A 72,089-nucleotide genomic window follows, 5' to 3' on the forward strand; every position below is an offset into this window, starting at 1 on the left:
TGACTCTTCTCTTCAAATTCTATGAAATAGTGGCTGAATTGAGTCAAGAATTCTGTGAGAATGGGTACGTGCTTGGAAGGAACAGCACATACAGGCACATACAGGCAACAGGTCAGCCAGCAAGGACTGGTGAATAGGGAGATGGGACACAATCCACCCCAACCTGCCAAACACATTATCTTGTTTAATCTTTAAAGCAGCCCTGTAAAATGTATTATGTATATCTTAAATTAAAAAAATTGAAGTTAAATAGCTTGCCTGACCACCACCTGTTTGTCAGTTTGTTGCACTATGGTGTCTTACATGTTGCTAAGATGCTGGAAGCTCTGCCACTGGTATTTCAAATACAAGCAGGGTCACCCAGGGTGGACAAGTTTTGTCAGAACTTCCAGACTAAGATAGAATAGGAAAAAAAGCCCTGGCAATTTACTTCCAAAAATCAGCCTATGAAAACCTTATGGATCACAACAGAATATTGTCCAGTAGTGCTGGAAGATGAGCTCCCTGTGTTGGCAGGCACTACAATAGCCCCAACAATGTTGGTATCCACAATTGTGAAAATGGTACAAACCAGGCAACATTGTATTCTGTTGTCCATGGGGTCATCATGGGTTAGAGCTGACTCAAAGGCAACTAATGACAAAAACTTGATGGAAGTCATCAAGTGGCCCAGTTGGTTTACTGGGAGGGGTGTATTTGATCTCAGATATAATTGCCTAAAAGTGAATTGTTTTTATAAATTGAAGTTATAGATTCTATAAAAGATATTGTCAGGCTGGATTTATATATGCTATGATATTTTTTGTTTTGGAGGTCCCATATTATTGTACATGTTGTACTATTCCAAATGTCCTGACAAAGTCATCTATTTAGGCCACTGAGTTAGGATTGCATAATCAGTCATATTTCTGGGGAAATTTAGGGTTTAAGAAAAAAAAAAAGAAAAGAATCATTGCATGTCAGAAATATATTAGATTTTCCTTTTTTTAAGAGTCAAATTGTATACCTGTAATTCTTTTGTGTGTGTATGTGTGTGTTTTCTTTCTTTTTTTATTGTACTTTAGATGAAGGTTTACAGATCAAACTAGTTTCTCATTAAACAGTACATATATTGTTTTATGACATTGGTTAACAACCCCACGACATGCCAACACTCTCCCTTCTCGACCTTGGGTTCCCTTTTCTCAGCTTTACTGTCTCCTCCTGCCTTCTAGTCCTTGCCCCTGGGCTGGTGTGCCCCTTTAGTCTTGTTTTGTTTTATGGGCCTGTCTAATCTTCAGCTGATGGGTAAACCTCAGCAGTGACTTCATTACTGAGCTAAAAGGGTGTCTGGGGGCCGTACTCTTGGAGTTTCTCCAGTCTCTGTCAGACTAGTAAGTCTGACCCTTTTTTGTGAGTTAGAATTTTGTTCTATGTTTTTCTCCAGCTTTGTCTGGAGCCCTCTACTGTGATCCCTGTCAGAGCAGTTGGTGGTAGTAGCCAGGTACCATCTAGTTGTACTGGACTTAACCTGCTGGAGGTTGTTGTAGGTGCAGTCGATTAGTTCTTTGGACTAATCTTTCCCTTGTATCTTTAGTTTTCTTCATTCTCCCTTGCTTCCAAAGGGGCAAGACCAGTGTTTTATCTTAGATGGCCACTCATAGGCTTTGAAATTGCCAGACACTACTTACCAAAGTAAGATGTAGAACATTTTCTTTATAAACTATGTTATGCCAATTGAGTTAGATGTTTCCTGAGACCATGTATACTCCAATTCTAGCTGATTTATTTTAATTTAAAACATAGCCTTCTTACACCAGTAGGAGGTGCATTTACTGGGTGGTGCAAAAGGTTAAATGCTCAGCTGCTAACCGAAAGATTGGTTCAGGTACACCCACAGGAGACACAAAAGAAAGGTCTGGATATTTACTTCCAAAAAAACCAGTCATTGAAAACCCTATCAAGCACAGTTCTACTCTGACATCCATGGAGTCACACGTGGGGTGGCCATGTGTAAAAATAGACTGAACAGCAACTGGAGTTTTTTGTTTGTTTTTTAATCTTAGATAAACTGGCAAAGGTGCCAAATAAGGGATGGTTTTTATGCTCAACTACTAACCTAATGGATGTCAGTTGGAACTCACCCAATCGTGCCACTGAAGAAAGACCTGGTAATCTGCTTTTGGAAAGATTATAGCCAAGAAAACTCTATACAGCACAGTTCTACTACGTAACACATGGGATCACCATGAATCAGAATTGACTTGAAGGCAACAGATTTGCTTTTGATTTACTCTGTATTATGTAGAGATAACAAACAAACAAACAAACAAAAAACAGTGGGTCATCAAGTGGCAAACAATAGTGACTGTTTTTCACTGAGTGAATGTATTCCCTGTTAGAAAAAGTAGAACGTGATGACAATTTTAGAGAGGCAAAAACCCATCTTGAGATATACTTATTTGTTCTATGTTTATTTTGAAGAAAAGAAACAATATTGAAAGAATTTCATGATAAAGATTTGAGAAAATATGTGAAAACAGAGAAGGGGGCTGTTTGGAATAAACAGAATACTCATGATTCAAGCTGCTATTTGTAAAATCAAGAAAAAGGAAATTAGAGAATCTAAAAATAGGAGTTGGGGAAGGAGAAAATAAAAACACTAAATAGTAGGTGAAAGAATTAGATGTTTATTAATTAACATCAGTAACATTTAAGAGAATTATGTGGATTTTGTTGTAATAACACAAAGAGTATTTGAATAAGTTTAGAAAAACTGGAAATATACATACTGGTAGACTGCTGTATTTTCCCATACATATGTTTACGTGTCCAAAAATAGATGTAATAAAAATACATGGAGGATCAAATAAATGCTATTTCTCATGTCTCAGCAATAAATTGAACCTCTAGATGTTGGCTGAGTGAATAAAGATTGTGAGGAAAGGAGTAAGAATAAAGACATATTCTCAAGAAACAGGCAAAAATCCTGGTCCCTTCATATTTCGTACGAATAAGATAATTCCTGGGATAATTTTAACACTTTTGATGAATACAAGTTTAGTCCAATTTAATACAAGTGTCTTTAATTTAGTACAAGAGTCTTTCTGGTGTTCTGGAAAAGGCACATTTCCAAAGTTTCACATTTGCAATATTGAGTTTATTTCAATGGCGCTGACATAAATGCACTTCAGGGCACTCAGACAGAAAGTAAGAGCTCCAGGCATGCATGCCCAGAGGCAAAGATGTATCATATTCTGCCACGATTTACTTTTCATTGCCAGATCACTTTTAGAGACCAGCTTTGGAGGTAAAGTTTCTTTTAACCGCCGGGGTATACAAACCTGCAGAAGTCCTTTAATCTAAACTCTAGAAGTCTAAGATTTCTGTAGTATATTTGACACCAGAGATAATGTCGGGCTTTCTGGGTAAAAATGGGGGCATTTCTGAAATCTTAAAAGTTTATCTTGGACCTAGCCTCAATCTAAATTTGAGACACCCTGTGGAAGATGTCTGTAGTTCTGAATTTTCTAAATGTGTGCATGTATTTCTCTAAAATCCATAGTAACTTACTTCAAAGAAAAGCCTTAACCTGGAATATACTAATTATTCTTTTAAATGAGGCGTCACAGAGGGGATGAGTTCCTCTAACTTTGAGAACATGACGAGCCAGCATTTCTTATTTCTTTGAGAGTATATTGGGCATTTTAAACTTCTGTTAAATCAGCTCAAAGGTTGATTAGCTGAAGTGTTTTAAACAGCTGGAATAATTAATATTCTTCGGATGCCCCTTGGATGGTCACATTTTTTCACTAAGAATGGATGCCTGAGTAGTACAATTAGTAGAACAAAGATATACAAATGTTCATAAAGCCCTCAAATGAGTTCGCTGTTGGCCGTATGCCTAAATTTGTGTCTCTGCTGAGCTAAGACAATTTTCGGAAAACATGAGGTATGGGCTAAAAAAGAAAAAGCTGATGATACCATAAAGTAGGTTCGAAGTTACTAGATGCTTCCCAGAGATCTGGTTTAGGTCTTAATGTTTCCTCTTATAGTGAAAATAACTGAGCTCTGATGTACCAATACCTTGTAATGAGGGCACAGTATTTAGTTTTTCAAACACCTCAAACAGTAATCTTACTGCAACTTATGTCTATATAACTAGAAGGAGTGTGAGAGGAATAACACTCATAATGTTAAACAAAATAGAACTTAAGAAATTATGGAATACTTTTTTTTTTTTTTGCTTCGTAGCAATACTTAGTTTTCTCTAAGACACATTACAAATATACTCAGAAACATCTCATAGGAGAAATTATTTAATACAAATCTTATTTTTTTAAAAAACAGGTTATCCTCATAACAGGAACTTACAGTCTACTACCTTTATTCATGGAGTCCCTGGGTGGCACAAATCATAAGTGCTAGAGTATTAAACAAAAGATTGGCCCTGTTGCCTCTGAAAACCACCCAGATTTACCCTGGAAGAAAGGCCTGGCAATCTGCTTCTGAAAGGTCACGGCCTTCAAAACCTTGTGGAGCAGTTCTACTCTGCACACATAGGGTAGCTGTGAGTCAGAATTGACTAGACAGCAACGGGTTACTTCCATCTGTCTCCGACCTTTATTTTCTATTAGTGTATTTATCAAAGTCTTTCCAGAGGGTTCTAAATGCATAGTGTCTTGAAAGAGAAGGAGATCTTCAGTGGAAATGCCTTGCTTTAAGCCTGGCTCCAACATTTACTGCTTCTATTTAGACAGAGCCACTTACATGTTTCCTCATGTGTACAATGAGGCAATGGGATCATAACAATACTAAACACAGAAAAAGGATGATACGGGTATGGGGAAAACAAAACAAAACACACATGCACATCAATGAAATATAAGGCTTACACACCCAAATAGTAGCCGTTGTAGTTTTTAATCGCCCAATACCATCACCAACAAACACAATAAAATGATTGGTTCTGTTCATTTTCAGTAATCATCCCTTCTATACATGCGCACACACACACACACCTAAAAACTGTAAAGGCAATTATTTGGTTTATTAAAATGGAAAAGCCACAAATCTGTGATGATTGAGTGATGACTCACTTTTCTGCTGCAGGTTAACGTGGCTTTGTTGCTTTCACATTTCGGGTTTGTTATGTTCTTAGGTTTAAACCTCCTATCTTCTGTCTTGTGAGTGTTTACACTGACATTTTATTACCTCTTAACCCTTTTTTTTTTCACCAGAAAATAAATGCAGTTATATATACTTTTAAATATCTTTTAAACAACAATTCCTTTTTCTTGCTTATATCAGAAAAAAAACAAAAAATGAAACAACAACAACAAAAAAAAAACAACAACTAAGCCTCGTTTGTTTGCTTGGTCATTTAATTAGACATCCAGGTTGCCCCAGAGATGGTAAAGAGAAATCATCTTTCCTTTTATTCTCTAAGAGTATTCAGAGGGAACCTCAATTGTTCAACCTGCCTCCATGAGGCTGATCCCCTAGGGACTCATAAGGAAAGAAGGAAAAAAAAAAAAAATCCATTAGATAAAGCATTAAATTTTATTTTGGTGGACAACCTTGGTCTTTTTAACATTTTGGTAATGTTACCATGAAATCATGAGGGAGAGCATGCAAATGTCTCCTGTAAAGTGGGATTCATGGTTACCTTTTAATCAACTCGATGGCACTGGGTTTTATAATAGTGCAATTGTAAAACTACAGTAACATCATCTGCATTATAAAAGTGTAAGCTGAATTGGAAGCTTGGGATGGAAACTTCATTCAAACATTATGAAATGTTAATGTTAGCAAGGAAAAACTAAATCCTGTCATGATTTTCTAACACTTTTTAAATGTAAGTGACAAGAGTGAATGCCGTTAACAAATATGATTTTAAATGTTACTTTAACCAGCTTTGTCATTTATGAAAGCAAAGTGAACAGAAAAAACTCCACTGGATTATAGACCAGAAAGATCATAGAATGTAGCTTCATTAATTGAGCACATATGCAAGTCTTCTGGAAAGAAATCCCAGTAGCGCAGATAATCTTTTCTAAGGAAACTCAAATTCAAAGCATTTATAAGAAGCTTATGTAAAAGTAATTTTACTTTTTTTATGATTTACAGTGAGTAAAAGGAATTTTCTTCCCTTAGCCTTGACAATATAAAATTGATGTATATTTCCCTCTTACCAGGATCACCACTATGAACCTATCATCCTCAAGTGGAAATGTCAAAGGTTTCCACAGAAAAGACTTATACAACTAATTTTGCAAAAAGTCAGAGAACATTTAATTTCATTCTTCTTAAACTTCAAATTTCAGGAACTTAAAAACATGAATAACCTCTCTCTCTCTTTCTCACTATCTACCATCTTAATCCTGAACAAAATGAACAGATCATTAGTCATTTTGTAAAAATGAACTTATCCTGAGAAAGCCATTTATATTCTTCTTAGTAACTCCATAGATATAAAAAAGAAAGAAGATGCCTTTCTTATTAGTTGAATTAACTACTTCAGGTCAGTAGGCAAGTGCTTGCTAACTGAAACAATTTTATTACATAAAAGCAATACACATCTTTATTGTTTTCTCCTCTACAGTCATACAAAAGTAAAATTTCGCTGAAAATAATCAAAAGTGGTTACAGCAGTACATCGGCAGGGAACTGCCAGAAATTCAAGCCGGATTCAGAAGATGATGTGGAACAAGGGATGTCATTGCTGATGTCAGATGGATCCTGGCTGAAAGCAGGGAACACCAGAAAGATGTTTACCTGTGTTTTATTGACTATGCAAAGGCATTCAATTGTGAGAATCATTACAAATTATGGATAATATTGTAAAGAATGGGAATTCCAGAACACTTAATTGTTCTCATGAGGAACCTGTGTACATAGATGGAGATGCAGTCATTCATATAGAACAAGGGAATATTGTGCAGTTTAAAATCAGAAGAGGTGTGTATTCTTTAACCATACTTATTCAACCTGTATGTTGAGCAAAATAACCTGAGAAGCTGGACTATATGATGAAAAGTGGGGCATGAGGATTGGAAGAAGACTCTTTAACAACCTGTGATATGCAGATGACACAACTTTACTTGCCTGAAGTGAAGAGGACTTGAAGCACTAACTGATGAAGATCAAAGACTACAACCTTCTGTAAGATTACACTTCAACATAAAGAAAACAAAAATCCTCACAGCTGAATCAATAAGCAACATCATGATAAATGGAGAATATACTGAAGCTGTCAAGGATTTCATTTTACTTGGATCCACAATCAACACCCACAGAAGCAGCAATCGAGAAATCAAATGACGTACTGTTCTGGGCAATTCTGCTGCAAAAAACCTCTTTAAAGTGTTAAAAAACAAAGACGTCACTTTGAAGACAAACGTGTGCCTGAATCAAGCCATGGAATTTTCAATCACCTCATAAGTGTGGGAAACCTGGGCAATGAATAAGAAATACCAAAGAAGAATTGATGCCTTTGAATTATGGTATTGGTGATATACCATGGATTACTCGAGCAAGCAAAACTGCCTGGAAAAAGTACATCCAGAATGCTCCATAGAAATGAGGATGGCAAGACTTCCTCTCATGCACTTTGGATATGTTATCAAGAGGGAGGAGTCCCTGCAGAAGAACATCGTACTTGGTAAAGCAGAGGAAGGCCCTCGATGAGCTGGATCGAATAGTGGCTTCAACGATGAGCTCAAGTATAGCAATGCTTGTCAGGATGGCGTGTGACTGGGCAGTGTTTCATTCTGTTGTACATAGGCTCACTACGAGTTGGAACCGACTTGACTGCGCCTAACAACAAAAACAACTCTACAGTCATAGTTTTTTTTTTATACCAAAATTACTCATTGGAATAATAACATTTTAGAAGTATGAAATTTGCACCTATCTATTTTATCACTTATCTGTAGTCCTATTTGAGAAAAAGTAATATTGTTACTAGGGGAAGAAGCAATACTTTAAATAATGATAAAGATTGTTTCCATTACCTTATTTTTCTTTTGAATCAATTCTAATTTTCCAGGGTAACTCTGACACATACATATATGTATATATATTTTGGCTGCTTTCCTATCTGGTGGGTCAGATATGTCAGTCCAAGTGTATATTCACCTTATTTTTTGTGAAACTTACAGAGTATTTAATTAGCATAACTCATATTGTCATACAAAATATCATTTACAAAATCATTACAACATTAAAATACGTATATCTTTCCAGGGAGATCTTTTAAGTGCAATAGGAGACATATAGGTATCTTTTTATTTAACTAAGACAGGGCAAGCACTCACAGAACAGATACATTTGATAGGAAAACTATGAAAGGAAATGGGCTGATATGTTAAATTTAGTATTTCAGTCAATTTGACATGAGCAGAATTGTGGGAGGAAAGGGATTCTAGAACAGAGGGAGTGAAAATTTAAATTGTGTTTGGCCATTGCAAAATGGTGTTAGAAAAGTATTGACATTGGTCTATCATCTTGCCTTTGGGACATATTGAAACTCTCCATGCGTTGCTTCCTACTTTACAATGGGCTGAACGGAGAGTCACAGCCGCGTATGTCTATGTCTTAACAGACATAGACTCTAGGATCAGCTTTCATATGCTTTTGCTAATTACAAATTGCCAGCAACTTTGTTTTGGTAGATAATGAAAATGACGCTATCTAGAAAATAGTTTGATTTTCAAAACTTGAGTGTTGAAGGAAATACTTCAACGTTAACCAAGCAATATATTTTCTGATTAAGATGACATGACATACTGAGACTAACCAGCTAGTTTGCACCATCTTTTTGAAAGAGACATGTTAGTAAGCATCGCTGCCATTTTCCATTTCAAAAATTTCGAGTAGTCAATCTTAACCTGAAGTGTTCACCACAACCACGTACGAAGTCTTAAACAAACACATATTCTCTAGCCCTCCCTTTTCAATTTTGAGAGATTATGCTAAAACATTATGAAAAATGTAAAAAAAAAAACCTAAAAAGCCAACAAACAACAAAAAAAAGAAAAAAAAAACTCGTATATGCGATTCTATCGTATAATCCTATTTGTAAATTTTAGTAGAACATAAAAACCATGATGCAGAGTAAAAAATGGTGAATCACTCAATAGTCTTCCTTCAACATCTGGTTCATCATTCTGAATGTATTAGAATAAAACCTTAGGCACCTGGAGAGAAATGTAAACCTCATGTTTGACCTTATGACTTTTTTTTTTTTAATTATAATTTACAACAGATTGTAAACTTGATGTGGATTGAGAACTTTTCTGACCTCTTTGCTTTATATCCTCCTAGCTAGAAGAATACATGGTACATAGTTAGCTCTCTGCAGTTATTTGTTCATAATCACTCTAAACTGAAAAAAAAAAAATTCCTTCAATGGGCGAATACATAAACAGTGGTTATTTCAGTACAGCTCAATAGTTTGCAGCAACAAAAAATAATGTACTACTGAGACATCAACAAGTTGCATGAATCTCAATGACATTATGTTAAATGAATGAAGCTATTGCCAAAAGGTTACATATTGTATGATTCGATTTACGTGGCATTTTCAACAAGACAAAACTACAGTAACGTACTAGTGGCCTCAGAGTTTGGAGAAGGAAGTGTCACTACAAATGAATCCCATGAGATTATACTCTGAGATGATAGAATTGTTCTATATAGTGAATGTGGTAAAAGCTAAACAAACCTATACATGTATTAAAATTCACAGAACTACGCACCAAAAATAGTAATTTACTGTATGTTAATTTAAAAAGTAATCTTTTTTGGAAATATTCCTTGTCACAAAATACATAAAATTATATAGATTATCTTTTTGTCTAAAATCACAAAAAAATATTTAATTTTGATCTGAAGAATGAGAAATTTATATAGAACTACCATCATCCTGCAAATTCACAAGGGCTCTTACCTTTTACAGTTTTCAAATTAGAAAATTAGTTACCACCCTTTCAAAGCTTACAGGTTGCACGGGAAGGTAAGGGGTATGATCTGGAACTCACAGTATATATAGACTCTCAAGTGGTGTTTTCTTGCACTTTAGGCAACGTTTCCATTACACTCACAACAACAACTTACATATTATGTGGTCCACGGGAAAGCATTTAGTAGCTTTCTAAACTTTTGACTGAATAGCCTGTGGTAGAGATTATTCAATTCAATGTGACAAATATTAAGTGCTTAGTAGGTGCCATGTACCATTTTCATCACTTGTATACACCAGGTATAATCTGATCCATGAATCATTTTCTAAATCATTCACTCAACAAATGTTTATTGATTAGTTAATGTGTCAGGCACTTTACTGGCTATTAAGTAATCGACAGATAACAAGATGATGCAGGACTTAGAATGGGTTTGTTGCATTTCTAACACGTACCTAATATCAAGTATTCAGGACCTTATACATAAGAATCACCTGGGGATCTTATTAAACTGTAGATTTCAATTTAGTATATCTAGGGTAAATAAAGCAAATTCTCAGCAGGGAACTTGTTAGAAATGCAAATTCTCAGTAGGGGTTCAAACCGGATGGAACTGGTTTGAAGCCCTGGATGGATGGATGGATGGATGGATGGATGGATGGATGGATGGATGGATGGATGGATGGATGGATGGATGGATGGATGGATGGATGAACATCCATCCACCCAGTTGAGTAGTAAACCAAAAAAAAAAAAAAACCTGTTGCCATCAAGCCTATCCAATTCATAGTGACCCTATTGGACAGAGTAGAAGTCCCTCAGAGAGTTTCCAAGGAGCAGCTGGTGGATTTGAACAGCTGACTTTTTGGTTAGCAGCTGTAGCTTGCCGAGGCTCTTAACCACTGTGCCACCAGGGCTCTGAGGAGTAAACAATATCTAAAAATACATAAGATTGAAAATATCTATGGAAGGAGAAATGTAGATTATTATGACAATACATAGCAAGAAGATTGAGCTTCATTTGTACAGCACAGAAAGTTTTATAAAGTAACAGAACTCTTTCTAGCTTAATGATTTTACTACTTCTTCAACACAGGCATGTTTTGCTTACTTGTGTCAACCATTACTGTACATATTCAACCATGTTCCCCACACAACCACCTTATGAGATAAGAACACATACTACTCCCATTTGGAGGCTGAAGAAAATAATGTACAGATTTTACCTAATAGACCATAGCAGAGATGTGCCAAAGGCAGGGATTCTAACCCCAAAAATCTCTTCTTGTTATAACTACACTATGCTGTTGCTTCCTTCAGCTGTTCTTGCATTACACAAGAAGTGCTGTCATGTTCAGAGGCTTTGAAATTTGTGTCATTACAATTTTCAGAATCTGCAGTGCATTAGCATGATGCTAAATTAGGCCAGTAAAAGAACATTAAGACTTGATTCAGTTCAAGTGAGAAATGCACAGACCGTAAAACCCGTGAGAGGGCCATGATCTTTTCCAGAGCACTGCATTTTGGGGAGGAGAAATCAACTTTATCCTGAGTTTACAGTGTGTATGTTTTATTAATATATCTTTCTATTTTTTTTATGTTTTATTAATATATCTTTCTAGCTATCTTTTAACCTCTTCATATCTTGAATGTGGCATACACCTGACTTCAGAAATGTCCCTGAACATATGCCACTTTGCCCCAGGATGGAATCCTTATAGAAACACTGTGTTCACATCAGTGGAAAAGACGCACAGAAGACAGAAGTCAGATGATTGACTAGACATGTTGTCTGCTGTAATTTCGCCACAAGTCTCTGCTTCTAAAGTGTTTTGGTTCGTCAGCTTTTCTGCCTGAACAGGTAGGCAGTTTTTCCCTCTGCAAAAAACTTAATGTAGATATTGCCGCCTGCATTCCCCATTAACACTAGGATATCAAATCTTGCAAATGTGCCAGCATGTATCAAAAAAACCAAGAATGCATGTTATATATTGCTAGAGAGTCTTCCATTGAACATTATGACGTTGCTAGTTAAACGCGGAAGATGATTTTTTTCCAGGAAATTATACCGACTCAGAATGTAAGCCCATTTTCCAGTGACTTCCCAATATGACTGGTTTATTTATTTGTTTTTACTCCTCATATTGTCTTGCTTCTGGCCTTTGTAATAGGTTCCTTCTGATGAGCTTGTCATCATGTTCCTTCTCAAGTTCTCTCTCTAACATTTTCTTCAATAACCGTATAATTTTTTAAAGTTTAATGTAACAAAAGAGTAATAGCCCTAAAATACAAAACACAGGACAAACCTACTCATTTCCAGAATAGGCACCTGTGTGTATGTGTTCTTGTGTGTCCTCACTCTTTCTAATCTCATTTAAAATGTTGCACAGTATTTTGTTTTTGATCATAGTTTTTACCATAAAAATATGTTGGAGCACCTGAGGTAGACCCAGTAAATGACACTCTTCTTCTCTATCCATGTCTGAATCAGTTAAGAAACAAAACAAAAAGTAGATAGAGGCCGATGCATCACCTTTACTATAAATAGAGGCCAGGTTGAAAGATGTTGTAAATGTCTGTCAGCTGCTAGTTGTTGTTGTTGTCACTGTGTGCCATCGAGTCGATTCTGACCTGTAGCAAAACTACAGGACAAAGTAGAACTGCTCCATAGGATTTCCGAGGGGCAGCTAATGGATTTAAACTGCACAGGAAGACTTTACTGGGCCAAGCTTCCTGATGTGAGGAAGTATCCAGAGAAGACTCACCACACTGAGAAACTAAGGGGACAACTCTGAGCAAGTTTCCTCTCAAGAGGAGGAAAAATAACTGGGTAAGTATACCCAGTTATTTTTGCCAGTTTCCCAATCAGACAAGTCATTGGTTTTCTGCTGCCCTTCACGAAGCTATTCCCAAACATTGCCTCTTTCAGGTCTTTCTGGGGACTCTGGTGGATGCTCTGTATTTTGTTCTCCGCATACTCTGAAATGGATCTGAACTGCAATCTAATTAAGTCCCTGACATCGTCAAGCTGTACTCAAACCTGGCTGTACTTCCTTCTCTATTTTCCACTCTACGTTGTTTAACACATAAGAATATACAGTACACAGTAGGCTGTCTGCACATATTTCAGGAAAAAAAAATGTAAAAAGCTCATTTGAAGGTACAGATCATAATAATGTATGCAAATTTGTGGATTACCTAATTTGTCTATAATGCCTCAATTCACACACAAAATATAAAATTTTCATCTGAAAAATGGGGACCCCTAGAAATGTAGAACCACCATGAGTAAAACTTCGTCAAGTCCACCAGGACATGTGTCCCATTATACTGTACGATTTGGAACTAACGTTAACGCTTTTCCAGTTAGACAGCTGCACAGGGAAGGTACATGTGTGATCCAGAGCTCACTCAATAGTATATTCTCAAGCTGTATTTCTTGTTTTTATAAGCAAAGTCTTACATGAAACTGAGAATAAATTGCGACAGTAAGAAAAAAAAATGTGAAGCTACTTCAGTAATAAAAATTGGGAACAACATAGAGATGAGCCAATTTGAATATAAATTTCCTCCTGTTATAAATTTCCTGAGGAGAAATGGAAGTTAAAATAGGAAATCCCTTTGAAAATAAAATGCACAGATCAAAGGCATTAAAGTCCAAGACAATTTGCTTTAAACCTTGAGCATTAAAAAGCCCCAAATCTACAATCCCAAATTAAATAAAAATCCAAAACGACAGTACCTGATTTCTTGTCCAGCTTAGAGTTTGCTAGGGCTTTTTTTTTTTTTTTTCTTTATCCTTGCATGGAACTGGGGCTAGCAACAGTTGCACTCACCTGGGCTGTCTCACTAAGTAGGTATGGTTTCTTCAGGGTCCTGGGACAATTGTTATATTAATTTAATTGCAAATCTCTCTGTAACCTTTTAAAGAATCTAAAGCTTTAAAAGAACATAGAAGATTTGCATAGTGGTGGCCCAATGTTTGTGATATTTAGAAAACCATGCAACACTTATCTTCTAAAATACTTATCTCAGGCAAAACTATGTTTGCAAATTTCAGTATTGAGTATTTCAGGAAACACTCATGGCAGTGATTGAGTGGTCTGAATTTCACTTGGAGCTCAGACTGCCTATACCTGCTATCCAGAACTCAAGGCTTGCAAACTAAAATTAAATTGCTAAATGTAAAAAAGAATTAGGAAAAAAAAAAAAAAAAAAACCTCAAACAAGATGTTAATTTTGGTATTTAGATTTATGTATTAGTCTCCTGTTCATTCTGTAACTACTTACAGCAAACTTAAAGGCTTAACACAACACAAATATCTTACAGTTTTGAGATCAGAAGTCTGAAATGAGTCTTATGGGGCTAAAATTAAGATCTCAACAGGACTGCATTCCTTCTGGAAGCTCGAGGAAAGAATGAGTTCCTTGTCTTTTTAGCTTCTAGAAGCTGCTCAATTTCCTTGATGGCCCTCCTCCACCTTCAAAACCAGCAACTCCGTCACTCCGACCTCTGTTTCCCCTCTCACATCTCCTTCTCTCACTCTTATCCTCCTGCATCCCTTTTAGATGGTCCCATATAATTACACTGAGCACTCAGAATAACCGAGAATTATCTCCCCATCTCAAGATCTTTAATTTAATCACAACTGCAAAGTCTCTTTTTGTCCTGTAAAGTAACATACAGATTTGTTGCAACAGCCACACAGAACTCACAGACAACACTCACAATTATGAGGTTTATTAGGGAAGCAACAGGTTACAACTCAGGTTCAGGAACACTCAGGATACAGTTCTCCCAACAGGGCAGCCTCTTCTCAGCTGTGCCCGCAGGCACGCCTCTCTCTGGCTCCTCAGTGTCTACCCTGCGCAGGCAAGTGTTACAAAGCTCTTTCAGCTCTGCTAAGTACCCCAAGGCACCCCACTCAGCCTGGAGGCACTCAGCTTTCTTGCTTTGTGGGCCACTGGGCTATGTCCCGCTGATCTTCTAGTTCTGACGCTGCCATTTCTCTGCCGCTATTCCTCACCATCTTCTGTGTTACAGTTCTCTGTCTCTTTCTCTTGACTCCAAGAGTTTCTTAGTGCAGGGATCCTTGGTCTACAAGACATGCTCTACTCCTGGCTTTTCTTTCTTGGTAGCGGTGAGATCCTTTCCGTCCACCTCTGGGATGGCTCATCTTAAGCCTAGTGGAATGGCAAAGCTGACCAATTCCCTCTTTAAGTTTCCATGTAATTTATTAGCATGGTCCCACCCAATCATTTGGTGGGCGTTACAAAGATCATGGCTAGAAGGGCCATATTAAGTAATTCATTGCACTGCAGCTCCATTTCTTGAAAGTTTAAACTTTTCAATGGTGTCTGAGGTGCCTTTCTTTTCAAGTCAGCACTTGCAAAAATCTCAATTTTTAAATTTTTGTTTGGTGATCCTGGAGACGCATTATAGTAATAAGAAAAGCATCGAAGTTGCTGTCAAATGCTTAAATATGTAAACTGATACCATAGTAGTAAATAAACCTCCCACTTACTGACTCTGACTGGGAGCATGTAAGTCAAACAATATTTTATGTCTCAGATTTCTTATCCATATAACTGGTTATGAGTTTTAAATAAACTAATGCATAGAAGACACCCAGAATGACACTTAAAGCATAGCAAGAGATCAGTAAGTTATTATATACATTATTATTGATTTGACTCTCTCTTAGAAGATGACAACAGGGTTGGGAGACCTTAAACACTACAGGAAAATCTTCCTTCTACTGCTCACTTCCTAGCCTGCCCACGATAACCCACTCTTTATTCCTACTCCTACTTAATGAAATTCTCCTGTTACTTCAATTTGTCCTGGATCCCAGTGGCATGCTTGGAAGTCAATGTGTTATGCTTTCTTTAGCCACCATGAGTTATTTGCCATGCTAAATTATATCTCAGAACAAACACCTGGTTCTTTCCTCTCATTATGTCCCTCCCTCGAGTAGTAGAGCTTAATCTAATTTTGATTCACTTAACATAAACAGTCTAGGTCAATAATACCTCAAGGCATTTCAGAAAATTTAAAATCTATTGTGACTAGATTGATGTTCTGGCATAGGTGGGATGTCCTTGAATCTGTCCACCTGTGTGTGAGTGTGTGAAAAGGGATAGGGAAGGGTTTGTTGAAGAAAGATTCTGCAAAATCAGGGTGAGCCAATATATTACTCTCATCTTCATGATTTCTTAGAAGAATCAAATAATAGATTCAGCATTCTTTTGAAATATGCAGTAACCTAAAACTAAGTACTGAACTTCTCTATTTCCAGGTCAGAGTGGGATACAGTATTTAAAGCCCCCTCCATAAAAAGAGTCACTTTGTGAGAGTAGTCTTTCTTAAAAATGACTTATACTTTCATAATTCTACATATTCTTAATAATACATTGCTCAGGGGTGACACTTCAAGTCTGAGCATTTCACAGTACTTCAGAAGCCTTCATTCTCAGAGCACCATGGAGAGCCATTAGCACCATTCTCATTTTATAGACAAAGATATTAAAGCAAATGGTGCCAAGCCCTGGTCATAGTCACTCGTCCTTGAGGCTGAAAATCAAATTTACAATTCTCAATTGTCAAGCCCGTCCACTAACAGCCAGTATATGATACTTGTTGCTGCTTATATCTTCCTTCCTGAATCCTGAAGGGAAAATAATGGCAAATGAAAGGAATGATTAGCACTAACAGACATTATGTAGGAGAATATTAGTAAGTTAAATGCCCAATTAACATAGATGTTGTAGCTTGGATCGCATCAGTGCAGCTCATATTTACTTCACATAAAACTACAAATAAAATAAAATCTTAATGGCTGCCCTTTGATAAGCTTCATAACAGATGATACTGTAATGTTTAAATAATATATTTTGATGGAACACTAGAATCTTTAAATGATTTATTCTAAAGAAATTATTCTCATATGAGGGACTGGAGCAAAAATTATGATTATAAAGAAAAACTAAAACAAAAACTAGTGTGAAAATCACTAAGCACCAGATTCTATACAAAGCACACTCACCCAACAATCCTGCTAAATGTGTACTACTCTATTTTAGGACAGCACTTCACAAACACTTTGGTCTCCAGACTCTTTTCTAGTGTTTCTGTAGGTTACATCTCTCATCACAGAATGTACAAGAAATTAAAGTTAAGAAATTTTAAACACTCTGTTTATTAATTCATTCAAAATACCAAAAATAAATCCATTATATATTCATATAAATAGCATATTTATATGAAAAATAATTATATTTTCCAAAATGAAAAAAGGAATTGGTGAGAAGAATGGCAATATTTTTTTTCCAACTGTGTCTAATATTTGATTCAAGAAAAAACTCCTGGGCTTTTATATTCGCTTTAGCATTCAAACTACTGAAATATGTTGTTTTGTTTGAAGTATATGAAATTCTAGCTTCACTTTGATAACCAGATGAGTATTTTAATATTCTTTTTACTTAGTTGTGCATAGTGTTCTTTGACACTACTCCAGAAATTCAACATGTGGCTGTTAAGGGTTGGTTGCAATGCAGTCTGAAAACAAATCATTGAACTTTTGCACTCAGTTTCATTAAAATACATATGTCTATCTTTCCCTCGGAATGAATCTTTACCGATTCACTGAATTATTCAGATCTTATACAATATATAAAAAAAATTACATTTATAATGATCATAACCAATCTCCTCAGAAAAGTCTTTAAGTATTGGGAAGAAGTCAAGTTTATATTGTTGCAAGTTTTATAAAATTTGGATTTTTTACATTCAAAATAGGCATATATTTTCATTTTATATATATATATATATATATATATTTTTTTTTACTTTAACCCAGTATATACTAAGTACTTTGAGGGCATTGGTGGTTCAGTGGCAGAATTCTCACCTTCCGTGCAAGAGTCCATGTTTCAATTCTGGCCAATGCACCTCATGTACGACCACCACCCATCTGTCAGTAGAGGCTTGTGTGCTGTTATTATGGTGACCATGTTTCAGTGGAGCTTCCAGGCTAAGGAGGGCTAGGAAGAAAAGCCTAGCAATACACTACCAAAAATCAGCTGATGAAAACTGTATGGATTACATAGAACCAGGCAGCATTTTGTTCCCTTCTGCATGGTGTCAACTTGAGTCCAGGGCCAATTCAAAGGCAGCTAACAACAACAGCATACTGTGTTTTATAAGTTTTATCTGATTAAATATTCACATATTCTCACTTTATTTATTTTGAAGAAATGCCTGCCAACTCGCAAGTTTGAGTAACTATCATTTGTCAGTCCTTCTCTTCGGTAAAAATAATGTTCAATGAAAGAAGCGGCTAGTTCCACTCACAAATCAATTACGCAATTCTCATACTTTTGTAACACACAGCACAAGTGACTTTTGGGCACCCACTATATCATCACAGAGAAGATTAAGGTATGTACTCAAGGGCCAAAATTTAATGAAATTTTTTAAAAATATAGAATTAATATGGTTGAAGAATACAATAACTATTAGGACAGACTGGTGCCTCTGCTTTGATTTCAGCTAAGACTCCAGTAGTTTTACTCATCGTTTCTTTTGTGCCATCAATGCAAATGTCAACATAGTAGAATATCAAATAAAATCTTAATATTATTGTGAAAATAGTTTTGACGTCATGGGCCCATTGAGTGTATCTTAGAACAACCAAGAGTCATGGATCACACTTGGAGAAGTGAGGTTTTAATACGATTTCTGAAATCAAAGACCTGTACTGTCCTACTTCCCTTCACACAACAGTAAGGGGCAGATTCTGGCTGACTCTAGAGGCTATGTTACATCTGTCCCACTGTAGCCTCCTCTCTACATTTGTTGTTGAAATGTAAGTTGCTGAAAAATATTTTTGAAAAATTAATTTAACACTACAATTATGCTTTACACTTTATCAAAAATAAATTCATAATACATTATATTTTGAAGTTTATTTTTCTCAATAAATATAATGGCCAATTTGTGTTTCCCAGTAAAAACTGAAATTTTGTACAAAAAAGGAGTAATTGTTATTTGTATGTAAGAAAATGCATCATAAAACCATAAATGATTAATTTAGTTAATGCATATTATAACCAAATGATTCCAAAATATGGTTGTAAGGTAGTATAAAACCAAAACCAAACCCAGTGCCATCAAGTCAATTCCGACTCATAGCGACCCTATAGGAGAGAGTAGAACTGCCCCACAGAGTTTCCAAGGAGCGTCTGGTGGATTCAAACTGCTGACCCTTTGGTTAGCAGCTGTAGCACTTAACCACTACACCACCAGGGTTTCCAACTGTGATATAGGAGGTTATTAAACATATATTTAATATATATGATATATGTTGCTATAATGTCTGAGGGCTTAAAGCTGTGTCGTTATTTTTAGGTACCATTGAGTTGGTTCCAATTCATAGTGACCATGTGTACAACAGAACAAAACACTGCACTGTCTATCATCACCCTCACAATTGTTGCTATGTTTAAGCCCATTGTTACAGCCACTGAATGAATCCATTTCGTTGAGAGTATCCCTTTTTTTCACTGACCTTCTACTTTACCTAGCATGATGTCCTTCTCCAGGGCCTGGTCCCTCCTGATAACGTGTCCAAAGTAAGTGAGATGAAGTTTTGCTATCCTCACTTTTAAGGAGTATTCTGGCTATACTTCTTCCAAGACAGATTTGTTCGTTATTTTGGTAGTTCATCGTAAATTCAATATTCTTCACCAATATCGTAATTCAAAGGCATCAACTCTTTTTTGGTCTTTTATATTTATTGCCCAGCTTTTCCATGTACATGAAAATACTATGGCTTACTAAAATACTATGGCTTGGGTCAGGACACCTTAGTCCTCAAAGCTATATCTTTGCTTTTTAACACTCTAAAAAAGGTCTTTTCAGCAGATTGGCCCAATGCGCTGCATTGTTTGATTTATTGACTGCTGCTTCCATGGGCATTGATTGTGGATCCAAGTAAAATGAAATCTTTGACAACTTCAATATCTTCTCCATTTATCATGACATATATATATATATAGTTCTTTAACTATCTTAGATATAAAACTACATTGCTTGCTCAGTCAATCAATTCAGTCCTCAAAGTCACCAATAATTGGTTTTTTAATCACCACTGTTGTTGGTGGTGTTAGGTGTTGTGGGTGCCTTCCAACCTGAGGGGCTCATCTTCCAGCACTATATCAGACAATGTTCCTCTATTATTCATAAGGTTTTCACTGACTAATTATTTTCAGAAATAGACCAATGGACCCTTCTTCCTGGCCTGGTTTAGTCTGGAAGCTCATCTGAAACCTGTCCGCCATGGGTGACCCTGCTGGTATTTGAATACTGGTGGCATAGCTTCCAGCATCACAGCAACATGCAAGCCCCCACAGTACAACAAACTGACAGACACATGGGGGGTTTTCATCACCACTACCACTCTCATGATTACAATTATTATTGAGCAGGCACTGTGTGCAGAGTACCAAAGTGGGTCTATGGATAAAAGTATTTCCAGAACTCTAGCTAGTGTAAATTGTGTAATAAAGCATCCTCTTCTCCTTAATTGAAATATCATTTCTATCATGAAATATGGATCCCTGGTGGTTTAGTGGTTAAGAACCCTACCACTAACCAGAAGTTGAGCTGTTCGAATTCACCAGCTGCTCCTTAAAAACACTACGGTTCAGTTCTGCTCTGTCCTGTAGGGTCACTATGAGTCAGAACTGACTCAATGGCAACGGGGATCATAAAATAAATTTATAAGTATACTGGAATCTAATTTTGGATTTTAGTGGTGCAGTGGTTAAGTGTTGGACTGCTAAAAAAAAAGTTCGGTAGTTCAAATTCACCAGGTGCTCCTTGGAAAACCCATGGGGCAGTTCTACTTTGTCCCATAGGGTCATCATGAGTTGGAATCAACTCAGTGGCACAGTGTTTATTCTTTTATATCTACTTGTCTTATCATATCCCAATTTCAATATTTTGATGTTAGAGATTCATATTTTTATTCATAAATTTCCTGTAATTTTCACATACTTTTATTCTGCATAAACTTTATTTTCACTCAAAGAAAAAGAAATAGTATTTGGAAGTAAAGCATTTATAGTCTATCCAGAATCACATTATAAATATAATTGTTTTGAGAATTACTAGTCTTAAACAAGATTTTTCCAACCAAAGTATGGAATTATTTTCATTATTCTGATAATTTTATTTGTGTCCTTAAACATATAGTTTAGATTCTTGTATGTCTAGTTACTTTCTTATTAAATTCTTATTAAATGTATCCATTAATGTTTGGTAGGTTATGTGCTTGAATATATATTGCTCACATTTACAATTTCCATTCTTTAACTGTTATTATACAAATAGAGAAAATCTTTTGATTTATTTTTCTATTTATCTTGTATACAATGATCTAATCAAACATCCTTATTGATTTAGTTGTTTTTGTTTTAGATTTCATTTTTACTAAAGTCAACTAACCTTTACCACTAGAAAATGCACCTTCCTTTACATTATTTTTGCTAATTATTTTATTTATATTAATTTCTTTAGAAATCCCAACAAGAAAATTAAAATATATTGTGTTCTTTGACATTAAATCTTCTTTTTCTGCTTATAAAATTTGTATTGATATTTTACCTTTTAGAATCTTATTTATTTGTTTTTCTGTAAATTATATTTAAAGTATTCTTAGATTTAACTTAGACATTTTACTAGAATAATTACTGAATTTTATCAAATGTCAGTTCAATCTCTATTGATATGATCCCCATGTTTCCTCTTGTTAATTGTTGATATAACACATTAGTATAGCTCCTGATGGTAAACTATCTTTCATTCTTTTATTATTTCTGTCTTCATTAGTTTTGTTTTGTTTTTTATGTTAATAAAGGGCTGGATCCTAAACAACAATATTAACAACTTAACTGATGTTGGTCTATATTTTCTGTGTAAGTATATAACCTTTCTTTACCAAGCTTTGGTATTAATTTCAAAACAGTCTCATAAAGTCAATAAGAGAGATTTTAAGCTTCGTTTTTCTTAGAAAAAATTTGCTAGAAAATCATATCCTCCATACTCCTCATATACTATTCTGAAATATAAAATTTACTAAAATACTTATTATTTATTTTAAATTTTAGGCCATTATTATGTTAATTGCTTTACATGCATTATGAAATTAAATCTTTGCCCATACAACTTTTTGGGTTACATATATGTATATATGCTGTTGTTTTTAGGAGCTGTTGACTCAGTTGCAACTCATAGAGACCCTATGTACAACAGAAGGAAACACTGCACAGTCTTGAACTATCCTCACAATCATTTTTATGCTTGAGCCCATTGTTGCAGTCACTGTGTCAATCCATCCCATCTAGGGTCTTCCTCATTTTTTGATGACATTCTTCTTTACCAAGCATGATGTCCTTTTTCAGGGATTGATCCCTCCTGATAACATGTCCCAATTATGTGAGACACAGTCTTGCCATCATTGCTTCTAAAGAGCATTCTGACTGTGCTTCTTCCAAGACAGATTTGTTCATTCTTTTGGGAGTCCATGGTATATTCAATATTCTTCGCCAACGCCACAATTCAAAAGTGTCAATTCTTCTTTGGTCTTGCTTATGCATTGTGTATTCCTTTCATTTTTGTTTGATGCTTTCTGTGTCTTTTAATACTTTCCCCTTAGAATCCTTCACTATTGCAACTCAAGGCTTGAATTTTTTGTTCAGTTCCTTCAGCTTGAGAAATGCCAAGTATGTTCTTCCCTTTTGGTTTTCTACCTCTAGGTCTTTGCACATGTCATTATAATACTTAGTGTTCTCATCCTGCCCTTTGAAATCTTCTGTTCAACTTTTTTACTTCATCATTTCTTACATTTGCTTTAACTACAGGACATTCAAGAGCAAGTTTCCGAGTCTCTCCTGACATCGATTTTGGTCTTTTCTTTCTTTTTAATGACCTCTTGCTTTCTTCATGTATGATGTCCTTGGTGTCATTCCACAACTCATCTGGTCTTCAGTCATTAATGTTCAACGCATCAAATCTTTTCTTGAGATGGTCCATAAATTCAGGTAGGATATACTCAAGGTCATACTTTGGCTCTCCTGGGCTTGTTTTAATTTTCTTTAGCTTTGACTTGAACTTGCATATAACAATCGATAGTCTGTTCTGCAGTCAACCCCTGACCTTGTTCTGAATAATGATACTGAGTTTTTCCATTGTCTCTTTCCACAGATGTAGTGGATTTGATTCCTGTGTACTCCATCTGGCAAAGTCCAAGTGTAGTCCCCATTTATGTTGTATAAAAAAAGGTGTTTGCAATGAATAAGTAATTGTCTTGCAAAATTTTATCATATGATCGCTGGTATCATTTCTATCACCAAGACCATATTTTCCAATTACCAATCCTTCTTTGTTTCCGACTTTGGCATTCCAATCATTAGTAATTATCAATGCTTCCTGATTGCATGTTCGGTCAATTTCAGACTGCAGTTGTTGGTAAAAATCTTTAACTTCTTCATGTTTGGCCTTAGTGATTCGTTCATAAATTTGAATAGTAGACATATTAACTGGTCTTCTTTGTAAGCGTATGAGTATTATCCTGTCACTGACAGCATTGTACTTCAGGATATATTTTGAAATGTTCCTTTTGACTATGAATACAATGCCATTCCTCTTCAATTTGTCATTCCCGGCATAATAGACCATATAATTGTCTGATTCAAAATGGCCAATACCATTCCATTTCAGCTCACTAATGCCTAGGATATCAATGTTTATGTATTGTATTTCATTTTTGATAATTTCCAGTTTTCCTGGATTCATATTTCTTACATTCCACATTCCTACTATTAATCGATGATTCCAGCTGTATCTTCTCATTTGAGTTATGCCACACCAGCAAACAGAGGTCCTGAAAGCTTTAATACATCTGCATCAGTTAGGTCAATTCTATTTTGAAGATGCAGCTTTTCGCCAGTCATCTTTCAAATTCCATCCAACCTAGGGGTCTCATTTTCCAGCATTATATCAGACAATGTTCCTCTACTACTCATAAGTTTTTCACTGGCTAATTCTTTTCAAAAACAGGCTACCAGGTCCTTCTCCTTAGTTGTCTTAGTCTGGAAGCTCAGCTGGAACCTGTCCACTATGGGTGACCCTGTTGGTATTTGAATATCGATAGCATAGCTTCCAGCATCAGAGCAACATGCAAGCCTCCACAGACACATGGAAGGATGTATATGTGTGCAGCAAGGAAATGCCAGAAATTCCAGCTGGATTAAAAAGAGGATGTGGAACCAGGGATATCATTGCTGATGTCAGATGGATCCTGGCTGAAAGCAGAGAATACCAGAAGGATGTTTACCTGTGTTTTGTTCACTGTGCTAAGGCGTTTGACTATGTGGATCATAATAAATTATGGATAACATTACAAAGAATGGGAATTCTAGAAAACTTAATTGTGCTCATGAGGAACCTGTACTTAGATAAAGAGGCAGTTGTTCCAAAAGAACAAGGGGATATTACATGATTTAAAGTTGGGACAGCTGTGCATCAGGGTTGTATCCTTTCACTATACTTATTCAAACTGTATGCCGAGCAAATAATCCAAGAAGCTGGACTATTCAAAGAAGAATGGGGCATCAGGATTGGAGGAAGGCCCTTTAACAACCTGCATTATGCAGATGACACAATCTTGCTTACTGAAAGTGAAGAGGACTTGAAGCACTTATTGATGAAAATCAAAGACCACAGCTTCAGTGTGGATTACAGCTCAACATAAAGAAAACAAAAATTCTCACAACTGAACCAATAAGCAACATCATGATAAATGGAGAAAAGATTGAAGTTGTCAAGGATTTCATTTTATTTGGACCCACAATCAACACCCAGGAAAGCGGCAATCAAGAAATCAAATGACATTGCATTGGACAAATCTGCTGCAAAAGACCTCTTTATTTTTTTCTAATTCAATTTTAGATGAAGGTTTACAGAGCAAATTAGTTTCTCATCAAACAGTACACGCATTGTTGTATGACATTGGTTAACAATCCCATGATATGTCAACGCTCTCCCTTCTCAACCCTGGGTTCCATATTACCAGCTGTCCTGTTCCTTTCTACCTTCCAGTTACTGCCCCAGGACTGGTGCACCCCTTTAGTCTAGTTTTGTTCCATGGGACTGTTCAACCTTTGACTGAAGGGTGAACCTCAGGAGTGTCCTCATTACTGAGCTGAAAGTGTGTCCAGGGGCCATATTCTCAGGGTTTCTCCAGTCTCTCAGGCCAGCAAGTCTGATCTTTCTTTTTGAGTTAGAATTTTGTTCTACATTTTTCTCTAGCTCTGTCTGGGACCCTCTATTGTGATCCCTGTCAGAGCAGTCAGTGGTGGTAGCTGGGCACCATCAAGTTGTGCTTCACTTAGTCTGGTCTAAGCCATGGTAGATGTGGTCCATTGGTCCTTTGGACTAATCTTTCCCTTATGTCTTTAGTTTTCTTCATTATTCCTTGCTCCTGAAGGGATGAGACCAGTGGAGTATCCTAGATGGCTGCTCACAGGCACAAAAGACCTCTTTAAAGTGTTAAAATGCAAATATATTACTTTGAAGACTAAGGTTGCCTGACCTAAGCAATGATGATTTCCATTGCCTCATACACATTTGAAAATTGGACAATGTATGAGGAAGACTGAAAAAGAATTGACACCTTTGAATTACGGTGTTGGTGAAGAATATTGGATATACCATGGATTCCCAAAAGAACAAACAAACCTGTCTAAGAAGAAGTACAGCCAGAATGTGCCTTAGAAGCAAGGATGGCAAGACTATGTCTCATGTAATTTGTACATGTTGTCAAGAGGGACCATTCACTGGAGGAGGACATCTTACTTGGTAAAGCAGAGGGTTAGTGAAAAAGAGGGAGACTCTCAAGGAGATGGATTGACACAGTGGCTGCAACAATGGGCTCAAGGGCAATAATGATTGTGAGGATGGTGCAGAACCTGGCAATGTTTCATTCTGTTGTATGTAGAGTCACTATGAGTTGTAACTGACTAGACAGCATCTAACAACAACACGTGTATATGTATACAAAGGGATACTCATTTTGAACTCACATACATCTGATTCTTATGCACAGTAACATATTTCCAGATCGTGGTTAAGAGCTCGGCTTCTAACCAAAAGGTCTTACAGTTCAAATCCACCAGCCACTCCTTGGAAACCATATGGGGCAGTTCAGGTCTATCCTATAGGGTCGCTATGAGTGAAAGTCAACTTGATGACATCAGATTAGGGTTTTTTTTTTTTGGTATGGGTTTTAACTCTTTTTTTTTGTTTTTAATTTTTTTAATCTTCTATTATGCTATTTTTTTCTGTCAGGTTCTTTTTGTCTGCCACAATCTCATCCTCTTTTACTCTTAAAATCCTCTACTACCCTTGTTTCATGTAAGTTTTGTAATATTACGTTTCTTTTTTGAAAACCATGAAAAAAAAAAACCTATTTTCAATAGTTTGGGTGATTTTATTTTCAGACATGCAGTATTTATTTTAACCTTATATATATTTTTTAAAATTCTGTTTTTTATGTCACAGTAATTTCCTTAGTTTGATTATTGACTTTTTTTTTTCTGTTTTTACGTTGTAACTGAAGGGAGATTCACTAGATCCAGTTTTCAATAAACAAAGCAGAGGATCCTCTTTGTAGCCCTCGCTATACATAGGCTCTTGAAGGTTCTCTTGAAATACATGGGGTTTAGGGTTTCCTGAAACCTCACTGCTTCAATTTATACTTTTCCAAAAGCACTCTGGTTTCATGGAAATCTTCTGGCTCAAATGGCAGATTTTTTAACTAAGAGGAAGAATTCTGTGCTTGAAATACAATGCTTTGCAACTTACACTTTCCCAGTGTTCTTTCTGTCTGTACCAAGTTTATAATGATTCCGTAAGTGACTGAGGTTCATAAATGAAATGCCTTTCCATTATCTCCCTGACAGGCTGTTTGCTGGGGGTTATATTATCTAATTTAAAATAGTAAGGAAATATTTGATAAGAGTTAAAAACCAAAACAAAACAAAAAACCTGGAAAGGCGATATTCTGTAGACAGACGGATCAGGTGATGTTTATAACGTATCTGTTTTTAGCCCATGCATGTGTGAAATAGGTTCATAAATGTCACCATCAGATGTCCTCCAGTGTGCTTATAACCATGGTGAACCCATGGAACTTCGCTCCATCAGGTTTTGAATGGCTGATTTTTCTGAGCTAAATTGCCAGGCCTTTCCTCTGAGCTTCCTTTGTGTAGTCTTGAACTTCCAACCTATATTCCACCCCAGGCCTTGACCACGCTTGTAACTGATTTATTTCTCGGTTAGCAGCAATGTGTTAACTCTTTCTACCATCCAGGGACTGCAGGTTCATAAAAGAAGAGTGAGTGTATAGCATCTCCCCTCTCAAAGATTTGTGTCTATTTTCTGTTCTTTACAAATTGAGTTCATGATCACTAACAATGTAATTAAGGAAAAAAATTTTTTTTTTATTTTTTTTTTTATTTTAAAGAACAACCTATTCTATTTCAATAGAGGGTGCAATTTTACGTGAATTTGTTGTAAAGTTGAAACTATACAATGTATGTCTCTCCTATCACATTTAAATTTTGAATGTTCCAAGTATAATTTCTAATTATGCTATGTATAATTTTGGACACATTTGTGCCAAATATGTTATTGTACTTTATTTTGACTTGTTATAGTGTTTTAAGGAGCCCTGGTGGTGCAGTGGTTAAAGCACTTGGCTGCTGTTAAGCAAAAGGCTGATGGTTCGAACCAACCAGCTGCTCTACAGCAGGAAAATGTGGCAGTCTGCTTCCATAAAGATTACAGTCAAGGGGCAGTTCTGCTCTGTACTATAGGGTCACTATGAGTCAGAATCAATTTGATCAGCAGTGAGTTTTGTTTTTTTGGTATAGTTTTTTTTTTTTTTTTGGGCAATTTGATAGCTGGTCATTCAAATAATCTATAATGATAAAAATTTTTGGCAATTTTTTATTTAACAATATCTCCTATCCCTTCAATAATAGCACTAGAGAGTATATTCTGTCATATTCCATATTTTAATTAAAGAACCTAATACCTTCATTGTTGAGTAACATATGAGCTACTGATTTAAGAGATCTCGTTAACAATGCATTCTTCTATTTCTAGCCTACTACAAGCTTTTATCAGAAATGTGTTCAATTTTATCAAATGTCATTCAGCATATTTCTCCATTTTTATATTTATTCAGTGGGTTTTATTAATAGATATTCATTATCAAGACACTTTTGTATTCATGGGCAATATTCTGTCTAGAGTGGATTTTTATTTTTAATAAGCCATGAAGAAGACTACCATAGCTCATAAAATAGCTTTCAGCGGTTCAAAAAGCCACCACTGAAAAATATAGCTTATTCTCGCATTTTAAAATATATTTAAATTCCCGTAACAATATATTAGCTATTCAGGTTGACTGATATGCTAAAGGAAATGATTTCTGAATGGATACAGTAAGAATAAGTGTGATGGCACAAAAAAGGAAATACATACTTTGCTTTAAAAAAAACTATAAAATAGAGGGTCAGTTTTCTGAGATTATTGCACTGTATCAGGAAAGAATCATCTTAATTATTTACACATGATAGGAAGAGTGCAACAAATGAGATAACTTTTAGTAATGCATAGTTTCAGATACTCTTCTTAAAATATCAGACTCAAATACTAGGAGTGATGTCAGTAACAGCTAACTATATCTGACTTATGGAGAATACAAGACTACTACATAGGAGTACTTATCAAAAAGCCTTCTAAGTTATCTAAACAAGACAGCAGAAATGTATGCTTCTGGATTAACAGGGACAGGCTTAACCTTCTGTTGTAAAATAAATATTTTAAAAGAAAAGGAAACAAGAAAAATAAAAAAAAAATAAGATCATGTACATGAAACAATATACATCAAGCAGGAAAGGATATAATCTCTTAGAGAAGAAAAACAGGCAATGTGATCCATACAATTGTCTCATCAGTTTATAGGATACAGTGGTAAAAGGGAAAACCAAACCATATCTGGCAGAATAGCTGGGTGGAAGAGAGAGAGATTAGAATTCAGAGAGGCCTAGATAAATAGAATTTGCAGGGCAGGATACTATACAGGAGCATAGGATACAGAGTGAGAACCTCTGAAAATCTGCAGCACTAGCTCCTAAAGTTTTATTTTATTTTATTTTATTTTATTTTCTGAGTACTGATCTATATATGCGTGAACCAACACAATGTAAGGTCAGAAAAATAACAAAGGAAAAGCACTAGGCCAAATAATTTTCGAAGTTCCTAGACAGATGTGAGTTTTTCATTTTTTTTTTTTTTTTTTTGTCTACCATCCAGAGTGCAAAGATATCATAATACACAGGATACATCACATAGAGCACTTAGATGGGTATCAACTCATTGAGAAGTAGTCTCATTTTGCTTCTTATGGTTCTCCACATTTTTCTAGATATTCCACCCCAGGCCTTGACTGCATTTTGAACTGGTTTATTTCTCTGGAATGTTTATGCAGTGGGTAACCTTGAAAGATAAAGGTAACATCTCTATTTAGGCAACCAAGAACAGATTTGTTTACTGCTTGCTATTAAAGTGATGGATTTCCCAAGATCAGTGTTCTACAGTTGCAGAACAGACCCACTGTATTCATCTGGGCCCAACACGTTATTGCCATGGGACTTGGGGACAAGGGATACACACATAAATATGCTGATATTCATGCTGCTTACTGTGCCATAAGAAATAATGTCCTTTGTTTCTTACCCAGGAGTCCCATGTCTTTTGACAGCATCCACAAAATAAAACCTGGCTAAAGTATTGTGTAAGTATAGTTCAATCCCAGAACCTTCACAGTTTTTGAAAGTTTTGATGATGAGAGTAGGATGCTGATAGAAACTTGGCTTTCTGAAATAAGGAAAGATTTGGGGATATGAGATGACTCCTTGGGGTCTAGTAGCAAATATTCTCACACAAGTGTTAGGCAAAGGGAGCAAGTAGGTAAGTGTCCTCCACTGCCTATGCTGTTAATGAACAAGAACTGAGTTAAAAAATAAAGGCTGAGTAGCAAGAGGTAGGACTGAAACAAGCTGCCTGAATAATGCCTTGTTTAATGCTCACTCTCCTCAATGCAAGTAGAGAAAGAGCTATTATCATGACAGTGGGATACACATCACGGGTCCCAGCCAGAAAGGAAAATAGCTGTGGTTGCTTCAGTAAAAAGTTCCCAAAACTGAAATAAATTGTGTCAGTAATGACGACCTTGCTCCCTGATAGAGGGCTAGAATTTAACCAAACACATTCAAAATTCACTTGGCTGAGCCATGAGCAGCCACCACACTGCTGAAAGCCCAAAGTAAATGCAAAGCCTTGCTTACTGGCAAAAGGTTGTTCTCTCCCTCCCTGCTCTCTGATCACCCTTTCCCATACTATCTTGACCTCAGCTGTTTTAAGGAGAAAAACAGTTAGGGGTAGAGCTGAATTCTCCTAGTCTCCTTCTCGGTGTGCTGAAAAATACTGGGGAGGAAAGGATTACAAACTTCTGTGGCTCTAACAGATGCAGGTACTCAGTTCTTCATCTTACGAAGGCCCGTGTAGGGAAAGAGTATACAAGTTTATCTCGAAAAGGTCTGCAGTGGGGGAAGATGTTAGAGTGAACTTATATGTTTGGGATAATTCAATGTACCATTGTTGTAGCCCCAACATATGATTGTAAAATGGAATGGATGTATTACATGCAGCATTTCCCCATCCCATGTGTATCAGAAGGAATTACACTACTACTCATTCTAAGGATGTAGAGCGGCGATGGTGAAACCTGTAGATGATCCCCCAATCTCTGACAAACTGTCTTTGCATTCCTTGCAAAGTTGTCTGATAGAAACAATACATAGAAATTTAGAGAAAAAAAATTGCAACTTTATTTGAAGTTTAATGGCTGTGCCTGGTGAATTGCTTCTGTAGAGATTGCAGCCAAGGAAGCGCTGTGGAGCAGTTCTACTCTGTTTAACACATGGGGTCACCACGAGTTGTGATTAGTCTAAGGCAAGGGTTTATTTATTTTTTTTCTTTTGGTTTAATGACTTCCAGAGACTTCAGAGAGCTTGTTTCTCAATACAATATCATCACCAGCCTGATGAAGCCACCACATAAGCATTTTGTATAAAATGGCTGTTAGGCTTCTATTGGTCTCTTGTTGAAACTAAAGGTCTAAACCACGGAGGTCTTGTGACTTTCTGTCCTGACATCCATATTTTTCAGTGGGTCTACTTGGATTTGATCACTCACAAGGGTGGAAGGCCCCAATAGGCCTCCCTAGTCAAACAGAAATGTTATATTCAAAAACACAGTCAGCCTGGCTTTAGCAGTATCTTGATTTTACATTAAAAATTGACTTACTAAAAAAATACATTTTTTTTACTATGAGAGAGGGTTTAGTAAATTTGTAACTATTTCAGAGTAAAAATAAATAAATAGGGTATGAACTATAACCTCAAGGACCTTACATCCCGTAGAAAATGTAGAAATATGCATACATGATAATAACAAAAAGAGTTGAAGGCAATAGAAAAGGTAGGTTTAGTATGTTAAAAAAAAAAAAAAAAACCCATTGCCCTCAAGTGGATTCCAACTCATAGTGACCCAATAGGAAAGAATAGAACTGCCCCATAGGGTTTCCAAGGAGCAGCTGGTAGAATCAAACTGCCCACCTTTTGGTTGGCAGCCATAGCTCTTAACCACTGAGGCACCGGAGAAGGAAAGGTATACCTAATTCAACCTCTGGATATGGGCAGGATGAGATTCCATGATATTTGGATGTCTGAAATGAGGCTTAGAATTAAAAGGGTATTCAATCAGGTTTATAGTTATAGTTTTTTGACCAAGAAATGAAAGGAAGGAGAAAAATAAAAGTATTTCAGTTGGAAGGCAAAAACAGGAACACGATGATAACAACAAAAATAATCGCAATGCCCTGTGCAAAAATAAATGTAGTTTAATGCAAGTAGATTGTAAAGAATGATATTTTTTTGAGTTTGGAAGTTCTCTGTTCTGCTAATCTATTGCATAACAAAGTCCTTAAATGGTTTGTAGTTTAAACCAGCAACAATTTTATTATACCTAAGTATTGGGTGCATTCGAAGTTCAGACAGAGATCATCTAGACAATTATTCTGTTTTATGTGGTATTGATGATTGTCACAGCAGATGGGATGGTCTTTAGGACCAATATTCCTCTACTCACAAGTCTGGAGCCTTGATGAAGTTAGCTAGAAGGATTAGTTTGGCTGAAACCGTCAAACAGAGTGCCTAAACTGGCTCTCCAGGAGGGCAGTCTCATGGTAGTCAAACTTCTTATATGCTGGTTTATCGTTCCCACAGAGAATGTTTCAAGATGCCCAGGCAGAAGCCACAAGCCATATTGTGACCTAGTATTGAAAGTGCCAGAATATTTATCCGTCATATCTATTGACCAAAAAAGTCACTAAGTCTAGCCAATATCAAGAGGAGGGGAATTAGATTCCATTTGTCAATGAAAGCTGTACCAAATCATTTGCTATCTCCCTTAATCTGCCCTATAGACAAAAATCACCTGCATTCTGCTTACATAATAAACACTATACAGTTCTTTCCTAAGGATTTCAAAAGTATTATCTCACTATGGAAGAGAACATAAGTCCAGGATCTCACCTTTTAAGCAGATCCAGGTTCAGATGACTTATCTCAGCATCCATCCTCCCAATTTGAAGACCTGTAAAATAGAAAGAGGAGCCCTAGTGGTACAGTGATTAAAACACTAAGTGGCTAACCAAAAGCTCAGTAGTGGTTCAACCCACCAGCCACTACAAGGAAGAAAGATGTGACAGTGTGCTTTTTAAAGATTTACAGCCTTGGAAACTCCCTGGGGCAGTTCTACTCTGTCCTACAGGGTCACTATGAGTCGGAATAGACTTGACAGCACTTGGTATAATATATCATAAAATAGCCAATTATCTTTTCCAACACCATCACAGCCAACATACAACAATGTGTCAAAGATAACACGTTGCTGTCCAATTTCTACTCATAGCGACCCTATAGGACAAAATAGAACTGCCCCGTGGGGTTTCCAAGGACCGACTGATAGATTCAACCTGTGGACCTTCTGGTTAGCAGCCAAGGTCTTAATCACTGTGCCACCAGGGTAATCACAATAGACAATCCTGCTCAAAAAGGAAATGGGTAGGAAGAACGCATCAGTAAATGATCCGTCACAATTCTGAAATCTAGCCAGAAACATGTTTCCAGTTCCTTGAATAAGGCTCAGACTTGCTTCATGGGTATGATTCTTTACATCTCTGCCCTTTGAGATCTCGGTTCCTCTCTTTTGATTTTTCCTTTTACATAATCAATGGTTCATGTTTACAGCCCACAGTATTCTCAGCCTGTCATGCTCATAGAATAAGGGTTGCTTTCATTTTGAATTATCTCTGTGCTTCTGCCAGTGCAATTATCTTACAAAGATTTTGGGCTTACTGTGAAATTTATTTGAGTTTGGTCCACTAAACAAAGTCATGATGAGTGTCTTTGAAACTGTGCCTTATTTGTCTTGGGCTGAGAATCACAGGGTTGTGGGGCAACAGGCTTAAAATTCTTAAAGAAGTTTTTTATCTAGTTAAGAAGGTTTTCGGGATACAAACTTAACATTTTTCTAAAATCTTAAGTGATTTTAAAACCTCAAAATTAAGAATACCTTTAACACTGAGGCTAATTCTTATTTTAAGAGCATTTTGCTCTCTAAACAAACTGGGACTGAGAAACAATTTGTTTTAAAATCCTTCAATCCTTGTCTCCAATACATTTCCTCTAAATTTTGATTAACAACTAAACAACCCCCTTCATAGCTCGTTTCTCTCTATCCATACCTTAGCTCACCTGGCTGAAGGAAAATAGCCAACACTTCTAATATTCTGATTTAAATTAGATTTTATATTTTATATAAGTGATAGTGTTGATGCTGTAAAATAATAATAATATTTTTTCCAATATCTTATAATTATTGTCTCTCTCCCTCCGGTCTTCACCCAACAGTCTCTTTCAGTCTTGTCCACATCTTCCTACCTGCTATTGCCAAAGCCAATGACATACATTTTATATTTTTGTTATGGTATCACTCTACTCTTCCTACAAAATTATGTTTTGGATATTATTTCTGTATAACAAGCTACTACAAAATCTATTGGCTTAAACTAACAATAATTTTATCATATCTGTGATTTCTTTTCGTCAGCCTTTTGAGCTGGGTTCATCTGGGTAATTTTTTTTTTTTTTTTTTTTTTTTTTTTTTGCCACATTGCATTAATAGAGGTCACTTGCTAGTGTTTAGCTATTGAATGGGCTGATTTAAAGCTTCAAAATACTTTCATACACATGTCTAGAGCCTTGTTGGAAATACCTGGAAAGCTAGGCTCCTCTGGGATTGTGGACCAGATTTCTTACATGTGGCCTCTGTAGCACTTCGCTCTTAGGATGGCTGACTTTCTTACACAGAGGCTCAGGACTCTTTCAGGGAAAGTATTCCAAAAGGTCTAATTGGAAGCTCTACAGCTTCATTTGAACTAACTACAAATGTCACAGAATATAACTTATGCCACATTCAATATTTCAAATAAGTAATTAAGTCCTACCCATATTCAAGGGGAAGAAATGTAGAATGCATTAAAAAAAAACAAAAAACAAATCTGTTGCCTTCAAGTTGATTCTGACTCATAGCAACCCTACAGGACAGGGTATAACTGCCCCATAGGGTTTCCAAGGAGCAGCTGGTGGATTCTAACTGTTGACCTTTTGGTTAGCTGCTGAATGCTTAACCACTGCTGCATCAGGGCTCCAGAGTGCATATAGTAAATGGGGAAATCACTTCTAAGAATTTTCAACTATATTTAATACATACATTTTATGTCTTCAAATGAATTAGGTCCACATCATTGTAGCTCCCCTCCTTTGAAAAACTCTCACCATCAGTGACTTAGTTTTCCAGTGCTACTATAACAGAAATACCACAAGTAGATGGCTTTAACAAACAGAAATTTATTCTTTCACAGTTTAGGAGGCAAGAAGTGTGAATTAAGGGCACCAGCTCTAGGGGAAGGTTTTCTCTCTCTGTTGGTTCAAGGGGAATGTTCTTGTCTCCTTTCAAATTCTGTGGGCCTGGCATTCCTTGGAGATCTCCATGTGTCTTGGCATCAATCGTCCCCTGGGTCTCACCGCAGGGGCCCCTGTTCCAAAGGATGCAATCCACCACTGGTGCTCCTTTTTGGGTGGTAATGAAGTCCCTCCTCTCTCTGCTCACTTCTCTTTTTTTGAATTTCTTGTAAAATAAAAAGTGTGACTGAAGCAAGGGTGTGACTTGAGAAAGGGTATGACTTGAGCCATGCCCTTTAGTAAGGGTGTGATTCAAAACACACACCACACTAATCCTGCCTGATTAATATAGATAGTTTTAGGATTTACAACACATAAAACAGGATAGTTACACAGATTACAATGCACGATAATTACACAATACCACAAAATGGAGGAAAATTATACAATACTGGGAATCATGGCCCAGCCAGGTTGACACATATTTTGGGGGGGACACAATTCAATGTACCACAATCAGCCATGACATGTTGTCATGGCCTGAATTGTGTCCCCAAAAGAGATATGTCAAGGCAGAGCCAAGATGGCAGAATAGACAGATGCTTCAATCGAGCCCTCTTTACAACAAAGACCTGAAAAAACAAGTGAAACCAGTATATTTGTGACAAGCTGGGAGCCCTGAACATCAAAAGGCAAGCTTAGACAATAAACTGAGGGGCAGGGGAAGGAAGAGACCATTCAGAAGCTGAGAGAAGTTGCTGGACCTGAATCACGGGGAGCCCTCAGGCACCATTCTGGGAGCAACAGCAGTGGTGGCAGGCTGGCACTAGCATTTGGCTGCAGTTTCCTCAGTGAGAAGCAGCCAGCCATACATCCCACCCACACCTCTGGAACCTGAGGAGAAGTGTGCTCTTGGCAAAAGCTAAGTACTTGCGTATATTTTACCACACCAATCCCACCCCCAAACCAGCTTCAGCAGCTGAATCTCTAGGCCTGAGATAGACCCTAGTGAGCACCTGGAGCCATCCTCCCAGCCTTGAGGAAGGAAAAAAATTCCAGCTGGGGGGAAAAGATAATTTGTTAGCTCCGTTACCTGGGAGAGCTCAGGACAGAAGCAGCTCCTGTCCAGACATAAACCGTCCATGGACCTTGAGCATATTTCCCTTCTGCATGGACCTATGTGGGCCTATTTCGGGAGAATAGACCCTTGTTGGCAAATTCCAACCATTTCAGCGGTGTGGTGGAGAGGTGGGTGTTTGACATTTCATATTTCTTTGCCTATTAAACAAGGTCCTCACCTACCCACAACAGGGACCTAAGGACTGGTGGCTCCACTTGGGTCGCCCAGACAGCAACTACAGGGGTCCAGGGATAACTGGTACCTCCCAGTCCTTATAACAAAATCTTTGGGTGCAATGGTCCCTATGCAGAGCCCACCCACCAGCATGCTCTAGGGAACAGAGTGGTGTTTTCCTCAGAGACACTTGGGGGTTGGTTCTCAAGCCCCTGCCTTGTTCAGAGCATGACCCCCTGCTGCAGTCAGATACGGGTATATATGCCTATCACCCCTGCCCCTCTAAGACTGTAGGAAAGAGCCTGTACCACACACTTGATATCAGCTACCTGGAAACCTGAGCTGAATTCATACAAGAAAACGGAAAGGACTCCTAGACTGATATACCTGATAACAGCTCTAGCCAGCTGGGGACAGGACACCAGAGCTCCAAAGGCAAAAATAATCAAGCTAGCTCACTCAAACAACCCATAGGGGTATACCAAAACAAAACAAAGCAAGCACCTACGACACAGTAAGCAAGCATAAACTAATACAATAACTTGTAGATGGCTCGGAGACAACAGTCAATATCAAGTCACATAAAGAAACAGGCCATGATCACCTCAACAGGCTCTCAAAACAAAGAATCCAGGGATCTTGTAGATGAAAATGCATTCCTGGAATTACCAGATGCAGAATACAAAAGTTTACTATACAGAACCCTTCAAGACATCAGGAAGGAAATGAGGCAATATGCAGAACAAGCCAAGGAACACACAGATAAAGCAACTGAAGAACTCAGAAAGATTATTCAGGAACATAATGAAAAGTTTAATAAGCTGGAAAAATCTGTAGACAGACAACAATCAAAAATTCAGAAGATTAACAATAAAATTGCAGAATTAGATAACGCCATAGAAAGTCAGAGGAGCGGAATTGAGCAAGTAGAAGCTAGAATTTCTGAACTCGAAGATAAATCACTTGGCACTAATATATTTGAAGAAAAATCACGTAAAAGAATTAAAAAAATGAAGAAGCCTTAAGAATCATGTGGGACTCTATCAAGAGAAATAACATACGAGTGATTGGAGTGACAGAACAGGGAGGGATAGCAGAAAATACAGTGAAAATTGTTGAGGATTTGTTGGCAGAAAACTTCCCTGATATTGTGAAAGATGAGAAGATATCTATCCAAGATGCTCATCGAACTCCACATAAGGTAGATCTTAAAAGAAAGTCACCAAGACAAAATATAATCAAGCTTGCCAAAACCAAAGATAAAGAGACAATTATAAGAGCACCGAGGGATAAAAAAAAGTCACCTACGAGGGAGAGCCAATAAGAATAAGCTCAGACTACTCGGCAGAAACCATGCAGACAAGAAGGCAATGGGATGACATATTTAAAAAACTGAAGGAAAAAAATTGCCAACCAAGAATCATATATCCATCAAAACTGTCTCTTAAATATGAAGGTGAAATTAAGACATTTCCAGATAAACACACGTTGATGGAATTCATAAAGACCAAACCAAAGCTACAGGAAATACTAAAGGGAGTTCTTTGGTTAGAAAATCAATAATATCAGGTATCGATCCAAGACTAGAACATGGGCAGAGCAACCAGAAGTCAACCCAGACATGGAAATCAAAAAAAAAAAAAAAAAAAAAAGCCCAACACAGGGTAACGGTGATGTTATTATATAAAAGAAGACAACATTAAAATAATAAAGAGGGACTAAGAAACTTGTTCCATATGGAGATGGAGATACAGTGATACAAAGAAATAAAAATTATAAATTTAGAAAAATAAGGTTAAATAGCAAGGTAACCACAAAGGAGAGAAACTATCCTACTCATCAAAATAAAATACAGACCCAGCAGAAACAAAATAAAAAAAAACAAATATGAGGAAAGGACAATATATAAAGGAAAATCTACTCAGCACATACAATCAAGTGGGAAAAAGAAACTGTCAACACACAAAAAAAGACATAAAAATGATAGCACTAAATTCCTACCTATCCATAATTATCCTCAATGTAAATGGACTAAATGCACCAATAAAGAGACAGAGAGTGGCAGAATTGATTAAAAAACAAGATCCATCTATAGGCTGCCTACAAGAGACACATCTTAGACTCAGAGACATAAACAAACTAAAACTCAAAGGATGGAAAAAAATATATCAAGCAAACAACAATCAAAAAAGAGCAGGAGTAGCAATATTAATTTCTGACAAAATAGACTTTCAAGTTTAATCCATCTGAAAGGATAAGGAAGGACACTATATAATGATTAAACAGACAGTACACCAAGAAGATATAACCATATTAAATATTTATGCACCCAACGACAGGGCTGCAAGATACATAAACAAACTCTAACAGCATTGAAAAGTGAAATAGACAGCTCCACAATTATAGTAGGAGACTTCAACACCTCACTTTTGGTGAAGGACAAGATATCCAGACAGAGGCTCAATAAAGACACGGAAGATCTAAATGCCACAATCAACCAACTTGACCTCGTAGACATATACAGAACACTCCACCCAACAGCAACCAACTATACTTTCTTTTCTAGTGCACATGGAACATTCTCTAGAATAGACCACATATTGGGTCATAAAGCAAGCCTTAGCACAATCCAAAACATTGAAATAGTACAAAGCATCTTCTCTGACCATAAGGCCATAAAAGTGGAAATCAATAACAGGAAAGGCAGGGAAAAGAAATCAAACACTTGGAAACTGAACAATACCCTGCTCACAAAAGACTGGGTTATAGAAGACGTTAAGGATGGAATAAAGAAATTCACAGAATCCAATGAGAATGAAAACACTTCCTATCAGAACCATTGGGACACAGCAAAAGCAATGCTCAGAGGCCAATTTAAATCAATAAATGCACACATCCAAAAAGAAGAAAGGGCCAAAATCAAAGAAGTATCCCTACAACTTGAACAAATAGAGAGCAACAAAAGAAACCCACAGGCACCAGAAGAAAACAAATAATAAAAATTAGAGCTGAACTAAATGAAATAGAAACAGAAAAACAATTGAAAGAATTACGAAGACCAAAAGCTGGTTTTTTGAAAAACTCAACAAAATTGATAAACCACTGGCCAAACTGACAAAAGAAAAACAGGAGAGGAAGCAAATAACCTGAATAAGAAATGAGATGGGCTATATATATTACAACAGACCCAACTGAAATTAAAAGAATCATATCAGATTACTATGAAAAATTGTACTCAAACAAATTTGAAAACCTAGAAGAAAAGGATGAATTCCTAGAAACACACTACCTACCTAAACTAACACAAACAGAGGTAGAACAACTAGATAGACCCACAACAAAAGAAGAGATTGAAAATGTAATAAAAAAACTCCCAATAAAAAAAAAAAAAAGCCCTGGTCCGGACGGCTTCACTGCAGAGTTCTACCAAACTTTCAGAGAAGAGTTGACACCACTACTACTAAAGGTATTTTAGAGCATAGAAAAGGATGGAATACTACCAAATTCATTCTATTAAGCCACCATATCCCTGATACCAAAACCAGGTAGACACCAGAAGAAAAGAAAATTATAGACCTATATCCCTCATGAATGTAGATGCGAAAATCCTTAACAAAATTCTAGCAATAGAATTCAACCTATCAAAAAAATAATTCACCATGACTAAGAGGGATTCATACCAGGTATGCAGGGGTGGTTTAACATTAGAAAAACAATTAATGTAATCCACCACATAAATAAAACAAAAGACAAGAATCACAGGATTTTATCAATTGATGCAGAAAAGACATTTGACAAAGTTCAACACTCATACATGATAAAAACTCTCAGCAAAATAGGAATAGAAGGGAAATTTCTCAACATAATAAAGGGCATTTATACAAAGCCAACAGACAACATCACCCTAAATGGAGAGAGCCTGAAAACATTCCCACTGAGATCAGGAACCAGAAAAGGATGCCCTTTATCACCACTCTTATTCAACATGTGCTGGAAGTCCTAGCCAGAGCAATTAGGCTAGATAAAGAAATAAAGGGCATCCAGATTGGCAAAGAAGAAGTCAAATTATCCCTATTTGCAGATGACATGATCTTATACACAGAAAACCCTAAGGAATCCTCCAGAAAACTACTGAAACTAATAGAAGAGTTTGGCAGAGTCTAAGGTTACAAGATAAACACACAAAAATCAGTTGGAGTCCACTACACCAACAAAAAGAACATCGAAGAGGATATCACCAAATCAATGCCATTTACAGTAAGCCCCAAGAAGATACAATACTTAGGAATAAATCTTACTAGAGATGTAAAACACTTATACAAAGAAAACTACAGTACACATCTGCAAGAAACCAAAAGAGAGCTACATAAGTGGAAGAACATACCTTGTTCATGGATAGGAAGACTTAAAATTATAAAAATATCTATTCTACCAAAAGCGATCTATACATTTAATCCAATTCCGATCCAAATCCCAATGACATTCTTTAAAGAGATGGAGAAACAAATAGCAATTTCATATGGAAAGGAAAGAGTCCCCGGATAAATAAGGCATTACTGAAAAAGAAGAACAAAGTAGGAGGCCTTACTTTACCTGATTTTAGAACCTATTATACCGCCACAGTAATCAAAACAGCCTGTTACTGGTACAACAACAGATACATGGACCAATGGAACAGAATTGAGAATCCAGACATAAGCCCATCCACATATGAGCAGTTGATATTTGACAAAGGCCCCAAAACAGTTAAATGGGGAAAGGACAGTCTTTTTAACAAATGGTGCTGGCATAACTGGATATCCATCTGCAAAAAAATGAAACAAGGCCCATACCTCACTCCATGCACAAAAACTAACTCAAAATGGATCAAAGACCTAGATATAAAATCTAAAACGATAAAGATCATGGAAGAAAAAAGAGGGACAATGTTAGGAGCCCTAATACATGGCATAAACATTATAGAAAACATTATAAAGAAAGTAGAAGAAAAACTAGATAACTGGGAGCTCCAGAAAATCAAACATTTATGCTCATCCAAAGACTTCACCAAAAGAGTAAAAAGACTACCTACAGACTGGGTGGGAAAAAGTTTTGTGCTATGACATTTCTGATTAGCACCTAATCCCTAAAATCTACAAGATACTGCAAAAACTCAACTGCAAAAAGACAAATAACTCAATTAAAAAATGGGCAAAAGATATGAATAGACACTTCACTAAAGAAGACACTCAGGTAGCTAACAGATATATGAGGAAGTGTTCATGATGATTAGCCATTAGAGAAATGCAGATTGAAACTACATTGAGATTTCATCTCACTCCAACAAGACTAGCATTAATCCAAAAACACAAAAGAATAAATGTTTGAGAGGCTGTGGAGAGATTGAAACACTTTTACACTGCTGGTAGGAATGTCAAATGGTACAACCACTTTGGAAATCAATTTGGCACTTCCTTAAAAAGCTAGAAATAGAACTACCATAAGATCCAGCAATCCCACTCCTCAGAATATATCCTAGAGAAATAAGAGCCTTTACACGAACAGATATGTGCACACTCTTGTTTATTGCAGCACTGTTTACAATAGCAAAAAGATGGAAGCAATCAAGGTGCCCATCAACGGATGAATGGATAAATAAATTATGGTATATTCACACAATGGAATACTATGCATCAATAAAGAACAGTGAGGAATCTGTGAAACATTTCATAACATGGAGGAACCTGGAAGGCAATATGCTGAGCGAAATTAGTCAGTTGCAAAAGGACAAATATTGTATAAGACCACTATTATAAGAACCTGAGAAATAGTTTAAACTGAGAAGAAAATGCTCTTTTGTGGTTACAAGATGGGGGAGGGAGGGGGTGGGAGAGGGGTACTCACTAATTAGATAGTAGATAAGAACTACTTTAGATGAAGGGAAAGACAGCACACGGTACAGGGGAGGTCAGCACAATTGGACTAAACCAAAAGCAAAGAAGTTTCCTGAATAAACTGAATGCTTCGAAGTCCAGTGTAGCAGGGGCAGGGGTCTGGGGACCATAGTTTCAGGGGACATCTAAGTCAATTGGCATAATAAAATCTATTAACGAAACATTCTGCCTCCCACATTGAAAAGTGGCATCTGGGGTCTTAAACACTAGCAAGCAGCCATCTAAGATGCATCAATTGGTCTCAACCCACCTGGATCAAAGGAGAATGAAGAACACCAAGGACACAAGGTGATTACAAGCCCAAGAGACAGAAAGGGCCACATGAACCAGCATCTACATCATCCTGAGACCAGAAGAACTAGATGGTACCCAGCTACAACCAATGCCTGCCCTGACAGGGAACACAACAGAGAACCCCTGAGGGAGCAGGAGAGCAGTTCAATTCAGACCCTAAATTCTCATAAGACCAGACTTAATGGTCTGACTGAGACTGGAAGGACCCCGGTGGTCATGTTCCCCAGACCTTCTGTTGGCTCAGGACAGGAACCATTCCCGAAGCCAGCTCTTCAGACATGGATTGGGCTGGACAATGGGTTGGAGAGGGATGCTGGTGAGGAGTGAGCTTCTTAGATCAGGTGGACACTTGAGACTATGTTTGCATCTCCTGCCTGGAGGGGAGATGAGAGTGTGGAGGGGGTTAGAAGCTGGCAAAAAGGACACGAAAAGAGAGAGTGGAGGGAGAGAGCAGGCTCTCTCATTAGGCGGAGAGTAATCGGGAGTGTGTAGCAAGGTGTATATGGGTTTTTGTGTGAGAGACTGACTTGATTTGTAAACTTTCACTTAAAGCACAATAAAAATTATTAAAAAAAAAAGATATGTCAACTTGCTTAGTCCATGATTCCCAGTATTGTGTGATTGTCCTCCATTGTGTGATTTTCCTATGTGTTATAAATCATAATCTCTGCCTGTGGTTAAAGAGGATTAGGGTGGGATGTAACACCCTTGCTCAGGTCACATCCCTGAACCAATGTAAAGGGAGTTTCCCTGGGATGTGGCCTGTACCACCTTTTATCGTACAAGAGATAAAAGGGAAGGAAACGAACCAGAGAGTTGGGGACCTCATAACATCAAGAAAGAAGCACCTGGAGCAGAGCACTTCTTTCGGACCCAGGTTTCCTGCTTGGAAAAGCTCCTAGTCCAGGGGAAGATTGACTAGAAAGACCTTATTCCAGAGCCAACAGACAGACAAAACCTTCCCCTGGAGGTGATTCCCTGAATTTGGACTTGTAGCCTACTCAACTCTCAGAGAATACATTTCTCTTTGTTAAAGCCATCCGCTTGTGGTATTTCTGTTATAGCAGCACTACATAACCAAGACAATGACTAAGACACATAGGTTATGGAGGAATATGTCCTTATCTTTGCTACTGGTTCCCACAAAGAAGTATTTCTCTAAGCACACTTTTTTTTTTTTTTTTAATCCCTCTCTACTCCCTTTACTCTCAGTACTTATGAGAAAACATCCAGGTATAATCGGTTTTATAGTGTTCTTTCTCTTCCAAGCAAGACTCTGCCTAGGAGCAGATCTTCTGTACCTCTTATTCAGAGATAAACTAGCACCACCATACTCAAGGCCCAAGAAGCACTGTCTGAGGTCAGTATCAGTTATGTGACATTATATAAATTTGACTAATTCTGAGTCTCAGCATTAATAAAGCAACTCGGCTAACACATATAAAATTATAATCATTTAATCAGGTGTTTTTAGTAATAAAGGTATTATATTTGTCCCTATCTGCCCTCTTTTATTTACCTAATTGTTCAGGATCCATGATTGTGATTTTGGTGTTGGGAGTGAGGAGATAAAATGAACCTTATTTACTGGAGGCACCCTTGGAAACTCCCAACAAAGACAATTTTGTGAGAAATAAGCAACCACTTGTATTCCATACATGGAATAATTTATTGGCAGAGACCCCCTGAAGCCTTGAAAATTAAATCAAGATTCCCTTGGTGAGTTTAACTTTAAGAATTTTTACCCCCCTTCAAAAGTGGATATCTTGATTACTGTTGTTGTTTTTAGGTGCCATGAAGTCGGTTCTGACTTGATGCAATCCCACATACAACAGAATGAAACATTGCCCGGTTCTGTGCCATTCTCACAATTGTTGTTATGCTTGAACACATTGTTGCAGCCACGGTGTCAATCCATCTTGTTGAGGGTATTCTTATTTTTAGATGGCCGTCTACTTTACCAAGCATGATGTCCTTCTCCAGGAACTGATCCGTCCTGATAACGTGTACAAAGTACGTGAGATGTAGTCTTATCATTCTTGCTTACAAAAGAACAAAAAATCTGTCTTGGAAGAAGTACAGCCAGAATCTTGATTACTACTTCATCTTGTTTCCTTGATTCACATGCATTTTAGTTAAAATTTAAATTAAGATTTTACTCATAATAGACCATGTATGTTGCCAGATGCTTCTCTAGGGTTTTAAAATATTAGTCCATGCATTCCTTACATATGGGTTTATACAATTAGTGCATCTATTATGCAATTCAGGAAAATGAGGCACAGAAAAGTGCATGACAAGTATTTTATATCTGTGTAAAGACCTATAAGTTGTAATGACAAAAATGTTTGTAGAAAGCAATTTTAAAATATGATCATAATGCAGTTTGGATTTCACTTATTAGTATATGTTTAATGGATATTAAAATTAAGTGTAATTTTTAATTAAAAATGTAATCCCTATAGATATTAAATAAGAATAAAATTAGAAGCATAATCTTTCCTATTTTCCTTTCAGCTCTAATTAAGTTTCATTAAAACTGTTATTTAATTTACTTGGTGAGGTGTGATTTTTGTAGAATTTATTTAAATTTAGAAGTGCTTATAAGTTAATTTAAGATATATGTAATACCATGAGTTGGGTGAAAATATATGTTTGAATAACTAATTGTATTCTTGCGGAAATGGGTTGGGTGATGGTCAAGCGTATCCGTAGGTTGTTACACAAGGCCATTTAATCTGAAAAATAAATATAAGACCAGGAAATATAACATCAATAAATTTTATATTATGACTTGTTTGATGAAAGTTTAAGGCATAAGAGATCCTATTTAAAATTCATTTTATTCTGATAATGAGCCTAAACTAGATAGAAATTAAAATTAGCATGCTTCCTCATTGTCTAACATTATTTTTGGAAACCCTGGTGGCGTAGTGCTTAAGAGCTACCTCTGCAAACCAAAAGGTCAGCAGTTTGAATTCACCAGGCACTCCTCGGAAACTCTATGGGGCAGTTCTATTCTGTCCTACAGGGTCACTGTGAGTTGGAACCGACTCAACAGTAATGCATTTGGTTTGGTAACGGCATCTTTTTCCCTTGTAAATAATTTGGCAAGGTTGAAATCTCTTTAAGAAACAATATGCCTTTCTCATGAAGGTATCCTGTGTTTCCAAATCTAATCTTGTGAGAGCAAATCTGCTGTTGCTATGCACACATCTCAGATGGAGTGATAGGCAGGCTATCTCATGACAAAATTGTTTTGATTCTTCTGGAATCCAAATTTCTAGGTTCATGCATTTGAAGTGACCCATCCATGCCATCCACCCTTAGGTGTACTTTTGAACCTTGGAGGAAGTGGTTACCTGGAGACCTTCATGTCTAACACTAACTTTAGTAAGCATTTTAGTGGAGACCAAGCTTAGGCATTGGATTCTCTTGGAAATTTATCTATGTCCAGCCAGTTTACAGAAGCAGGAACTCCAGGGTCTGACTAGAGGCCGTGTTTTAGGGTGTATAAAACGTCTTCGGTGACTGTTTCTGTAACCCATAAACCCTGAAACCCTGCTTCTCCTTTGATGTTATATTCAGAAAATTAACATAACAATGACTTATATGTCTCACATTCTAGTAGGCTAGAAGTCCAAATTCAGGGCATCGGCTCTAGGGGAAGGCTTTCTCTGTCAGCTCTGGAGGAGGCTCTTGTCATTAATCATCCCCTGGACTAGGGGCTTGTCTGCACAGGAACCCCAGGTCCAAAGGATGCGCTCTGCTCCTGATACTGCTTTGTTGGTGGTATGAGGTCCCCCACTCTCTGCTCCTTTCCCTTTCCTTACTTCTCTTTTAAGAAAAAAGATGGTGTAGGCCACACCCCAGGGTAACTCTCTTTACATTGAATCAAGGATGTGACCTGAGCAAGGATGTTAATCCCACCCTAATCCTCTTCAACATAATTCAAACTCATCTCATTAACCACAGGCAGAGATTAGAATTTATAACATACAGGAAAATCACATCAATCACAAAATGAAGGGCAACAACACAATACTGGATATCATGACCTAACCAAGTTGACACATATTTTTTGGCGGACACAATTCATGACAAGCCATGCTTTCACTTACATAATATTTTTCTAATGTAAAATATTTGCTAGCATTGGTCATAAAGTATATTATCATATAAATAGAGAAGATCATTACGTGAAATATGATATCAGATTATTTTTAATCAATACAGGATTTTATATTTATTGTTCTTATTTTATTATTATTATTATTTATTTTTAGCATTTTATCTTAGGATCTCACCATCAGCAGACCCTGAGACAATGTCTTGGAAGAGGTAGTTTGTTTGTGACAGGACTCTAGGAAGTAGAATGGAGAAAGTGAAGAAAATGAGACATGGCAATGAGAAAAGCCAAAAAAAGTACACTAATAGACATGTTGTAACTGAAGACATCTGGGACTTAATCTCTCTCATGGAACTTTCTGCAAAACCATATGAAACATTCCTTAGAATTGTCTTGAAAGAGAAAAGTGAAGTTAGGACATTTATTAGCCAACTCCTTTACTCTCCTTTGAGAGTCCCCCCCACCAGACCCTTCCCAGGGGGTATTAATCCCTGCATATTTCCATATGGCTGAGCAAACTCCTAGGATTTGCTAGTGGGGAACTAACAGTAATCTAAAAAATATCTTCAAGAACAAGTCTGCTGAACGGATACAGGGCAGCCTATGAACAGCGTTTGTAACAGTCCAAAACCCAGATATGCTTACATTTCATGCTTAATCCATTCTGTTAGAGATGTTTCAGGGAAGAGGCTGTCCACAATCCCCAAAAAATGATAAATATAAAATCCTGAATTGATCAAAAATGATCTGATATCATATTTCATGTAATGCTCTTCTCTATTTATATGAAAATATACTTTGTGACCAACGCTAGCAAATATTTTAAGTTAGAAAAAATATGTAAATGAAAACATGGCTGGTCATGAATTGAATTGTGTTCCCCAAAAATATGTGTCAACTTGGTCAGGTCATGATATCCAGTGTTGTGTTGTTGCCCTCTGTTTTGTGGTTGAAGTGTATGTTGTAAATTTTAACCTCTGCCTGTGGAGCAGGCTATTTTGCCTATGTTTTCACCATTTTTCTTCTATACCACTTATTCTGGATTCCCTTTACCCTCAGCCAGAGCTTCCATTTCTCTAGTTTGTCTGTTTAATGCAGTGACCCAACTTTTCTCTAATGTGGAGTTGAAGTTCTTTCCCCTTTCAAAATACAGTTTTTTCAATTGTCTATTTACTATTATTACTGAGCATAGAAGCAACCAAAGATGTCCCAGTGAATCTCTGAAGCTTCAGATATCTTTCCTCCCCCCATTATGCAGCAGGAATGCTAGTGTTTCCATATAATCAGAAGCTATTAACCTCAGAAATATAATAATTCCTTACTTTGACTGCTGGTATAATGACATGAATAATCCAAAAGAATCAAATGGCAAGCACAGCCATTTTTTTTTTTCCCCAATAGAGGGAGTCAGTAGACAGTTACTGAAGTTGTTAATCAAGAATATTTTTTAATTAATATTTAAATATATTGGTATATTATAAATTGTTCTGAAGTCAAGCACTATAACAACTAAAACAGATTTTAACTTTTCACATTATAGACAGAAAATAAATATCCACTCCCAAAACTTTTGTAAATAAGTGTATTAAAAAAAAAAAAAACTCTTTGCCATCCAGTCGATTCCACCTCATATAGAGCCTATAGGCACAGTATAACTGACCCATATGTTTTCAAGGCTGTAACCTTTATGGAAGCAGGTTGCCACATTTTTCTCCTGCAGAACAGATGGTGTGTTTGAACTACCAACCCTTCAGTTACAGTCAAATGCTTAACCACCGCACCACAAGGGCTCCTAGGAATAAGTTTATGCTGAATATCAATTATTTAAAAGAAAACATAAACATGACAAATATATTCTAAAATACTGTGGCAAAACTAAGTATAAACATGTCTGACTTAGCAATCTATACAGTAAGTCATCTATCCATATAAAAAGGCTTTAAGAATAGATAAGAAAGCAAAACCAGATACACATCTAGAGCAAAGATAATAAGAAATATTGTGTAGGAGCTTGCCTCCAAGATGAGATCCATCAATTTTTCCCTCCCTGTATGATTAATTCATTCTTCTTTGAAAGATGGGGTTCATTCTCCCTCTTTCTTTGTCTGTTAATACTTTGAGGAAACAAATGCAGGTGATATGATGCTGTAAGACTTCTGAGGCTAGATCGTATGAAACGTAAGAGCTTCTACCTGAGTCTTTTGGAATGCACTCTATGTGGAACCAACGCAGTTCTTTCAGTCATTCACAATCAAACATCAGACATGTGAGTATAAAGCCTTTGGTTGATTCCTGCCCCAAAACATCATTAATTCTGTTCACTTCTCTATGTCTAGTATTTAAAACTACTGAATATTTAAATATATTTTATTTAATTAAGTAATATAAGGTAATTGTAGAAATGTTTGAATGTATGTGATCAAAAAGAAGAAAAATTAAAATTACTTATTAACAATCAGTGAAAAAAATATTTTTCTATGCATACATCTGTACTTTATATATATATATGTATACCTACTTCATATAAATTGATTCATATTATAATTTTATACCATGATTTTTACTTACTAAAATGTCTATGTTAATGTATATTCTAAAATTCATTGGGGCTGGTTATATAATGTTGCATTAAACAGCAATGGTTCCTGTTGTTGTAGAGTTTTAATCTAACATGAGAGACAATCAATAGATGTTGCCATTTAGGTTTTCCTGAAAGCATACTCCAACACAGAGCTTACTGAAGACCAGGTTAAAAAAAAGAATGCTGTTGGAATTAAAATTTGTAGAAGAGATCAAAGGAAAACAGACTGGGCAAAAGGAAAATCAAGATTTGATGGAAGTTCAAACACAGCTTTGGTCAATTTTAAGGAAACTCAAGCTAAAATATTCTCTATTGTCTCAAATTGGACAGAGATAGTCAGACTTTTATACATCCACCTAGATTACATTATAAATTCTTCTAAATACAGAGTTTGTTGATTTTTTTTTTTGGTTGAATTTGATTTTCTAATATTTTGTGGAGGATATTTGTTCCAATATAGTGATGAATATCAGTCTATAACTTTCTTTTCTTGAAATATTTTTATCTGGTTTTGATAGCACAGTAATGCTGGCTTTATAAAATAAATTTGGAAGTGGGCTTTTTTGGAATAATTAGAAACAATTTGTGTAGTACTAGTAGTAACTTTTTCCAAGAACATGAACAGTGACTATGCATTCGGACCTCGCCAGATGGAATACACAAGAATAAAATTGACTACCTATGTGGAAAGAGACAATGAAAAAGCCCAATATCACCAGGCAGAACAAGTCCAGGGGCCAACTGAGGAACAAACCATCAATTGCTCTTATGAAAACTCAAGTCTAAGCTGAAGAAAATTAGAACAAGTGCACCAGAGCAAAAGTATGGCCTTGACTATCTTCCACCTGAATATGGAGAGCATCTCAAGAATAAATTTGACATATTGAACACTAATGACCAAAGGCCAGACCAGTTGTGGAATGACATCAAAGACATCACACATAAAGAAAGCAAGAGGTCATTAAAAAGACAGGAAAGAAAGAAAAGACCAAAATGGATGTCAGAAGAGACTCTGAAACTTGCTCTTGAATGCCGAGTAGCTAAAACAAACAAGAAACAATGAAGTAAAAAAGCTGAACAGAAGATTTCAAAGGGTGGCTTAAGAACTCAAAGTAAAGTATTATAATGAAATGTGCAAAGACCTGGAGTTAGAAAACCAAAAGGGAAGAACACAGTCAACACTTCTCAAGCTGAAAGAACTGAAGGAAAATTCAAGCCTGGAGTTGCAATAGTGAAGGATCCTATGGGAGAAATACTGAACAATGCAGGAGGCATCAAAAGATGATGGAAGGATGTCATGGATTGAATTGTGTTCCCAAAAGATATGTGTCAACTTGGTTAGGCCACGATTTCCAGTATTGTGTGGTTGTCCTAACATTCCCTGTTTTATAAATCCTAATCTCTGCCTGTGATTAATGAGGCAAGATTAAATTATGTTAAAGATAATTAGGGTGGGATATAACGCCCTTACTCCAGCCATATCCCTGATCCAATGTAAACGGAGTTTCCCTGGGGTATGGGCTGCACCACCTTTTCTCATACAAGAAATAAAAGGAAAGGGAAGCAAGCAGATAGCTGAGGAACTCATACCACCAAGAAAGAAACACTAGGAGCAGAGCACGTAATTTGGACCTGGGGTTCCTGTGAGGAGAAGTGCCTAGTCCAGGGGAAGGTTAATGAGAAAGTCCTTCCTCCAGAGTCTACAGAGAGAGAAAACCTTCCCCTGGAGCTGATGTCCTGAATTCGGAGTTCTAGCCTACTAAGAAAAACTAGACTGTGAGAAAATAAATTTCTGTTTGTTAAAGCCATCCACTAGTGGTATTTCTGTTATAGTAGCACTAGATAACTAAGACAAAGGAATACACAGAGTCAATGCACCAAAAAAAATTGGTTGATGCTCAGTCTTTTCAGGAGGTAGTATATGATCAAGAACCAATGGTACTGAAGGAAGGAGCCCAATGTTCACTGAAGACATTGACAAAAAACAAAGCTCTGGGAACTGGTAGAATACCAACTGAGATGTTTCAATAAACGGATGCAGTGCTGGAAGTGCTCACTTGTGTATGCCAAGAAATTTGGAAGACAGCTATCTGGCCAACCAACTGGAAGAGATCCATATTTATGCCTATTCCAAAGAAAGGTGATCCAACAGGATGTGAAAATTATTGAAAATATCATTAATATCACATCCAACTAAAAATGTACAAGCTGTTGAAGCAGTACATCCAGCAATGCATTGACAACGTACAGCCAGAAATTCAAGCCAGATTCAGAGGAGCATGTGGAATGAGGGATATCATTGTTGATGTCAGATGGATCCTGGCTGAAAGCAGAAAATACCAGAAAGATGTTTACCTGTGTTTTATTGATTATGCAAAGGCATTCAACTGTGTGGATCATAATAAATTATGGATAACATTTCAAAGAATGGGGATTCCAGAACACTTAATTGTGCTCATGAGGAACCTGTACATAGATCAAGGGGCAGGAGTTTGAACAGAACAAGGGTATCATGTGTGGTTTAAAGTCAGGAAATGTGTGCATCTGGGTTGCATCCTGTCACTGTACTTATTCAATCTGTATGCTGAGCAAATAATTGAGAAGCTGAACTATATGAAGAAGGATGGGACATCAGGATTGGAGGAAGATTTATTAACAACCTACCTCAGGCAAATAATATACCCTTGCTGGCTGAAAATGGAGAGGACTTGAAGAACTTATTGATGAAGACCAAAGATTACAGCCTTGAGTATGGATTATACCTCAACACAAAGAAAACAAAAATCCTCACTTCTGGACCAACAAGCAACATCATGATAAACAGAGAAAAGTTTGAAGTCATCAAGGATTTCATTTAACTTGGCTCCACAATCAACACCCACGGAAGCAGCAGTCAAGAAATCAAAAGGTGAATTGCATTGGGAAAATCAGCTGCTAAAGACCTCTTTAAAGTGTTCAAAAGCAAAGATGTCACTTTGAGGACTAAGGTGCTCCTGACCCAAGCCATGGTGTTTTCAATCACCTCATATGCGTGTGAAAGCTGAACAATGAGTAAGGAAGACTGAAGGATGTTGATGCCTTTGAGTTGTGGCATTGGCGAAGAATATTGAATATACCATGGACTGCCAAAAGAACAAACAAATCTGTCTTGGAAGAAGTACAACCAGAATGCTCCTTAGAAGACAGGATGACGAGACTTCGTCTCACATACTTTGGACATATTATCAAGAGGGACCGATCCCTATAGAAGGACATTGTCATGGATTGAACTATGTCCCCCCAAAATATGTGTCACCTTGGCTAGGCCATAATTCCCAGTATTGTGTGATTATCTACCATTCTGTCACATGATGTGATTTTCCTATGTGTTGTAAATTCTACCTCTATGATGTTAACTAGGTAGGATTAGTGGCAGTTGTGATAAAGATTCAGGACTCAATCCACAAGGTTAGTTTTTGTCTAAAGCCAATCTCTTTTGAGATATAAAAAAGAGTAGCTAGCAGAGAGACAGGGGACCTCATAGCACCAAGAAAGCAGTGCCAGGAACAGAGCATGTCCTTTGTACCTGAGGTTCCTGCACTGAGATGCTCCCAGACCAAGGGAAGATTGATAACAAGGACCTTCCTCCCCAGCCAATACAGAGAGAAAGCCTTCCCCTGGTGCTGGCACCCTGAATCCGGACTTCTAGCCTACTAGATAGTGAAAGAATAAACTTCGTTTGTTAAAGCGATCCACTTGTGGTATTTCTGTTATAGCAGCACTAGATGACTAAGACAGAATTCATGCTTGGTATAGTGAAAGGCCAGCGAAAAACAGATAGACCTTCAGGTAGGTGGATTGATACAGTGGCTATAACAATAGGCTCAAGCATAACAACAATTGTGAGGATAGCAAAGGGCGGAGCAGTGTTCCATTCTATTGAATATAGAATCTCTATGAGTTGGAACTGACTTGAGGGCACCTAACAGCAACAATATTATTCTTCTTTGAAATATGTGGTAGAATTTTTCAGTGAAGCCCTCTGATCTTGAAATTACTTGGTTGAAAAATTTAACTTAAAACTCAATTTATTATTATTTTTTAATTTATATACTTAATGTTTTAGAACACTTTTTGTGTTTATAGAAAATTTAACAGATAGTGTAGGAGAGTTTCCTTATCCTTCTCACGCCTGCATGCCATTTCTCCTATTATTAATATCTTGTATTTATATGGTACTTTTGTTACAATTCATAAATGCATCTTGATACATAACACTTTATTTACTGAATTGCCTTTGTACCATTGTCAAAGATAAGTTAACTGTATTTGTGTGAGTCTATTTGTGAGCTCTCTCTTCTGTGCTACTCATCTATGTTTCTATTATTTCAGCAGTTCTATGCTGTCTTGATTACTATAGCCTTGTACTAAAGAGGTAGTGTGAGTTTTCCAACTTTATTCCTCCTCAGTATTGTTTGCTATTCTAGGTCCTTTGCATTTACATTTATACTTTAAAATCGGTTTGTCGAAATACAAAGTCCCTTGGTGGTGCAAAACATTAACACACTGAGCTGCTAACCAAAAGTTTGGAGGTTCGAGTCTCCAGAGGATCCTGGAAAAAAGACTTGATATACTTCTGAGAAATCAGCCATAGAAAACAATATGAAGCACAGTTCTCTTCTGGCACCAACAGGGTCACCAAGAGTTGAAATTGACTCCATGGCAACCGGCTTGTCAATATCTACTAACTAACTTGTTGGAATTAGTTAGGCTCTGGTAATGTAGTTTCCCCTGAGGGCAGGTAGAGAATAAAATGCTCCAGGCATATTTCAAAATGATTACTTTTGCACTGGGGGTATTTCAAAATAGTTTTCTCTTCTCCCTGCTGGAAGCATGGAGTGTTGGAGGGTGTTCTCTGATCTTTACGTTACAAACTTGGTGGGGCTCCTGGAGGTTAAACTCATGAAAGTGTGGAGCCCCACCAAGACTGGACCCCTAGAGTTCTTAACACTTAAGCAAGACCACAATCATTCCCCAGCAGTTTGTCAATTACGGTTTAAACTCTTCTAAGAGATCCTGACTCTGGCTGCTTCTGCTCCCAGTAAGCAGTAATTTTCTGTCTGTATTTGCCAGTCTCTCCAAAGTTCTGTGCTGTACCTGTGGCCTCAATTCTCTATGAATGTAAGAAGAGTTGTTTATTTTCAGTTTGTTCAGATATATTTGGTCTCATTTTTTTCTGGCAAAATTTTCTATTTATTCTTAAACTATATTTTTATTGGGTGTAAAATTCTAAGTTGACTTTTAAAGATATCACTGTATTTATCTATGTTTTGCATAGTGACAAAATCATTTTCATTCTCCTGGAATCCAGATTTCTGGGTTCATGGAATTGAGGCAACTCACCCAGGTCAATGCCCTTAGGTGTCCTTTTAAACCAGGAAAGAACTGGTTCCCTGGAGTCACCTTCAAACAATAGTTTAGTAAGCAGCTTAGTGGAGACAGTTGGCGATAGGCATTGGGTTCTTTTGGAAAATTACCTATGTGCAGCCAGCTTCGAGAAGCAGGAACTCCAAGGTCTCAGTAAGAGCTGTTTTAGAAAGTACAGCACGTCCTTGGTGACTGTTTCTATAATCTACTGTGTGTTTTGATGTTATCTCTTGGAAAATTAATACAACAATGATCTACATAAACTGCTTTCCCTCTCTTCTCTTTGGAGCACCTTCTTGATATCTTTGAGTGATGCTGCTGGATTCGAATCGTATCTACTCACAATAAATATATTAGTGTTTCTCTAGGTGATTTATGTTTTTGATAATAGTTACTAAGGATAAATTTGCTATATAACTTACATATTATTCTTCTGTCTGTAATAACCGCAATCCATTCTATTTTTAGCAATTTGAATATGGTTGGTCTAGGTCTAGGTGTGTGTCCTTTGAAGACTTTCATTTATTTTTGGAAAAAAAAATTCAGTCAGACCTCTTCAAATATTTCTTTTTCCTTGTTATCATACGTGTTTATACAATTTTATATTGTGCCTCATTTCTTGTATGCTCAGTTCTGTTTTTACTTCAGACTTTTTTTTTAATCTTTGTGTTTTAGCTTGGGAAATTTGATATGTCTTCAAGTTTACCGATTCTTTCCTTGTTCGTTTTTTTAGTTGCTGTTGAATTGATTTTGACTCAAGTGACCCCATATGTGCAGAGTAGAACTATGCTTTATATGGTTTTTGAGGCTGTGACCCTTCGGAAGCAGATAGCCAGGCGTGTCTTCTGAGACGCCTTTGGGTGGGTTCAAACTGCCAACTTTTCAGCTAGTGTTGATTTTTTCCTAAGTTCTGTCAAATCTACTGATTTGTCCAACAAAGACATTCCTCATCTTTATTCCTTTGATTTTATTTCCATTATTTCCATTTAAACTTTTCTTATATTTTCCATCATTCTACTAAAATTACTAAACTCTTCAGGCATATTACCCAGTTTTTTAGTAGAATGTGTTAATATTCCACTAATTATCTTAATATACCTATCATAAAAAAATATTATTTTAAATTACACTTCTAATTATTTCAAAATCTGAGTCAACTTTCAGCCTGGCTTATTTCATTGCTTGTCTCTTGACAATGAATCTCTTCTTTTTTTTTTTTTTTAATTTGTTTTTATTTGTGCTAAGCCTTTTTTTTTTTTTTTTAAGCCATTTAGGTGTATGGTTTAAGTAATCCAGGCAAGAGTTAAGCAGTTTGGGCTTCACTGTTGCTATGGCTACATTCAGTGGTTACTACTGTGAAAGAAAGAAAAAAAAAATAATAGGTAACTAATTTTGATTTTCCTTACCCACAAAACCAAAAATTAACTGAAAAAAAAAGCCTGATGAAAACTGCAAAAGGATTTACTTTTTTTTTTTTTTCTCATCAGAAGTTGCCCTACAGGGTTGTAAATTTGTCTTTTCTGTCTAGAAAAGGGTAGTCAATAATAAATTCATTACATTGTGATTTAATGAAAAAGTTGGTGGGTTTCCTTAATTTAAATTTCCATGGCTGCAGGTGGGTGGAAGACCAAATTTTCAGGAGCTTCTTTTTAATGTATTAACTCAGTAACCGTTAAATACTTTATCACCACAGAAACTGTATTTATTAAGAAAAGAAAAAAATTACCCTTCTATAAATTCTTCAGCCCTCAGGAGGGTTTCTTTTTAATTTTTCCTTCATACTTGGGAGACTCAAACACGATTTGCAAATTCTTCATTAAATTATGCAACAATCAATTATTATTTTATTGTTTTGAGCTAATTCAATAGTTTATTTTTTACAATTATAACTAACCTATTTTGAGACATATGCTTTTAGAAGCAAAATGATCTCTCTGAATACATATATGATGACTGCTAGTAATAAACATGGTTTAATTTCTTTGTGTCTTGATCATATTTTAAAACCACTGAAACACTGGTTTTGATTTTTTCTGGCATTACCCCATGCTCAGGGCAAGGTTTAGTTTACCAGAGGATTGCTCTCAGTATTCCTGCTACACCCTCGCCTTTAGACCTTTGCTATGCTTCTGTGTTCTCAAGGAGTATCTCTCACCAGCCTCTTGTGCCTCCATCGATATTCAACTATCACGCATGTTTGCTAGCCTGTTGGTGTGTGGGCTGGGGAGATTATGTTGTGCTATTTCAACCTCCACCTTTATTAGTGTCTTGGTGTAGAGATTTCTCATTAAAGCTGGCCATTCCCTAATCATGTGTCATTTCCAATTGTCTGCTTCAGGGTGGCTTCCAGGGGCATAAGTAGGTGTGTTCATTGGTAGTTTTTCTTTTACTATTTCCTTTAACTATTCCCTGGATCCTAATAGTAAATGCTTGCTACTTTTTGAAGATATTTGTGGCTTATTATCATTCTTTCCTTCTATCTAGTTGAGTAATGTTGGAATTTATCCCTAGTTATAAGCTTTTCTTTTTTTATAAGCTTAGCAGCCAGGTGAGAAGGTAAGAGAGCCTCCTGAGAGGATACCTTTTCCCTTGCATGGAAGATACTTATCTGTGTCCTCATAAATGTGGAAAGTGACATAACTTAATACAGAGGGATGGATAATATCCACAAACTTTAAGAACTGGTTCAGGGAGTTGTGGAGCCAATGTATTTTTGGGCATCCAGCAACATGTCCCTACCCCTTCTTTGAGGGTTTTTAATTTTTTTTTTTAAATCTTACCAACTAGGACCCTGGCCTTCGTGTTTTATATTTACTTTGGCTGGGCATTTAAATGTCTTCAAATCTTTGAAACACAATTAAGTTATGATCTTGCTCCTAGCTGGCTCAGCTCTTCCACTGAAATTGATAGGACTTCTCTGAAATCTATTACCCTGAATTTTCCATTATCCCTTTGCAGGGCATCAATACAATCTAGTAATAACCAGCCATTTCTACATGCTTTGTAGACATTCATTCCCTCAACTTTCAAATCCTTAAATTGTAACACCAGCAACAACATTTCCCTCTGTCAGAATATTCCCCAGCTCAACATCCAGGAAAACTTCAGCATTTCGGTTGCCGCACTGTAGGCAGGAATTATTCATGCCCCACATTTCATTCGAGATGGTGTGCTCCTCCCTTTTCCAGTGGTGTGTGATTCTGTTCCAACACCCGATCTCACTGCCTGCTCTTTCAGGCCATTTCCAATACCAACTATGTCAACTCCATTCCCTTGAAAAATAAAACACCGAAGTGGATATAGAAATGCAAGAAATCTATTTGGAGAAATTACTATAAAAGGGAACAGACGTTATGTATGTAGTCCAAGTCTTCAGAGATTAATAAAGACCTGACGCCTATGAAAGAAGATATGGAAGAAAAAGTTTGGATAGAAGAAACCTCAGGCTGCAGGGCAGAGAAAATGTTAGGTGGGCTTGATCTAGCTCGACTACCCCTGCTGAGCAGGTCTTCCAATCAGTTCAAACAAGTACAGTCATGGCCGGCAAAGCAAAATCGGAACAAACACAAATTTTTAAAGTTTGGGTGAATATTAACAATAACCAGAAGAGAAAAAAAATTACGGTCGAAACTCTGGGATGAGAGACTTCGAAAGGGCACAGTGAGCCCTTTCAGGAACCTGATATGGGCAACTGGATTATTGCCAGACCGTGGCAAACTACACACATCAAAGTGGTATGGTCGTCCGCCATCTTTGAGCTGGGCGCTGCTATTTCCAACTCTTCTAGTGAAGAAATTTGGTTGCTTTGCAGCCGTCACGCTGCCCTTGTTTTCTAGGAGGGCGGTTGAGTTTCTATCAGGGCTTCGACTCATAATTTTTCGTGTTCCAATTACCATTCCAGATCACACACATTTAAAAAAATTTGGGTACGTTCAGGTTTTTCTGTGTTGGCCATGGATGAACTGGGCAGAATCTGCTTGAAGCCCTGGTTACTAGCCGGGAGCAGCTGGGGAGAGTGTTGCCTGGTCATGAATGCCATAGTGGATCTAAAGGCGTGTTAGCTAGCAGGCTGTCTAACACCTATCTGCCTCACAGTAAGTTTCTTGAAGGGACACCTGACTCTCCATCATGGTCACATTTTGTCATTAAAAAAAAGAAATGAAAAAAATAAAAATAAAATAAAAATGTGTTTTATTGAGAATTTTAAAAAAACACTAAATTTAAAAGAAGTTATAATTTTTTCATTCTAAAAATATCTTGTCTCTGAAAATTCGTTCTGTGACCACTTAAGATAACTTTCTAAAAGATTCTAGTCACATAGGTGAGATTTTTGTTTGGAGAAGTAAGTATATTTAAAATGTGGTGATGGCAATTTAAATCATATATGAATTAAACTGCTTACGTGTAGTACTCGTATATTGTGCCTCATAATGTTGTTTTTGTTAGGTGCCATCTAGTCAGTTCAACTCATGGTGACCCTGTTTACAACAGAACGGAACACTGCTTGGTCCTACACCATCCTCACAATATGACTCATAGTACATTTCAATTAAAAAATAGATTTCTAAGCTATTATAAAGCTATCATTTTGCCTTTAAAATATGGACAATTTGAAGAAAAGCTCAAAGAATTTCTATTTCTTTAAATACAATTCATTGAAATCTAGACTACATAATTTATTTTCCATATATGTTCTATCATTACCCATGAGGTTTTCATTGGCTAATTTTCTAAAGTTGATCACCAGACATTTCATCCTATATAAAAATATATATATATATATATATATATATATAGGGTGTGGTAAAATCTAAACTGCTTATCCTGCCATCACACTTACTTCTACAACCTCAGCTGTCACTGATCCAACCTCAGCTTACCATATATTCAGTTCTTCATAGGCTGAACCAACTTTTTTACTGTTAAAAAGTGTAACACACACTTTGACCTGAAAAAACAACTTGATAAGATAGCATCCAAGTAGATACTACTCAGCTGTATGTCCCCTTCTTGTCAGCACGAGAATCTGTACTTGTAAATATGTGCATCTCTGTCACATCATTGTAATTGTTAATTAAAAAAATCCTTAATATTACCAGTTTTTTAAAAAATCATTGCAAAGCCGAATGGCAATATTAAAAAAACATATGTATACATATATACACATATCTATGTATATGTATATATATTTCATTTTACTTGGATCCTCAATCAACACCCTTGGAAGCAGCAGTCAAGAAATCAAAAGATACATTACATTGGGCAAATCTGCTGCAAAAGTCCTCTTTAAAGTGTTGAAAAGTAAAGATATCACCTTGTAGGTTCACTTGCGCGTGACCCAAGCCATGGTGTTTTCAATCACCTCATATGCATGTGAAAACTAGAAGATGAATAAGAAAAACCAAAGAAGAATTGATGCCTTTGAATTGTGGTGTTGGCAAAGAATATTGAATATACCATGTACTGCCAAAAGAACAAAGTCTGTCTTAGAAAAAGTATAACCAGAACGCTCCTTAGAAGCAAAGATGGCGAGATTATGTCTCACATACTTTGAACATGTTATCAGGAGGGATCAGTCCCTGAAGAAGGACATCATGCTTGGTAAAGCAAAGGGTTAGCAAAAGAGAGGAAAACCCTCAACGAGATGGATTGACATAGTGGTTGCAACAAGGACTCAAGCATAGCAATAATTGTGAGGATGGTGCAGGACTGGGCAGTGTTTCCTTCTGTTCTGCATAGTGTCGCTATGAATCAGAACCAACTGGACAGCACCTAATAACAACAGCAATATATATATATATATATATATATACCCACTGCCATCGAGTCAATTCCGACTCATAGTGACCCTATAATATATACACACACACACGATGCAAAAACTCAATATCATCAGTAAGAAGAAAGACAGAGGCCAACTACAGATCAGATCATCAGTTGCTCATTTGCAAGTTCAAGTTGAAGCTGAAGCAAATTATAACAAGCCCAGGAGGACCAAAGCATGATCTGGAGTATATCCCAGCCAAATCTAGAGACCATCTCAAGAATAGATTTGATGCATTGAACACTAATGACTGAAGACCAGACCTGTTGTGGAATGACATCAAGGCCATCATACATAAAGAAAGCAAGAGGTCATTAAAAAGAGGAAAGAAAGAGAAGACCAAAATGGAAGTCAGGAGAGACTCTGAAACTTGTTCTTGAGTATCGAGTAACTAAAGTGAATGGAAGAAATTATGAAGTAAAGGAGCTGAACAGAAGATTTCAAAGGGAGAATCAAGAAGATATAAAGTAAAGTATTATAATGACATGTGCAAACACCTGGAACTAGAAAACCAAAAGAGAAGAACATGATCGGCATTTCTCAAGCTAAAAGAACTGAAGAAAAAATTGAATAACTGAAGAAAAAATTCATTCAAATTGTAATATTGAAGGATTCTATGGGCAAAATACTGAATGACACAGAAAGTATCAAAAAAAAAAAAAAAAAATTGAAAGGAATACAGAGTCACTGTACCAAAAAGAACTGATTGAAAATTCAGTCATTTCAGGAGGTAGCATATGGTAAGGAACCGATGATACAGAAGGAAGAAGTCCAAGCTGCATTGAACACCCTGACAAAAAACAAGGCTCCAGGAATTGACGGAATACAAATTGAGATGTTTCAACAAATGAATGCAGCACTGGAAGTTCTCACTTGTTTATGCGAAGATATTTAGAGGACACTTGGCCAACTGACTGGAAGAGATCTGTATTTATGCCTACTTCAAGAAAAGTGATCCAACAGAATGCAGAAATTATCAAACAACATCATTAATATCACATGCAAGTAAAATTTTGCTGAAGATCATTCAAAAGTTGTTGTAGCAGTACATCAACAGGGAACTGCCAGAAATTCAAGCCAGATTCAGACTAGGACTTAGAACTAGGGACATCATTGCCGATGTCAGATGGATCCTGGCTGAAAGCAGAGAACACCAGAGAAATGTTTACCTGTGTTTTATTGACTATGTGAAGGCATTCGACTGTGTGGATCATAAATTATATTAACATTGCAAAGAATGGGTGTTCCGGAATGCTTAATTGCACTCCTGAGGAACCTGTATGTAGACCAAGAGGCAGCCATTCGAACAGAACAAGGGGATACTGTGTGGTTTAAAGTCAGGAAAGAGGTGGGTCAAGGTTGTATCTTTCCATCATTTTATTCAATCCCTATGCTTTTTTTTTTTTTTTTTATGCTGAGCAAATAATCCAAGAAACTGAGCTATAGGAAGAAGAATGGTGCATCAGGATTGGAAGAAGACTCATTAACAACCTTCGTTATGCAGATGGCACAACCTTGCTTGCTGAAAGTGAAGTGGACTTAAAGCACTTACTGAAGAAGATCAAAGACCACAGCCTTCAGTATGGATTACACCTCAACATAAAGAAAACAAAAATCCTTACAACTTGGGAGCAGGGCCAAGATGGCGGAATAGCCGGATGCTTCCAGTGATCCCTCTTACAACAAAGACCCAAAAAATCAAGTGAAACAATTATATTTATGACAAGCTAGGAGCCCTGAACATCAAAGGAAAAGTTAGAAAATGGACTGAGCAGCATGGGAGAAAGAGACAGTGCAGAGGCAGAGAGGAGTTCCTGGACCTAATTGCTGGAAACCCTCAGTCACCATTCCCAGAGCGGCAGTGGCAGCAGGCTGGTAGTGGTGTTTGGCTGCAGTTTCCTCAGGGAGAAGCAGACAGCCACACAGCCTACTCACACCTCTGGAACCAGAGAAGAATGGTTCTCTTGGCAAAAGCTAAGTACTTGAGTATATTTTATTACATCCCCAGCCCCCAAGCTGGCTTCAGTGGCTGTTGATTTCCCTGGGCCTGAGATAGGCCCATTTGAGTGGCCTGAGTCATGTTCCCAGCTGTGGAGAAGGACTAAATTCACAACAGAGAGAAATGATAATTTGTCAGCTCCACTAACTGGGGATGCTCAGTATAGAAATGGCTCCTATCCTGTGTGAACGTATTTCAGGAGAATAGGCCCTTGTTGGCAGACTGCAACTGTTAAGGAGAGGTCAGTACAACTGCACTAAACCAAAAGCAAAGAAGTTTCCTGAAAAAACTGAACACTTCAAAGGCCAGCACAGCAGGGGCGGGAATTTGGGGACCATGGTTTCAGGGAACATCTAAGTCAATTGGCATGATAAAAACTATTAAGAAAACATTCTGCATCCCAGATTGGAGAGTGACGTCTGGGGTCTTAAATGCCAGCAAATGGCCATCTAAGATGGTCTCAACCCACCAAGTGCAAAGGAGAGTGAAGAACACCAAAGACACAAGGTAATTATGAGCCCAGGAGACAGAAAGGGCCACATAAATCAGAGACTACAGCAGCCTGAGACCAGAAGAACTAGATGGTGCCTGGCTACAACTGAAGACTGCCCTGACAGGGAACACGACAGAGAACCCCTGAAGGAGCAGGAGAGCAGTGGAATGCAGACCTCAAATTCTCGTAAAAAGACCAGACTTAATGGTCTGACTGAGACTGGAATGACCCCAGAGGTCATGGTCCCCAGACCTTCTGTTAGCCCAAGACAGTAACCATTCCCTGATCCAACTCTTCAGACAGGGATTAGACTGGACTATGGGATAAAAAGTGATACTGGTGTGGAACAAGCTTCTTGGATCAAGTAGACACATGAGACTATGTTGGCATCTCCTGTCTAAAGGAGGGATGAGAGGGTAGAGGGGGTCAGAAGCAAGCCAAATGGACATAAAAACTGAGAGTAGAGAGAAGGAGTGTGCTGTCTCATTAGGGGGAGAGCAATTAGGAGTATATAGCAAGGTGCTTATAAATTTTTGTATAAGAGTCTGACTTGGTTTGCAAACTTTCACTTAAATCACAGTAAAAATTATTAAAAAAAAAAAAAAAAAAGAACAACAACAAAAAATCCTTACAGCTGGACCAATAAGCAACATCATGACAAAGAGAGAAGAGATTGAAGTTGTGAAGGATTTCATTTTACATGGATCCACAATCAATGCCCATGGAAGCAGTGGTCAAGAAATCAAATGGCGTATTGCATTGGGGAAATTTGCTGCAAAGGACCTTTTAAAGTGCTAAAAAGTAGAGATGTCACTTTGAGGACTCAGGTGCACCTGACTCAAGCCATGGTATTTTCAACCACCTCATATGCCTGTGAAAGATGGACAACGAATACAGAAGACTGAAGAAGAATTGATGCTTCTGAATTATGGTGTTGGCAAAAAGTATTGAATATACCATGGACTATCAGGGGAATAAACAAATCTGTCTTGGAAGAAGTACAAGCCAGAATGATCCTCAGAAGTGAGGAGGGTGAGAGCCACATGAATTGGACGTTATTAGGAGGAGCCAGTCCTTGGAGAAGGACATCATGCTTGGTAAAGTAGAAGGGTAGTGAAAAAGAGGAAGACCCTCAAAGAGATGGATTGATACAGTGGCTGCAACAACTAACTCAAGCATAACAATGATTGTGAGGGTAGCGCAGGGCCTGGCAGTGTTTCATTCTGTCATGCATAGGGTCTTTATGAGTCAGAAGCAACTTGACAGTACCTAACAACAACAACAATAAGGGGTAAAAGGGAGAGTACAGAACAGCAGTCTTTATGAAAATGATATGAAAGTAATACATATTACCTCTGTTCACATTGCATCTGCCTGAATTTTTCAAAATTCAGTAAAGAGCCTGGGAATGTATTATATAGCTGCCAGACATGTTACCAACTATAATTCAGAAGATTATATCACAGAAAGGAATAAGGAAAGAGTGGATACAGGAGTGCTGTTATCAGTCTTTTAAAGAAATCAAGTTGAATACTAACTTGTATTTTTTATTGAATAAGGAAAAAAAAAAAAAGACCAGGGGAGCTGAAATGCAGTTAACCTTGAAGGAAGAATTGAGGTTGGTGAGTTGGACAGCCTGTGGATAATTTAGAGCCCTGTAAACTATGATAAGAGCTATGCATTTTATTCAAAAGCAGAGTGAGAATGATAGATGTCATTTATCATTTAAAAAATATCAAATCAGCTCATAGTAAGGAACAGATTCTTGGTGGGACAAGCAGATGGATGATGAATACTTAAAAGCTGTAGACATTCTTCCAGAACAAAGATGATAGTGCTGGTGACCAGGATAGTAGCTCTGGAGATAACAAGAATTGAATCATTTGGCCAAATTTTGGAGATAGAGGTGACAGTTCTTCCTAATGTATCACATGTAGAAAAGGAAGGACAGAGAAGGAAATAAGGGTGACATACTTGATTTTGATGTGACAAACTGGAGACACGGTAGTTCCAAGTATTGAGATGCAGAATGTTGTCAATGAAACAGCTTTATTGAAGCGAAGCAGTGGTGGGGAAACTATATGTTCTCTTTTGAGCAAATTAAATTTAAACTACCAATTGAATATCCAGTATGATCAGAGATAAAGAGGAAGACCCTCAACAAGACGGATTGATACAGTGGCTACAACGATGGGCTCAAGCATAGCAACAATTGTGCAGATGGTGCAGGATTGGACAGTGTTTCGTTCTGTTATACCTAGGGTCACTATGAGTCAGAACTGACTTGATGGCACCTAACGATAACAACAACAAGGAGCCCTGGTAGCACCATAGTTACGTTCTTGGCTACTAACCAAAGGGTTGGTGGTTCAAAGCCACTCAGTGGCTCCCTAGTAGAAAGACCTAGTGATCTGCTATGGAGAAAGACCTGGAGATCTGCCTCCATAAAGATTACAACCTAGAAAGCTCTATGGGGCAGTTCTACTATGTCACATGAGTTGGAATCGACTCGATGACAACCAACAAGAGCAACGTTAGACTGTCATGTAGAATTGTCAATAAGCATGCAGACACAGGGGTACAGAATTCAGGGAAAATGTTAGTACACAGAGTAATTGGAAGTTCCCAGCTTATGCATTATACATAAAAAGAGAAAGAAATATATAGAAGAGTACATATAAAATACCTGCAAATATATAAAAGACAGAACCCTAGTTTATGTCAAAATTAGCAATTAGTCAAATAAGAATAAGTCAATAAGAAAGAAGGAATAGCAGTCAGATGGGAGAAGTGTCAGAAAATTTTGTCTTGGAAGAGGATAAATGGTTTCAGAATGGAGAGTATTCAAAGCATGGCACTGGAACCACCATTTATAATCCCTGAAAAATCACCAAAAAAATGGAAAGTTAGCAGAAGACAAGTAGTGTAGGTCAGATTCCACTGGAAACATATACTAAGTATCTGAAATGTGTATACAGGCTTTTCTTTTTTTTTTTTTTCTTTATTAATTTTGATATGTTTTATTTTTACAGTTCTCTTGGGAACAACACGTATGAGGGAATGAAATCAGCAGGGTTTGGGTAGAATGAGCAGTTGAACTCTGATGTAGTGGCAATACAGGCATCAGACAATCCTGCAGGGAGATCTGGAACTGGGATGCCTCTTCAGAGTTCTCACAATTGAGGAGCTGGAGTCAATCTTTTCCTTCTTCAGCCAACAATGAGCAGATATTGAACACAGTCTACCCTCAGGAAGCAGGCATAAATTTGAGCTAGGGTAACTGGCAAGAAGGAACTCAGTTGTGAAGCAGTCATAAATCAATATATCCAGTAGCTGATGGAATGAGTTCTTTCATTCTGAACGGGAATCAGGTAGCGGTGGTAGACACAAAAATGGAATACCGAAATCCCTTTCAAGGAAGGACTTGTTGCCTCACTGCTAGGAATGCTGTCAGAAGACGCTAAAATTTCAGAATCTTTGGGAATCAACTGCAGGGAGTTACATCACTTCAATTTGGGCCCAATCCTAGGGAGACCCATATCCAACAACTGATTGTGATGGGGAAATACCCAGTAATTTTAGCAAGAGATAGAAGATCTCTGATATGCTGTTTCAGCTCCAGAATCCCCTGGGCAGTAAACCAAGGCTGTCAGTTCTGTATTCCAGCTTGACTTTTTGCTCTGCCCAATCCTGCCTCTTTTCGCTTCCTTTCACAAGTGTTGTTCCCAAGTTCTCAATTAATAAATATCCTACACTTTGATCTTCATATCAGAGTCAGCTTCCTAGAAAAACCAGAGAGTTGTCTAGGAGCAGTAAGATGGGACTGTGGAATAAGATCACTCACAATCTGATTAGCGACAAAGACACCATGGACAAACAAATCTGTCTTGGATGAAGTATAGCCAGAACGCTCATTAGAAGCAAGGATGGTGAGACTTCATCTCACAAACTTTGGACATGTTATCTGGAAGGACCAATTCCTGGAGAAGGACATTATGCCTTGGTAAAGTAGAGAGTAAGTGAAAAAGAGGAAGACCCTCAGTGAGATGGATTGACATAGTGACTGCAACAGTGGGCTCATGCATAACCATGTTTGTGAGGATGGAGCAGGATCGGGCAGCGTTTCGTTCTGTTTTACCTAGAGTAGCTATGAGTTGGAGCTGACTCAAAGGCACCTAACAACAACAATAGATAGATAGATGGATGGATGGATAGATAGATAGATGATAGACAGATGATAGATAGATAGATGATAGATAGATAGATAGATAGATAGATAGATAGATAGATAGATAGATAGATAGATAGATAGATTAGATAGAGATAGGGAGAGAGATAGACAGAGAGACAGAGAACTAGAGAAAGAGAGAGAGATAGAGATAGAGAGAGATGGAGAGAGATAGAGGATAGAGAGATAGATGATAGATAGATAGACAGACAGACATAGATAGATGACAGAAAGACAGAGAGACAGATAGACAGACAGACAGACAGACAGACAGACAGATAGATAGATTATATGCATCTTCTACTGTTTCTGGCTATGGGAAAACAAGTATCCAAATTGGGGAATCTCACAAGGCAAGGTCTGTGGACAGCCTCTAAGAGCTGAGGTGGCTTCCGGCCAAGACTAAGGATAACTGAAGCTCTCAGTGCTACATTTATAAGGAACTGAATGCTGATAACAGTCATGCAAATGAGGAAGTTGATTTTTTCACCATCGAGCCTGCAGATAAGAAGACATCTGGTTGATACCTTGATTGCAGTCTTGGGTGACCTTAAATAAAGGACCCAGCTAAACTGTGCTTGGGTTCCTGGCTCAACAAACAATAAAATAACAATGTTCTGTTGCTTTAAAGTGTTCCATAAGTTTTGGGTAATATTGTTATGCAGGAATAGAAAACTAAAACAAAACCGATGTAATCAGGAGATGATTGCCAAACTAGATTGAAGCACTAGGGAAAGATAATACAAGGCTGATGGAGATTTACTGGCATTTGGAAGCCTTGTCTCATTGGTAGTATATAAACAGCCTGTTATATATTTCAAGAGGAGGGCAGAAAAAAAGCTGAGGGACACAAGTGATAATTATCAGAAAAGATTAGTTCCTAAGAAGGTTAAAATTTTAACCAAAGCAGGTCTGCTATATCAAAGTCAGGTTTCTGGTTTGAAAAGCAGTGAGTTCATGACCCTATAGTTTTTAATTCCCAGATTCCCCTAAAGGCTCTGAATTTTCCAAGACAGCTACCACTCCCTATTAAGAACTAGTAACCACCTCCTTAAGAGCAAGGTGGCACAATGAATGTCTAAGTGCTTTGCTGGTAACAGAAAGGTTGGAGGTTCAAACTCTCCAGCCACTCCATCGGAGAAAACACGTGATGATTAGCCTAGGAAACCCTATGCGGCAGTTCTACTCTGTCGTATAGGGTCCCTAGGAGTTGGAATGGACTGGACGACCCACAACAACAAACCACCCTTACTTGAGTGTGATAATGATTTGAGAGCATTGTCTTCAGAAATAAATCTTAGCACCTGGTGATAAACCTAGACCATGATCCGGCCTTGTTACTAGGATGGTTCCATGAAAGATGAAGAAAAATGGTCCCCTTCCTTTGACTAAGGAGGGTCAAAGTTCCAGAAATTCTCTGATAGAAGATAATGGAATTAAAGGACACAGTAAAATGGGCATGCTTGAGTGAGTATAATAATTAATTATCATATGGTTACAATTCAGGTAAGGCCCAGAGGAGACACCATGTATTAAAACATAAGGAATGTCTGATAAGGGAAGCGCCAACATTACTCGGTTTATTGGTGGTTCTGAGGTGTGAAATTTGGCATAGTAATTAAGGGAAACGGTTAAAGTGAATATCAACATCACCCCAATATGCTACCTTTTCTCCAGGATTTGGCCACTCAAGTTCTAACTGGATTGTTCTACAATGACTTTGATATTTTGGTTGTTGCTGCTTGATTTTATGCAGAATTTCTATTTTTCTCAGTGTCGGGGTTAGTCTAATAGAGCTACTCTATTTTTTTTTTATAATCAATAGAAGCTGGAGTTCTGGAATGATTATTTAAAAACATTTGTCTTCTATTACAGGGTTTTTATGAGTTTTCTTGATTCATAATTTAAGTTATATCTAGATCATTTCTCCCAAATTTTTTTGCATTCTTTTTGTCTCAAATATTTGGTATTTTTTCTCTGCTTTCTTGCTTTTTTTCCTATTACTAAAATAAAATCCCATTTCTGTTATTTTATTTCACACTGGAAATAAAAACTTATTTGATTTAACAAAGTGTAAAGATCACTCTAAAACTTTAGTTCCAATCATTCTCTTCTAATTGACATGTTACTATTTTTTTTTTAATATAGCAAATTATTAATGTTAGTTTAAACAGTTACTAGTTGTTCAGTTTCTCTGATCTTTCTTCTTGGATTTTATTTTTTCTTCTTCAAGTGAATATTTTTTCAGTAATTGCTAGCTAACTGTCAATATGTGTTTGAACAAAATCATGATTATTCAATATTATTAGCTTGACTTGGTATAGCAGTTTTCTACTGATTTTTCTCCACAATTTGAAGATATTATTTCGATACTTTCTATGTTCTTTTTATTTTTGATATATCCTTTGCCAGTTTAATTGTTATGTTAGGGCATCTACATTTTTCTCTTGATACTTCAGTGACCTTTGGTCTTTGTTTTGGTGCAGTTTTACCCAAGGTACTTAGATGTGTTTCTTTCTCAATCTCTCTCTCTTCTTTCTCACTCTGTCTTTATCTCTATCTCTATCAGTTCTCCTGTGTTTTGTTTTTTAATTTAGATAATTAATATTGTTCATTAATCCTGCAATAATTTTAGGATTCATATGTCTAATTTTTGTCTCCTTTCCCTCCAATTATCCTCTTTTTGGTTTTCATCACCTTCTGGTTCTATAATTAGACCTTAATACATCTTTGAAGTCTCTTACCATTTTTTATATTCCCATTGCTTTTTCACTCTGGGTATCAAGATGCTAATTTTTATTTAAATCTATATTCCTGGTCACTTCATTTCTCTTTACCTGTGTTGAATGTATTTAACGAGTGCATAGAGTAGTTAATCCTCATATTTATCAAATGTTAGAGGATTATGTTGTTTTTAATTTCTAGTAATTATATTTATTACTTTAAAATATCTATTAATTTTTGATATATATAATTTATTTCATTCCCTCAAGTATATTCTTTGACATGCTATGTCGAATGATCAGTACAAGCTGCCTTTGTAAAGCTGTTCTTCAGTTTGTTTTTCCTGCTGAATTTTGTTCGTGGGAAACTCATTTCCTTCCGTGTTTTATGAATTTTGATTGGTAGAACTTTAGTCAGGCATACTCCTGTGATATTAATCATTTTTTTTATTTATTCCAGTGAGATAAAACTTTCAGAATACAAGTGTCATCCTGTCTTCCACTGAGGATCGGTTTTTAATGTTCACTGTCTGGCAGTTAATACCTGGGGCTGGTAAATTTGTCTGGCCAAAGTACTCTAACCAGTCCAAGCTCCATGAAGTTTCTAGGCCCTCACTTATCATTTGAGATGATCTGAGATTCCCTCTACCTTCCAAGGGTTCTTCTTTTATGTGACTGTCTTTATTTAATCCCCCATCATTTTTTGTTCCCAACCTCTACCTCCTATTTTCTCTGTGAGGTATGTAAAGGCCAAACCTAAAGCTTCTAAGATTTAGCAAGATACTATATCCAGGGAAATGCTGGCTTTAACATTCATATACATTTTTAGATTTTCTCTTCCTCCTTGTTTCTGAGTTCTAGAGATATCCCATATTTTCCTGCTAGAGTCAGATATCGTCGTGGATTGAATTATGTCCCCCCCCCCAAAAAGAAAAGATTGTTATCAACTGGGCTGGGCCATGATTCCCAGTATTGTGTGATTCTCCTATATGTTATAGATCCTGCCTTTATGATGTTAATGAGGGAGGATTGGCAGCAGTTGTGTTAGTGAGGCAGGACTCAACCTACAAGATTGAATTGTGTCTTGAGGCAACCTCTTGTGATATAAAAGACAAAAGCAAGCAGAGAGGCAGGAGGGCCTCATACCACCAAGAAAGCAGCACTGGGAGCAGAGCACGTTCTTTGGGCCCGGAGTCCCTGCGCCTGAGAAGCTTCTCGACCAGGAGAAGATTGAGGACAAGGACCTTCCTCCAGAGCTGACAGAGAGAGAAAGCCTTCCTTCCCCTGGAGCTGATGCCCTTAATTTGGACTTGTAACCTACTAGACTGTGAGAGAATAAATTTCTCTTTGTTAAAGCCATCCGTTTATTGTATTTCTGTTATAGCAGCACTAGATGACTGAAACAGATATCAATTTACTTTTATTTTCAAATTCAGAATTTTTAGATATGCTTATCTAGTGTTTGTTTTTCTATAAACATAGTCTTCCGTGCTGATGAAAACTTAATTCCTCACTTCACTGCAGTTCTTAGCTCTCCTACACTTGCAAATTCCCTTTCCTGTTTCAAGAAGGATATAACTTGCATTCAGCATTATTCAGTCTTTCTCTGAATGTGAAAAACATCAACTTGAACAAGAAAAGGAGTTGGGTAAATTAATTTTGAGTTTCTCAAAACTGTAGGAAGACCAGTAAAACAAATAGATCTCACAGAAAATTAGAATCAGTGTCTCTGATGGCACCGTTACTTAATCTGATATCTCTTATTCTCGCTTCTTGTTAAATTCATCTTCTAATACTACAGGACTGGGAATGGAAAAACAGGAAGCTTTAATCTCTCCCTTGTCATGGCTTTGCCAGTGGAAAGGGATTTGATTTTCCCTGTGTTCATGTTTGAAAAGTCCCATGGAAGCAATCTGATAGATCGGGATTGGTTCAAATGCTCTCTTTTGTAGCCTGGAGCTAAAATACAATGATTTTGTACAGCTTTCTGCAGAATTAATAGCCCCCTCTAGAATTA

Source organism: Loxodonta africana, chromosome 17 (assembly GCF_030014295.1).
Source record: "Loxodonta africana isolate mLoxAfr1 chromosome 17, mLoxAfr1.hap2, whole genome shotgun sequence".
In the NCBI taxonomy this organism is placed as follows: Eukaryota; Metazoa; Chordata; class Mammalia; order Proboscidea; family Elephantidae; genus Loxodonta; species Loxodonta africana.